Here is a 72,089-nt window from a genome sequence, read left to right as displayed (position 1 = left end):
GAACGAGTTTCCTGAGTGCAGTGGATATTGTAGTATTGGCTCTAACACTGTGCTGGGAGAGCCGCTTTCTCTTTGAGGATTTCTGTTTTACGTAAAGCATTTACCAATTTCAAATGTTTTAAGGGGGAACCAAAGGAAATTATTCTGGTTATGTAACTGTGAAAAATATGACCAGTGCATCCATACCACTGATCGCGTTCACGCTGTTGTGCTAGTTCGCGCTGTGAGTGCCATGATCGCCAAGCAGCATGAAGGGGAGAGACAAAAGAAATAGTTCTCACACTCTGAAGTATGCTGGCAATCATGTAATAATCAACGTAAGCGGGGTAGTCTGCAAGGGGTGACAAAACCAGGGCAAACGTATAGCAATTACCAATGACATCAAGTGATTTTTGAAAGGCAAGCCCATGAATGAGTGAAAGTGATGGGCATGAGGTGGATGCGGTTAAAAGCCCACAATACTTATAATAGGTCAAACGCTTGCACGCTCGACCTAATGAGTTAAGCATTTTATTCTTCTCATTTACCAATACCAGAAGGATTAGTAAAAAAATGTTGCGTGACTTGCACTTTTTTGGTACTGTTCTAATGTATGTTTTTGAAACAGGGCTAAATTGCCTTTTAAAAAAAAAAAAAAAAAAACCCAAGCAAACGGGGGAGTGAGTTGGGAGTGGGGAGTGCCACTGCATGGATTGGATCTCTCAGGCACAACCCAAACTCTGCTTCCGTCCCACAAGAAAATGTTTGTGAGTACTCATGCTCTAAAAGATCGACTTTGGAGAGTGAGGTTTTGAAATTAGAGCAGACGTATGACTCTACTTCTGGTGGCATTGAGACTGGTTCCATCGTGTATAGAGTCTAATAGAGGTGACTGAACAATTTCAATTTAGCCCTGTCTTCAATAACAATCCCATCCTTAGCTCATACTATCGCTTTCACTCTTTCCGCCTGTCACTTTCACCTTCACCTTGGAGGCCAAGAGCCTACAGTGTTGTTGCTTGAGGAGTAAAAGTTCTGTTCACTCCTCTAAAGGGCATTTACTGCCCCATCTCGGTCAGTTTTTCTGATCTGGGATTGCAACACCAGGATCTTGTGCCATAGTTTAGAGGAAACAGCACACTTATGCTCCATGTTCATGTGAGAAAGCTGTGAATTCAGCTTTCCAGCTCCATCCTTGATTTCACTCTGGCTTTCCTTTACATAGTAATGCTTCCAATATTAACATGCACCTGAGGAATACGTTAAGGGTGTCCTATTACATGTCTGGTGCAAATTCTGGTGTGTCGTTATTGAATATCATATTGTCTATGGCCTTCTTGATGTGCTCATGCACAACTTGGTCATGCAGGCCAGCCTCCAGGAGCTACTCCGGAGTGGTTTACATGGGATATCAACAATAAGTGAGTTTGGTGCATGGTTGGAGGAGGTGATATGCCCTTTAGTGCTATTATATTTGGAGACTTAAAGTCCTGGATGAAGGAGGAAAGGGGGCATAGATTTCGTGTGCATACAAATGTTATGTATATTCCAAAGATCCCACAATTTGCTTTCTCCGGGCATCTGCCAGCGCCACTTCTCTTAATCATTCCCTAAAGCTGAGGCGTGCCGCTCCTCCACTATCATATCTCCATTAAGACTGAACCCTCTGCTTGTCCAAGCCACATTCAGATCACTTCTGACAATCACCTCACCTTCATCTAATTCTAATATCCTTGAAGTATGTAATTTGATGAAGCTCTTCTGTCTATTGTTAGGTGATAGATTGAAATTAATGTGTAGGTGGTATTCACTGTCTTGACTATAATTCCCAGCATTCACTCAGCTTTAGGCAAGATAATTTTCTTCATAAGACCATTAAATGATCAGCTACACAAGATTGCCACTGCTGCTAACTTTGTAATGTGGAAAGAGAAGAATTGCTTTGGAAACCATTTGGAAATCATTCTAGGCAAATATGCTCTCCTGTTAGAGGCATATATCACCCTGAATTTCATTCAGGAGATTGACAATTGCCCATCTCTTAGCTGGTGTTTTGAGATCTTTCAGATTAAAACTTACTATTTTGATCATATCTTGAATCTCAGTTTTCTTTGTGTGTTTCCCCAAATGCCTGGCAAACCTGTTTTTTCTCCCCATCTCCCGTAGTCTGACTGTGCTGGGACCTTCCATCTGGGGGCGCAACAGCATTTCTTGCTATTACCCATTGAGTGCCGACCCTGTACTGACCCCGCTTCCTCTCTTTTTTGATATTGCTGAACTTAGTCTTCATCCTCAGAAACCCCTATAACGCACTATTGAGATTCTCTCCAACTGGGCCTCTCGACCTCCCTCCCTAGTGCTGAACACCAAAAACGTAGAATAAAGGGAACAACATCAAAAATATAGAATGAAGGGATCCCTTGTTGTCTCCATCAAACTGACTGTGGTAATTTTATGTCTCAAGGAAAAATGTCATCCCCTTCATCTTCCCCCCTCAGGGGGTTCCACTTACATCAGCCTCACATGGCCATCACACGTATGCTAAATCAGTGTCCATCTGCTACTTCAGTCTCAGCATAGATGGAGACTTTGGGTCCTACATTTTATTTGCTTTAAATAGCACAATACTTTTGTCTTTTTCAATCTTCGCAGGGAAGAGCCCTTACCTGCCTTGTTTAACAGTGTGCCACTTGGATCTGATAGTGCACTACTTCAGGCTAGGGTTTTGCTGGTCATTCTGCTTATTATCGCTGATCATTCCCAAGATCCTCGTTGTCTTCTCTAGAGTACTGACATAATACTTTGCACGCTCCAAAGTAAACATGAGTCTGAAAGGGTGTTCCAGTTGGTATGGTGTGTCATGCTTGAATAGATACTCTGTGGCTTATCGGAATGCTCATCTTAATCGCAGCATGGGTGAAAACAAGTTTTTGCATAGTCATAGTTTGTGACCTTCATACAACCCACAATCCATAGAGTATGTTAGGGACATGATTTTTTTCTTTTTGCCAAAGAAATAAGTATATCATGTGGCGCCTCTCACTGGGGACACATTCCAATTGCTCCATTTAGCGGTCAAGACTAAAGGGATGGTTCTCCAGTCGATTCTGTATGTGGTGTAAGAGCTCCTGCACATGAGCATGAATGTTGGAGCCTTCTGCGCCTCTAGGGTGACCTGTTATTTGGATGTTGTTTAAGTCTCAATAAGTTTCCAATGTCTTCTTGCCTGAGCGAGCTTCATTCAAATGCTCCTCTAGTTCCAGGACCTAATTTCCTTTATTGTGTATTTCCTTGGATCTCTCATCCAGAGAGTCACATGTTAGACTCTTTTGTTGAGGTTGACACTGTTGCATTGGATCTCCTGGAGATATTCCATCAAGCTGCCTCGTACTGTGCTCACTTCACTTTTAATTTCCATTAATTCTCAAAATCTAGCAGCTGGTATATTGTGCTCTTTTTATCTGTCTGTGGAGGATCTTGTGGAGCGATAAGCTTTATCCTTTTTTCTCCCTTATTCCCTTTAGCTGCCGGAATTTCCTTGATTGAAGTTTCTCTCCGTTCTCTGTTAGTTGCCATTACTGAGTACTTTAAACCAATCACCTGCAAAATCCTCAAGCCCCACACAGCTGTGCCTGCCGCCTATACTTCTAACGTAGGTATTTTTGTTTTATAAATGAGAGTAAACAATGTTCATTATGAAAGTGTACATTTAGCCTCTTTATACAACGAATATATATGTAACCCCGCTTCTTCTTTTGCAAACATTGTTCAATAAACCTGTGTGTGGCAGCACATAATGACCTGTTCTTTGAAAAGTTCTCCTTGGCTTTATAAAAATAGTTTACATTATATAAATAGCGAAAATAAATACATAAAATAAACACTTGAAAGAAGCATTTTTAACACTAGACCAGTAAAATTTGTGAGACGAAGAAGAGCTAGATGAGACTTAGTTGAACGAGGACAGAAAGGTATTAAGGCAAGAATAATGAATGTGTTTGTAGAACAGACAGGAGAAGTAGAATAGAAGCCAACACTGAAAATGCAGCTTGTATAAAGGAATAAATGGAGAGACATTAGAAGTGAAAGGGGGTTTGATGCATCTTTGGATAAAGGAGTTAAGAAAGTACTGTAGCAGGAACAATGGATAAGCTATGGGCCTCATTCAAAAAATGAACATTCATTTGTTCTTTGGTCTTATTTAGCATTACATGTAAGGTCTCATTATGAGGTCACACTTTGCCTGTCCTCTAGAATTACCAATAATGGGAGTTCTGATAACTCTGGATGTGTGGAAGCTACTGAGGATTACGAGTGAGGCCCTAGGATGCCACTTAGCAATGAGGAATTACTGTGGGACTGGTAATGTTTGGTTCTTATTCCACTGGTAATACTTTATTCTCATCTAGATTTTCTCCTGCAGATTTTGGCTGCCTTCAGCATCTACAGTATTTGGGTTTGAATAACTGCATCTGTGCATCTACCTCAGACCTTTATAATTCAGGTGTGGCCATCAATTTATGCTATCAGGCCCAACAGAATTGCTGTGCCACCGATAATCAAGGTCTTTATATATATTTGCATTGTTCTGATGTTTCTTGTAGTCATATATTTATTTTTCATTTGTTTTATTAATGAAATAAACATTTTCAAATGAGAATGAGAATTTTGTGAAATTGAATGGAATTAGGCCCATATTTATACTTTTTGACGCTAAACTGCGCTAACGCAGTTTAGCGTCAAAAAGTTTTGCGCCGTCTAACGCCATTCTGAAGCGCCATGCGGGCGCCGTATTTATGGAATGGCGTTAGACGGCGCAATCAGACCGGCGCTGCCTGGTTTGCGTGGGAAAAAACCACGTAGACCAGACAGCGCCGGCGTAGGGGGAAAATGGCGCATGGGCGTCTTAAAATGGGGCAAGTCAGGTTACGTCGAAAAAATCATCTTAACCCGACTTGCGCCATTTTTTAACGACGCCCATCCCCCATCAACATGACTCCTATCATTGTAAAGATAGGAGTCATGCCCCCTTGCCCAATGGCCATGCCCAGGGGACTTCTGTCCCCTGGGCATGGTCATTGGGCATAGTGGCATGTAGGGGGGCACAAATAAGGCCCCCCTATGCCACCAAAAAAAAATATAAAAAATAAAAAATTATACTTACCTGAACTTACCTGAATGTCCCTGGGGTGGGTCCCTCCATCCTTGGGGGTCCTCCTGGGGTGGGCAAGGGTGGCAGGGGGGGTCCCTGGGGGCATGGGAGGGCACCTGTGGGCTCATTTTGAGCCCACAGGCCCCTTAACGCCTGCCCTGAGCAGGCGTTAAAAAGTGGCGCAAATGCGCCGTTTTTTGCCACGCCAACTCCCGGGCGTCTCTTTTGCCCGGGAGTATAAATACCACGTAAAGGCCTGGGAGTCATTTTTTAGACGGGAACGCCTCCCTTGCATATCATTAACGCAAGGAAGGGGTTCACGCTAAAAAATGACGCACATTCCGGGAACTTTGGCGCTATTCGCCTCTAACGCCATAGTATAAATATGGCGTTAGTTGGCGTTAGTTTTGCGTCGAAATTGCGTCAAAAAAAACGACGCAATTTCGGCGCAAACGGAGTATAAATATGGCCCTTAATGTTTGAAAATCCACAATGTTATGCATCTTGAATATGCTAGTGAGAGTGGCCATGGAAGTGTGGAAGGTTTGGATAAAATGAAGCCAAATACTGCTCCAAGCCATCTTGTTAACTTAGCATTTATAATCTAAGTGACTTATAAAGATCAAGATATACTCAAATATTACCCTGCAACAACAAGTACATTAAACTTTGGTCACCAGTCCAGGTACTATTTTTTCCTTTACGAGGCTTCAGGCCACGTACTTGGCTAAGCTTTTGTTGCTTCATTGTCACATCCAGATCAAGCTATAATCATACATCAACCCACAACAAAACAATCTATCAAATGCAACCCCTGGAGCTATCATCCACTGCCTAGTTCTAAGCCATATGTCTAGCTAAGCAGTTGTCACCGCATCGATGCATCCATTCCACCTATATAAAGTCACACTGTCACATCTATACCCTCGCACCAACCTGCATGTCAAACATCTCCAAGCTGTAAACTCAAATTGGCCACATGCATAAAAAAAAAAAAAGAATGGCGCCAAAACCATACAACAGAATGAGAACTACAAATGAACTTAACAATAGTGTGTGCATAAGGAAAACCTGGGAGCTAAAAGCAGGAGGAGTCGAAGCGTGCTGACTACTCCATGCATACTGTGAAAGTTGAAAACGATTGTGCTTTTTCTCACCATTTCTGCACTGTAATTGCATAGACTACTGATATTAAAGAGAGTTTAAAGAATCTTTTTTTTATTCTTTTTAATTTTTCTTAGAAATGATTTTCCATGCAATTATTTTCTTAGGCACACCTCCTGTAATAATGGGGAATATCTGATTACTTTATTTCGACTAGGAAATCGGTGACATTTCAAAACTAGATATTTCCTTTTTTTGTGCTCATTGTAAAAAGTTTTTCACTATATTTCTTTTGTTTCCCACTATGGGGACTGTCGTGTTAATGCACCTATTCCTTCTGATGGCCCTGCAGGACAATATGACAGAACATTGAACTAGCTGCCACAGCCTTGAGGCCACCTGATTCACTAGGGTGCATGAGGATTAGAATTGGAGGCTCTTCATTTAGTATACCAAGTTTACATCTTCCTAGAGAGCTAAATAACTCATCAGATTTTTTAACTGCAAACATAAAGCAAAGGATGTAGAGCTAGTTCGACTAAGCTCTTTGTGGATCTACAAAAAAAAAAAATTTGTGACCGCAAAAGGGCTACGTTTAATGTCCTGCTCCTATTTTGCAATTCTGCAACGTTTTTTGATTTTCAATATGAGGGTTCAAACAAATAAATCGGAACTTAGAAGGGGTTTTCCTTCCATAGTGCAATTTGGTGGAACAGGTATCAATGGTTTGCAATCGCAAGTCTGGTCAGAAACCATTGATCAGTTACCAACTTCCAAGAAGGGGTAGCACAGGATTTTCAAAGGTCTTGTTTTGATCCCTTCCCCTTTGGGACTTTGGTAATCAGGAAGGGACTTTCAGGGGGAATATAAGGGTACCACTGCCTGTTCTTCCTGAAGTTTTCCAAATTAGAAAACATTTCTTTAAAGCAGCCTACTTCCTTTAAGGACTTTTCAGTTGCAAGAATAGTTCTCAGCTGCCCCCTGCAGGTCACCTTCCACTTGATGGCATCTAACAGCGGAGATTTGTGAAGTGTGACCTGCCTAATGAATATTAGTGAAGTAGATTGTTCTGCAACCACCTGTGACCACATGTGATCCCCTGTTTTCTGTACCTACCTATTACTACATAGGTCGGTTCACAAAATCTGATTAAAAAAATATTTGTAGGCATTCTGCGACCGGTTTTTTGGAATTAGATTTTAACACATCTGACCCTAGACCAGGCCTAGTAACTATTATTATTATTACTGGTCACTGGAGAGTGGTATGAGCCCAGGTTTACCTTGAGATTTCCTTCAATACGAGCCATGGGACGTTGCACCGAATTAAAAAACTACTGCTGCTTTAAAATTATAATGTGGTAAGCTATCTCATCTCATGCTGTGTAAGTTGCATAGGAATATGTACTGGACTAAATCAGTATATTCATTTTTCAATATATAATCAGGCATTTTTAAGGTCTGTACATTTACATAAAAAAGTGAACACTTTCTTACAGAAAGTACTATTAAATATGGTGTTATTCAGTTAGGGGCGAAATAATTAGTATGTTTCAAATGTGATATCTTCAGGATATAGTCAAGAGATTTAGGATCCAGCAGTTTTTGAATAAAACAGCCCGTATGAATACTATAATCGCTTTTCTATTGAAGTGAATGTGAGAAACGCAAAGTGGGTATTTCAAGTTCAAGGTAACACCCACGCTTGTCAGCAGCGAACATGTTTTATGTGTTAAACTTTGCTGTGAAAATGTGACAGCCATTAACATGTGAGGTAAAGCGTGAGCAAAATTTGAGCAAATGATTTATAGGTCTGGGCTGGCAGTGCGCTATCTGCCTAACCTTTTGTTACCAATTATATAATATATACGAGTGGGCCTTGGCTCCACCCAAAGGATTATGCTTTTCTTGCCTCATTCTAATGGCTATTTGGTGTATCGTTTCTGTTTCTTGAATGTGCTCCAATTAAAAATGAACAAAGGGCCATTTTACATTTAAACAACACCCACTCATCACACTCTTTCGCATATTCAGGAGCATATTTATACTCTGTTTGCGCCGAATGTGCGGCAAAATTTTTGACCACATTGGGCACAAACCTTGCCCCATATTTAAACTTTGACACCCGAGCCCGCGAACGCCAAAATTCTACCGTGTGCGTCATTTTCTGGAGGCGGGAAACCGCCTTGCGTTAATGACATGCAAGGTAGACGTTCCCGTCCAAAAAATGACTTAAACACCCGTGCGCCATATTTATCTAACCTCGCAAAAATCCCACACAGCTGGGAGGCGGAGTCGGAAAATGACGCACAGCCCGATTTGCGTCAAAAAATAACGCCTGGGTCAGGGCAGGCGTTAAAATGGGGCAAACACACCAGTACTTAAGGAAAACCCAAAGAAGCAACAGCAGAGCTCCAAAAGGAAGACATGGAGGTGCTTTTCATCCAGCATGTACGCAGACGCAGAGCACAGAACCAACAACAGCAGCTTCTACAACACCAGCAAGGACCCCAAAGGCAACGCAGAAGGCAGGAGAGGACATTTCCGCACCAGTACAACCCTTCTGGGACTCCACCAACAAAACATCATCCAGAGGTACAGGCTCAACTGGCAAGCCATTCAGCAGCTGCTGCGCAACATTGAGCCACAGTTGGCACCCAACTTGCAGGCACCCTACACCATTCCACCAGAAACCAAGCTGCTAGCTGTACTCCACATGTTGGCAAGTGGCTTCTTTCAAACCACTGGTGCCATGGTTGCCGGGATTTCACAGCCCTCATTCTCTGCTTTCGTACCTAAGGTACTGGATGCCATCATCTCCCTCACACCACGCCACATCAGCTTCTCCAACACACAGCAGAAGCAGCAGGAGACCAAACAGGGCTTCTATCAAATCAACGGCTTCCCATACGTGCTTGGTGCCATTGTGATCACTGGGGATTGATCACCAACATCGTGGCAAAGTATCCTGGGAGTGTACATGATTCATTCATCTTCTGCCACTGCACCATCAATCAACACTTCCAGTATGGACGATATGGAAATGGCCTCCTTGTTGGTAAGTACAGAAACCTACTTATATACACACAGCACAGCAACCATGTAGGACACACAAGACATACACCACTACATTGACACGTGGCCAGGAAGACAATGAGGTTGTGACACTGCTAGGCATGTGTGATATCCTGACCCATTTGGATACACAGCTATGGACAAATGACAGAACCAAATAACAACAGATGCCACTCCACAGACACAAGGCAACAATTTAAAAGAACATAATGACAATGACATGGCCTCAACTGGCAGTACAACTTGGAAGATTAATCTTTCAATTTCACATCAAGAACACTCAATCAAACACCCTTCCAACCAATACATACTGTGTAAGGGGTATGTAATGTGTTTTGCTGCAGGTCAAACACCATCACGCACATAGCATGATGATGACTACAATGAAGGTGAGATGGAATCATTGAGGCTGTCCCAAGATCTCACATCACTCCTGCTCTCACATTGCCCACTACCAATAAGCAAGTGGACTGTGCGAAGAACACATATTGATGTGACAATATTGAAAGGGAACATTCCTACACATACGGATTGAGATAATTTCACACACACACAACAGATGTACAGGCATACGGACCTTCTGACACTCAAAATGACAACCTCACAACCAAGTTAGCAAGCTGAACTAGAACATGTTCAGTAGTATAGGTACACGTTAGAACCGGAGTCGACTTGGCAAGGGCAGGGAAATAGGTCTGCAGAGAATTTGTCACACATGTGAAATGTGTGCACAGTCAATTGTCAACACGTTAGTGCTGACAACATACGGAGACGTGTTGTACATTGCCACCTAGCCAAATCTAAGGGTCTCACTGAAGTTTAACTAATTCTATTGCAAATGTTAAATTGGATGGGATGTCCAGGGTATATAGATGCAACCGTGTTACCACCACTGTGGAATTCACTCTGTGTATGGAAGTATCATGTCACCCCCAGTTAAGACACATGGACACCTCTTTCACATGACATAATGCAAGGGAGTACACAATGTACTGCAAGTCTACAAAAATACTGCTGACGTCCGGTCAATCAGCCAAAGACCCGTTCAGATAAGGAAACAACCCAATGCTGATATTACATCCTAGAAGCCTAGGATTCCACACAATAACACAAACACAGATGAGTCACAGACAACACAAGAGAAGAACTGCCATGCAAAGTGATAATCATGGTGCAAGCAACATCAACATGTTCTCACTCATTTTCTCTTTCAGCTGATCAGGGGTATGGGATCCAGCCATGGATCATGACCCCATTTGTAAACCCAAGCACAGCATCAGAGCGTGCATATAATGAGGCACATTGGAGGACACGCACCATAGTCGAGAGACCTTTGGCATCCTGAAGTCAAGATTCAGGTGCCTTGACATCACCGGAGGCAGCCTCCTATACTCACCTGAAATGGTGTGCAAAATCATTTTAACCTGTGTCATCCTGCACAACATGTGTAAGAAGGAATATTCCCCTATATGAACCCGAACCACAAATGCCTGAAGAGGAGGAAGAGAAGGATGCTGTCCATCAACATGAGGGGGACCATCCAAACACAGCTGCAGGATTGCGTCGGAGACAACATATTGTCCAAAATTTCTTTTAACTCTACTCATCCATCACCACTGTCTTACCATATGTCAATACACACCTATACTATTCACTCTATCATGGTCTGGGTAATCATTTTTGCATAACATTATCCCTAACAATCAGAATCAGAGTGTAGCCTCATGGAGCATTGCAGAAATACAGATTAGGATACAGAAATATCCACATCATATTTGATGGGTATGAATGGACACCCAGCTTCACACACACTGTAAATGATATATATCCTGTCCATTTCACATTTGAAGGGCAATATCAGAGGAGCACAGCTATTTTTTGGCAACATGGTTCATTTCAGCATATGGCACACAACTAAGACACCATCAGTCAATAAGGTAACAAAATGCCTTATACATGAGCCAGTGGATGTGCTATTGCATTGGTGACAAGAAGGTATGACCAGACCCTTGACATCAGTAAGTGTTACATCAGGTATCTTTGCAAGGAGTATGTGTGACAAGAATTCCATATAAGCAGCAAATGGATAGCTCGAGTGCCCCAGGTATGACTAGCATTGCTCACAAGACATCCACTACACATGCCAGCCCAGGTCTTAAGTCCTGCCACTGCCATGATTCGTGTCTCACCCCACCCTTCTTCAGAGTGCCCTGGAAATGAAATATGTGTACCCAGATAATCCCTCATCTACACACACCCAGACTCACATTCTGATTCCAGTGTGGTTCCCTCTTTAGTGTGGTACGCCATAGTCATTGTTCTTCTGTCTGCATGGACTTCTGGTTGAATAATGCACTGCCTTCTAGTCTGTAGGACCTGTAATGACCTGTACATTGCTTCCCATGTGAAAGGTACTTTTGGCCCTTTGAACTTGATTCTCACCTACAGGACTTGTGAGAGACTGAAGCTGCACACACCCATGAGCACCTCCATGCAGACCAGCCATTTGAATATTCCCTGCCCTTGCAGCTGCCTGGAACAGCATAGAAGCTGCCATTTTATGAATAACACTGTTATCCATTGCCGTATAAATCACTTGTGTAACACAGGCCTTGGGTTATTCTGTTACGTTGCAACACACAGAACAAACACAGTTTTCATTTTCCACAGTGTTGTTCCAGCTTTGACCAGTCTCTGTCTGCTCACTGTGTATTTCCCTTGTTAAACTTTTGTTCCTGATTGACCCTGCATCTTGTTAGCCTGACTGGTTCCTGTCTTTGTGTTACCATAAAGGTTCCCTGTGGCTACATTTGTCTCATAGTTGCTTTCCAAGCCCTCGCTTTCCTCCTGGGGTATTGTGTCAGGTAGGTCTACAATGAATTCTCAAATACATTGTATAGCATAACCAGTTTACTTATCGTATCATGGGGTGGAACTTGTCTTCAAATAGCCTAATCATGGCTCATCCCTTGTCTGGGTTTCATGTATGCATGAGTGTCATGTAGTGACAGTGTACCACAGCTGTATGCATGGATTGGGTATGGTGCCTCCAGTACAACAAACAACGTCAGATAATGTGCATGAAATCTCAACACATGTTAGGACCCTGACAGTCCACACACTGATTCACATTGCCCCCAACATATTGATGGGGCTTGCGTGGTGAATAGCTGTGAGATTAATCAGCACAGAGGCACTGATGTTCCCGGCTGCAGTGGGAATTTTAGAGGTCACCCTGTGTACAAATGTTGTGAGTAAACCTGCCGGTTTAAAATTCCTGATCCATTAACTTTGTCAGCACACCAAGGTTGGCCTGTTGTCAGTCTCATAATACGTCTGCAGTGCCATAGCTGGACTATCCCCATGTGTGTTCTCAATTCCTCTTCAGCTTTCCTTCAATTCAGCTGCGAAGAATACTTTGTAAATGCAGGAAATGGCTCCACAGGCTCATGACTAGACCTGCACGTGACTGTGACAACATGGACTCCAATAATGAGTCTGGCTACACATGGCCCTACACACTTGAACCGGACACCTTTGTGCAATTTACCACTGGAAATATGTGCACACGTGCTTTGGTCTGCTGGTCCTCCACTGCCTCAGGAGAAACATGGCTCATTTATATGACTCCAGCTGTGGCTTGACATGACATTTGTGGATTGTATTTGGGACTCAGTGTCACAAACACCGTACCCACATAGCATTCTCCAATGCCTGACTCATGGGTTGTATACAAACAAGTGCCTAGCAAGTAGTATCCAACATTCCTTGACATGTGATGGCTTAGTCTTGGAACATTGCCATGATCAACCGTCTTCTATCTATCCTGTGCACGGTTTGTCATTGGTGATGCTTATGTCTCAAAAAACCTAGGAAGTTCACACAGCATTTGTTGCTACGTGTATGACAAACAAATTTTCTTTCTCATTTCCACACTGAATAGCATCTGATGGTTGGACACATTGACTACACATGCATACAAGCAGATTTGAGAAAACGCGTCTTGTGATGTTCACACAGTGGGACAACTACATTAGTAAGAGCCAATTCACACACATTGACACATAGGCATTGAGTTACTGTATTGCGTTGCGTAGCCTTGCTATCCTCCATTGATGCAAAAGATGCCCAAACTGGGTAATACCTAAATGTATTCCACACATTTGGTAATCTATTGCGTCAGTGAAGAGTGCAAATCCGGTACAACAGCTAGAGGATCATGGTCCGCAGTAGTATGATCTGTCACATGTGCCCATACACCTGAATGCACAATGTAGGTGCACACCTGTTATGTACTATTACAAATGAGAAATGACCCAAACCCAGTCAAAGACAGAAAGTTTGATGCATACGCGTCAAAAAAGACGCACATGCGTCAAAAAAAGGGCGCATATGCATCGAAAAATTACGCTCATTGCCATGATACATCCATTGGCCCTGAGCGGTAATTCCCAAACTGTACCCCATGAAAATGGTTAAGTATGACACATATTTGAAAATATGGATGTGGAGTTATTTCTAAGCATGTGCGTAAAAAAAATGACACACAGACTGTAAGCGTTATAATATTTTGACGCATAAGAATAAAAACGCCCTCATTTGAGGCAGGAAGTGATGTAATAGGATATCCTGTTTACAGAATTGGAACAGTGGGCGTACTTTCACTTTCACTTTGGAGTCTGTGATATTTCCTGATTGTTTGGCTGTGTTTTGACTTGTCTCTCTGTGCATTTTGTGATTTTGTCTCCTGTGTGGTCTTTAAACTGTCTTTTTGTGTTTCCTAAGTGTCTGTGGTATCCGGTGAAAGTGTATTTTTTTGTCATTTCTGGTGTATAAATATATCTTTATACTGTTGGAAGTCTGTTGTGGGTAGTGTTAGTTTGGGGATAGTTGGGCTGTTTTCTGTTATTTTCTTGTTTATTTCCCTCTGCTACTTTCCCTTCATTCTCCTCTGTACCCCTTTATTCCCTTTTTTTGTGCAAGCATGTTGGGTAGGCCTTGTCTTGGCAGGATGGGAGAGGAGGAGCTGGGGGGATTTATTTGGCTGGTGTGCCACTTCCTACCCTTAATGATAGAAGCAGGTGGGCGTGTGATACAGGGGTATCACACAGAGGCAAGGAGGCTCCGGTGGGAAAAGGTCCTGTACCATCTCAAGTGAATCTACAACACACCACGCAACGACCACCAGCTGAAACACCGTTGGGCTGACCTGGTTGCCAGGGAGCAAGACCTACTGGACCACCTGGAGATTGTGATTGGTGGCCCTGTTGGTGAGTACAATTCAGAGTAATGTGCACATTTAAAAGCTCTGTACTGACATTAGCAGATTTGTTCATATGCTGCAGGCAATGTTTTTGGACATGTGGAATGCAAGTTAAACATACAGTTGCCTTGAGTTATAAAATAATTCCTACACATTACCGTCATTTGTTGACACAACAGCTGCACTAACTTACAAAACACAACAGGAGCCTGTAAATTAGTGCTGCCTTCACGTCAATAGATAATGCAAATGTGGCTCTAACATATGTTTTATGCATGGTCCGTGAGTGTACCAGGAAAGACATGTTTTAAATCCAGATATTTTCAAGAAATAAAGTGTCCCTCAATTTTTCCGGATACATGTCTGAACTGGATTCTGACACATACGTAACAAGTTATAGCTGACCTCAGGTAACATCTTAGACTGATATTTGGACTTTGTTGTGCCACAATTAAATTAGGGATGGATGCCAAAAGTAATGCACACAGGTTCATATCTCATATCTGTGTGTTTTACATTGGTCTTAGTCACAATAGCTGGGTGACTGGTATTGCAGTCCTCCAGGAAAGTGGCTTTGCATGTCCCTCATGGATACACATGATGAGAGGAATACACTCCATGAATAAGTCTGCAATCAAATGATGCAGCATGTTTGCCACCACATGATAGTTAGGGCCACTGCATGTGTGTATCAGTCACTGGAATGCCCCGGTCTGTACATGTTTGCAGTTGCATGTTGGATGCAGTATCATCATGTCTGAGAGGCTTGGCTTTCTGATTTAATCTTACACACAGTAATTGTATTTGGAAGTGTTGTACAGTGCACAGACATTGAGCACATTTCTCCCTTCCATGCTTTACAGGTGGACCTGCCCCCTACACTATCAGAGAGGTGGCTCGATTTGCGGACCCAGACATCTTCAGTAAGTGTTGATATTTCTGTTCTGTGTTGAGTTTGATGTTGTTGTGTGATTGACTCCTGTGTGTTGGACACATTGCAAGGTGTGATGTGCTGGTCAATGATCGGATATGTTCCTTGAGTGGAGTATCATTTTTGTCCTATCTTTGAGTTGGGCAATCATTAGCGTATAGTCATAATTTGGGATTGTAGGACAGTCCTGTAGGCACGGCCATGTGAATAGGGTTGACTTTTGTGGATAAAACTTAAATTTAGAAAATGTAGCAGAGGACCATATTTGTGATTTAGTCAGCAAGCCAGACCCTGATTCTCACAGAATAGGGATGGCAAAGTTTTACCCACAGACTTCAGCTTCCCTATTCACTAATGAAAATGTTTGACTGTATGTTTGACTTCCTAGCAGCATATAGCTCCACATGTTGTGCTACGTGTGCGAGGCACTTGAGTACAATGGCCTAGGTGTGCATGCAGCTCATGGCCAGATGTGTGCTTGCATCTATCTGCTTGTTATAAGTCATTTGTTACTGGTAGGAAATGATGTTGACAATTGTCTGCATTTCCAAACATAAGTGTGGATGGGATTGTCCAAGGTTTGGGTGTATCCTAGTTGGACATCCTCCTTACCTGTGGTGGACTGCCCAAACCCATGTACAGCTGTCCAAAGCTTCCTGGGTGTCCTTGATGTTTGAAAGTATTTGTTGCTTGTCCACCTCCCTCCCCCTCAGGCACAGGCGTAGGGTTGTGAAAAGTGTACCTAGGACTGATGATCCCAGTTTAATACGCTGACATGTAAATCTGTAAGTCACTTGTCCAAACCTAGGATACCCACTCATGATCAGCAACTGCATTCTATCCTGGCAATTCCATTTACAACTCGCAGATCTTGTGGCCCTTGATTGTCATCCAGAAGATAGTCTTTAGTTGGCCTGTTACTGGTGGAGGACTTGCAGCATTTTTGTTACTTGACAAATGGCTGAACAATGATGCATAGGTCATTCAAGTTGTTACCCATCTTTTAGAGTATTGCTGTGCTGTTTGATAGGACGTGTGTAGGCTGCATTGGGATGTACTTCCTCAGGGACAATCAGTGATCTGTATGATGATATGGGCTGTTTCTGGTACATTAGATGTATTGTCTGATTCACTTTTGGAGCCATATCACACAATGAAGTACCTAATGTTTAGTTTTATGTTTGTTTTAACAGCTGCCAATAGGAATCTCATCCAGATTCGGGAGTTTCAGCGCAGGGCGATGCGTTACTGCCACATTCTGGATGTGGAGTCTGGGTTCCGCAACATGGCAAGGCGTTATCGCCATGAAAGAGCCTCTGGAGTATGGAGGGCATTTGCCCAAGGGGGCCCTTCCGTGTCCACCACAGCCACCACAACCAGCACCACCACTCCCACCCAGGTGGCACCAACATTAGCAGGCACCTTTGCAGGACCATCAACCTCCACTGCTCCAGGACCTGTCACAGCACCACCTGCACCACCTGCACCTCCTCCTACAGGCATGGCACCGACAAGGGGACATACTTCTTCAACTGGCACCCAGACCACCCCTACTGCAGTCATTTACCCAGCAGATTTTCAGCGGATGCAACTGAACTTGGACTGTATGTTGAGGAAAATGACTAGGCTGCAGCAGGAGGTGGCACAAGTGAATAGGAGGGTGCGTGCCAAAAAAAAGACCCTGCGGAGGGCGAACTTGTAAACAATATACCCTCAGCCATGATTCCCTCCCCTCCCTCCTCTTTCCTGGTTCTTTTCATTAGTGGGTTTAGGGGGCTTAGTGTTAGGTTTGAATAGGCTGTTAGTTTAGTTAGTAGTAGTGGGTGGGGGGTGGAGGTATGATACTTTTAATATCTGTTTTTTTATTATGTGTGTGGGTGGGTGGGTACATGATGTTGGGGTTTTGGTGTTTTAAAAAACAAACAAAAAAATTTAAAATATAAAAATACAAAACAATATATATTTGTTTAGTATAAGATAGTATGTGTTTAGGTTAGTATATGATGTCCTCCATGTGTCCCGTCTTGTAAGGGGGGTGGGGGGTTGATGTTTAGATCGTTTCATTGAATGTGATAAGTAAGTTGTGGATAATGTTTAGTTAGGGTAGGTTAGGTTACATAAGGTGTTTCCCCTGCTTTTAGCTTCTGTTTTTACTGTTTAATAAATATTAAGGTAACCCTTCACAGTATGTCACATGCTTGGGGATCAGGGCCTTGGCATGAGTGAACAGTGTCTCTTTAGTATTAGCTTTTGTGTCCCATCCTGCAACCAAATCCCAACTGAGCTGTTACATTGGCAGCTACACCAAAGCTATTTTGCTAAGATTCTGCCATCCATTGCACCCACCACTCAAGGTTACTATGGATCCCAAAGTGTTGTTAATTTTTTATGTATGTCACATACTTTGCTACCAGAATTGGTATTGAGGACACTGTGTTAACTCTGCCTGCAGCCTGACGTCCAAGCGAATCTTTATAAGGTGAGTGGTAGTATGCACTCCTGTAGTATGGTATACATAACTCACACCTATAATTTGTTACAATGTTCAGCCCGGTTGCATATTTGTACGTAAACTCATACACATCCATTCATGCAGTGTGGTGTGTGTTAGGTAAAATTTGGGTCAAATGTCACATATGTAAGTTTTGGCTTGAAGAAAAAGTTGAAGGCAATAATTTGTGGCTTAGACATCTCTTGAGTAAGCGTTATTCTGTCCAACACAGCATTATGGTGTATAGTTTCTATTTTCCTCAGAATTATGCCTAAGGAAGGGCAGATGATGGTACAATCCAGACCATTGTGCTTAGTTATCAGCCAACATTCTTTCAGGTCAGGTGTATTGACAATCTATAATCATTGACCTGAGGTAAACATCACTGATCTCCCTCACGGTTGATGTGTCACATTACACAGAGACAAAGCTGTTGTGTAAGTGCTATTTATTTAAAAGTGCTGTAGTGCTGTATTCACATTGTCCATGATTGTGAGTCCATTAGCGTGACACCTTCCATTGTGATCCTGCACAAGTGCAAAAGGACATGTCATTGGACATGCTGGGGTGAAGTGTCAGACAGTGCAGAGGGACAGGATTTGCCAATGAGTTAGTGAGAGATAATCACAGGGCAGGGTGACAAGATAAACTGGGCTGAAGAAGAGTGCTTGAGTACAGTTGTTGCAAGACTGGTATGTTACAAAGCACAAGACCTTGGCAATAGGTGTCCATGTGGCAGGTACTAGTGCTACTGGGTACTCTTAAGGGGGAAGGTGATCTGTTCCACGTCTTCATCTTCTGATGTGTGTGTTGTCTCCTCTGACCTTGGTGGTGGTGGTTGTGAAGGGGCAACACACACCTCAGTGTTTGAAGACGTGGAGTCAGACATCCCGGTAGCTGCCAACTGTGTGAAGGGCAGTACTGCAGCAAGGAGGAGCTTCTGGTTCTTAAGTATAGCAGCCACATCACTGTAGTAGGCAGCCAGGTCGGCCCTGAGAGGTTCAATATTGCATTCGTGCACACGTTGACAGGATTGTTGTTGTAGGTGTTGTCTCAACTCTCTCACAGCTGTGCTGATTTTCTTGAACCTTTTTTCAAGTTCCTGCAAGATTGATGTTCACCCTTGCATGGCTGCTGCCTGTTCTGCAGTTGACATCATGCACAAACGCACCCCCTCTAGGCCGGCTGCCATATTTTCCATCCCCACCCACACCTCCTTGGCCAGCTCCCACTGTACTCCAACTACAGTTCTCTCAAAGCTGGTGCCAGTGTCGTCAGAGTCCTCAGCTGTGTTGGAGCTGGCAGGTCGTACAATTGGGGTGGTGGGTGGGTCCTCTGTGATGGCTACTCGTTCTGTGTTCCTCCTTGTGACTGAAGGTGGGGTCTGGAGGGTTCCAAGGACATCTTGGAGGGTCTGCTGGCTGATGTTTGTCAGCTCGTCATCCATGTCATCAGGGTAGTCCTGGACAGGCATATCCGCAGGAGAGCCATCGTTCTCTGCAATGAGATATGGTACAATTAGTGGGGAAACGTCCTCTACGCCGACTCTTTAATAACGAAGTCCTGGTTAACGAAAGCGGAACAACGCTTTCTTTAACCACGACTTCGTTATTTTGTGCCTAAACCACGCATGTCCTGAACAACGAACATGCGTGGTTAAGGCACAAACAAGGGAGTCGGCTGAGGAGGACGACGCGGATGATGAGGCGACGACTCAGGTAAGTGGAGGGGGGCGGGGGTTTTAGGTTTTGGGGTGGGGTTGAGGGTCGGGGTTTTAGGTTTTGGGGTGGGGGTGGAGGGTCAGGGGGTTTTAGGTTTTGGGGTGGGGTGGAGGGTCGGGGGGTTTTAGATTTTGGAGCGGGGTGGGGGGGCGGGGCGTTTTAGGTTTTGGGGCGGGGTGGGGGGTCGGGGGTTTTAGGTTTTGTGGTGGGGTAGGGGGGGTCGGGGTTTTAGGTTTTGGGGCGGGGTGGGGGGGTTTTAGATTTTGGGGTGGGGTTGGGGGGCGGGGCGTTTTAGGTTTTGGGGTGGGGTTGGGGGGCGGGCGTTTTAGGTTTTGGGTCGGGGTGGGGGGTTTTAGGTTTTGGGGTGGGATTGGGGGGCAGGGTGTTTTAGGTTTTGGGGCGGGGTAGGGTGTCAGGGGGTTTTAGGTTTTGGGGCAGGGTGGGGGTTGGGAGGTTTCAGGTTTTGGGGTGGGGTTGGGGGGGCGGGCGTTTTAGGTTTTAGGGTAGGGTTGGGGGGTCGGGGTGACACATGCAGGATCAATGGGTGCCTATTAGTAATGCCTTTACCAGGAATGCCTTTACAACAAAATATCGTTGTTAAGGCATTCGTGGTATAGGCATTAGCGGTAACAACGAGGTCGGTGTTCCGACCTCGTTGTTCAGGCACTCGTTGTTTCGGCAGGTGGGGTTCCGACATACAACCCAATTAGTGTGTCTGTGTTGAGGGATTTGTAATGTGACGTGCCTGCCTTCCTATTAGTTTCACATTGTGATCTTTGTTCCTGTTCATTGTTCCTGTCTTTCATATAAGCACTCTCCCAGGCCTATGCCCCACCTGCATGTCACATGTATTGTGGTCAGTTTAGGGACGTGTCAGCATCACATCCTCTAGGTCATGGGTACTCACAAACTTTTTCTCGGGGGCCAAAATGGCAGTATGGTTTGCGGCCGAGGGCCGCACTGAAGTGACAGCGGGGGGCGGGGCTTAGAGGGGGTGGGGCTTAGAGGGGGAACAACCACCCCACCCCCTTTTTCAAAACAATGCTAAACAATGCTGTATTTTGAATCCAGGTATAACTACAAACCTACAAAGGGGACATTTTGAAAAACATTTTTATTATCAGACAATAGTAATCTTAAGAGGCATGGCATGGTAATTCTTGTGAACAGGATATTCAGCACAGGCCCAATGCAGCACAGTTTTCTCTGAGTCTGGAAAATAGGTATGTCAAAGGAAGACATACTACGAACTTATTTTGCACTTCATGTCTCTTATTAGTGTTCTGTAATCTGGTATTATGTCTGAAACGGCAAGCCTTAAGAGCTGATCCAGATGTAAGTCTGTTAGCTTATTTCTGAATTTACTCTTCAAAAGTCCCATTGTGGAAAACGAACTTTCGCAAACATATGTTGACCCGAACATACAAATTATTTTCTGGGCCACTGTAAAAAGAACAGGAAATTTGTCAGAAGGCACAGTGTTCCAGAATTCTTCTGGTGCCTGCCCCAAAAAAGATGCTTCAAGAGCTGAGTTATGCTGCATGTCTATCAGCTCCATTTGTGCTTGCGGTCTTTTCACGCCAATAAGTTCAACAGCATCAAGATTTCGTGCACTCACCATCCAGGGGTTTTCAACCAGCCTGAATAGGGGGGTGAGGGTTCTGAATTGAGAAAATCGCCTTTTGATCTCCCCAGAAATTTCCTCAAGACATGCACCAAGATTTAGCGTTGGCAGCATTTCTTGTGCATTTGGAAACCTCTGAGTCACAGCCAACAGTTTTGGAAAGTGGGTGAAGTCAGCAACATCCAGTTGTTCTTTGAATAGCACAAGCTTACTTTCAAATGAGTAAATACCATTCATCATGGACCACACAAGCTGTTGTTTGCCTTGCAGCATCAAATTAAGAGCATTGAAGTGTGCAAATAGATCTGAAAGAAAATGGAGCATTAAAAGCCATTTCACATCCTTTAGTTCTGGGAATGTTTGACCTCTGCTGTTTGTAAAGTGTTCAATTTCAGGAAGCAAAGCAATGAACCGCTCCAGGACTTTCCCTTTGCTTAGCCATCGCACTTCAGTGTGCATCAAGAGGTCTGTATATTCAGCTTCAGAATCCTGCAGCATAGCCTTAAAAAGTCTATGGTTAAGGGCTTTGGCACGAATAAAATTAACAATTTTCACTGCAAGTTTTAGGACGTTATTCAGTTCTCCATGCTTTAATTTTGCACACAGAACTTCCTGATGAATAATGCAGTGGTAGTCTATTACAGGCTGTCCAGTGAGCTTCTTTTTAAGCAAAGATACAAAGCCTCTGTCATGGCCTACCATAGCAGGCGCGCCATCTGTTGTGATGCTAACAAGACTGTCCAGTGGTATGTGATGTGTTTCGAAGTAGTTGCAGATACTGTCCAGAATATCTTCTCCTCTTGTGTGCCCGTGCAGTGGTAGAAGGCACAGGAGCTCTTCTTTGGGATGAAGTGATTGGTCCAAATACCTCACCCAAACTAATAACTGGGCCACATCGCCTACATCTGTGGACTCATCTATGGCAATGCTGAAGAACGGTGACTCTCTGACAGCTTTGATCACCTGCTCCTGGATATTTTCACCCATTGCCTCTATTCTGCGTGCACAAGCGGAATCCGATAGCTGTAAGGCACCAATTTCTTTTAAAATGCTGGATTTGTTGCTATAGTTCTCAAACAAAATTTCAGCTTCTGAAAGGAAACATTTCTTCACCAGCTCTGCCTCCGTGAATGGCTTCTTATGTTTGGCAAGCAGGTAGCATATTTTGAATGATGCTTCTGTAACAGCCTCAGATTCCTTCATTTGGCAAAGGAAGAGCTTCTGCTGGGAAAGAAGTGTTTGCTTTAACGATGCCAATTTTGCTGAACACAGTTGTGAGTGCAATGGGAAGTTCCCACTATAACTTGCGTGTCGAGTTTTGTAGTGCCGTTCCAGGTTATATCTCTTAAGAACATTTACTTTCTCTTTGCAAAGCAAACAGGTAGCTTTCTCCTTTGGCCATTCAACAAACAAGTACTCTTCTTCCCATGCTGCCTGGAATGATCTGTGTTCACTCTGTATGGATCTGGGTCGTTTGCAAGGCTTGGTAACTGGACTGTAGGCCATTGGTCTCAGCAAGTTTGTGCAATGATTTTTAAGGGTCAGGAATCAGATTTTCCCCTCACAGCCAAAGGACCGACACCACTTCACGAGCGACAACACTTCACGAGCGACCGATGGACCGACACCGACTCACGACCAATGGACCAACACTGCGTCTCGCTACAGACCTCTGTGCACAACAGCAAAGTAATATAAAGTGATGTGTAAAAGGAAACAAAGCATACCGTGATCTAACAATTGGCAACACACATGCTGGCCTTTGCCGATTCCCAGAGGACCATGTTATAAAAAGTATTTTTTGCAATTATGCTTGCAACCTGCTAGGAATACTAGAGTGATAATGAGGCCAATGAATGGTATACGGGCCTCTTTTTAGAAACTGTTTTTTTTCAGCCTGCTGGGTCACACAGCAATAGAAATCAACTGTGCGCAAAATGCCAGGGGCCAGATAAAAAAAAGTGTATTATTGTAAGACATTTTCAACAGCCCTGGCTCTAGTAGTATATTCCTACACTAATCACAAGAGCCAAATGGGAATGTTCCAGAGTATATCCCTATCCTAATCACAAGAGACATTTAATTAGATGCAGCAGCCATTTATCATCCGCACCCCTGGGTGGAGGAGTAAGCTGAAGGTGTTTGCCCATTACACAAAGTGTACCCCACTGGACACTTCACAAATGGTTTGATTTATATTGGGATTGTCATCTGATTTTTGGTAGTTTTCATGGGTGAGTGGTTTCTCTCTGGCTGTACTGGGTTGGTGGGTATGGGTTATAAAAGTAAGCATTATTGTTTAGAGGTTGCACAAACAAAGGTCTAACTTGGTGCCTAAGCATTACATGACAAAGATACAGCAGTACAGTTCTTACCCTTGCAGGATCCGGTCTATCACACACAGCGCCATCTGCTCTCACCCCTATCGCCATCTGCACACAGCGCCATCTGCTCTCACCCCTACCCCAGTAACACACACTGTGCCATCTGCACACAGCGCCATCTGCTCCCACCCCTACCCCAGTAACACACACAGCGCCATCTGCTCTCACCCCTACCCCAGTAACACACACTGCGCCATCTGCACACAGCGCCATCTGCTCTCACCCCACCCCAGTAACACACACACAGCGCACACACACAGCGCCATCTGCTCTCACCCCTACCCCAGTAACACACACACACAGCGCACACACACAGCGCCATCTGCTCTCACCCCTACCCCAGTAACACACACAGCTCGCACACACACAGCGCCATCTGCTCTCACCCCTACCCCAGTAACACACACAGCGCGCACACATACAGCGCCATCTGCTCTCACCCCTACCCCAGTAACACACACAGCGCGCACACATACAGCGCCATCTGCTCTCACCCCTACCCCAGTAACACACACAGCGCGCACACACACAGCGCCATCTGCTTCCACCCCTACGCCAGTAACACACACAGCGCCATCTGCATACAGCGCCATCTGCTCTCACCCCTACCCCAGTAACACACACACACAGCGCCATCTGCTCTCACCCCTACCCCAGTAACACACACACCGCGTACACACACAGCACCATCTGCTCTCACCCCTACCCCAGTAACACACACAGCGCGCACACATACAGCGCCATCTGCTCTCACCCCTACCCCAGTAACACACACAGCGCGCACACATACAGCGCCATCTGCTCTCACCCCTACCCCAGTACCACACACAGCGCGCACACACACAGCGCCATCTGCTCCCACCCCTACCCCAGTAACACACACAGCGCCATCTGCATACAGCGCCATCTGCTCTCACCCCTACCCCAGTAACACACACAGCGCCATCTGCATACAGCGCCATCTGCTCCCACCCCTACCCCAGTAACACACACAGCGCCATCTGCTCTCACCCCTACCCCAGTAACACACACTGCGCCATCTGCACACAGCGCCATCTGCTCCCACCCCTACCCCAGTAACACACACAGCGCCATCTGCATACAGCGCCATCTGCTCCCACCCCTACCCCAGTAACACACACAGCGCCATCTGCTCTCACCCCTACCCCAGTAACACACACTGCGCCATCTGCACACAGCGCCATCTGCTCCCACCCCTACCCCAGTAACACACACAGCGCCATCTGCTCTCACCCCTACCCCAGTAACACACACTGCGCCTTCTGCACACAGCGCCATCTGCTCTCACCCCACCCCAGTAACACACACACAGCGCCATCTGCTCTCACCCCTACCCCAGTAACACACACAGCGCGCACACACACAGCGCCATCTGCTCTCACCCCTACCCCAGAAACACACACAGCGCGCACACATACAGCGCCATCTGCTCTCACCCCTACCCCAGTAACACACACAGCGCGCACACATACAGCGCCATCTGCTCTCACCCCTACCCCAGTAACACACACAGCGCGCACACACACAGCGCCATCTGCTCCCACCCCTACGCCAGTAACACACACAGCGCCATCTGCATACAGCGCCATCTGCTCTCACCCCTACCCCAGTAACACACACACACAGCGCACACACAGCGCCATCTGCTCTCACCCCTACCCCAGTAACACACACAGCGCGTACACACACAGCGCCATCTGCTCTCACCCCTACCCCAGTAACACACACAGCGCGCACACATACAGCGCTATCTGCTCTCACCCCTACCCCAGTAACACACACAGCGCGCACACATACAGCGCCATCTGCTCTCACCCCTACCCCAGTACCACACACAGCGCGCACACACACAGCGCCATCTGCTCCCACCCCTACCCCAGTAACACACACAGCGCCATCTGCATACAGCGCCATCTGCTCTCACCCCTACCCCAGTAACACACACAGCGCCATCTGCATACAGCGCCATCTGCTCCCACCCCTACCCCAGTAACACACACAGCGCCATCTGCTCTCACCCCTATCCCAGTAACACACACTGCGCCATCTGCACACAGCGCCATCTGCTCCCACCCCTACCCCAGTAACACACACAGCGCCATCTGCATACAGCGCCATCTGCTCCCACCCCTACCCCAGTAACACACACAGCGCCATCTGCTCTCACCCCTACCCCAGTAACACACACTGCGCCATCTGCACACAGCGCCATCTGCTCCCACCCCTACCCCAGTAACACACACAGCGCCATCTGCTCTCACCCCTACCCCAGTAACACACACTGCGCCATCTGCACACAGCGCCATCTGCTCTCACCCCACCCCAGTAACACACACACACAGCGCACACACACAGCGCCATCTGCTCTCACCCCTACCCCAGTAACACACACACACAGCGCACACACACAGCGCCATCTGCTCTCACCCCTACCCCAGTAACACACACAGCGCGCACACACACAGCGCCATCTGCTCTCACCCCTACCCCAGTAACACACACAGCGCGCACACATACAGCGCCATCTGCTCTCACCCCTACCCCAGTAACACACACAGCGCGCACACATACAGCGCCATCTGCTCTCACCCCTACCCCAGTAACACACACAGCGCGCACACACACAGCGCCATCTGCTCCCACCCCTACCCCAGTAACACACACAGCGCCATCTGCATACAGCCCCATCTGCTCCCACCCCTACCCCAGTAACACACACAGCGCCATCTGCTCCCACCCCTACCCCAGTAACACACACAGCGCCATCTGCTCTCACCCCTACCCCAGTAACACACACAGCGCCATCTGCTCTCACCCCTACCCCAGTAACACACACAGCGCCATCTGCTCTCACCCCTACCCCAGTAACACACACTGCGCCATCTGCACACAGCGCCATCTGCTCCCACCCCTACCCCAGTAACACACACAGCGCCATCTGCATACAGCGCCATCTGCTCCCACCCCTACCCCAGTAACACACACAGCGCCATCTGCTCTCACCCCTACCCCAGTAACACACACAGCGCCATCTGCTCTCACCCCTACCCCAGTAACACACACTGCGCCATCTGCACACAGCGCCATCTGCTCTCACCCCTACCCCAGTAACACACACAGCGCCATCTGCTCTCATCCCTACCCAAGTAACACACACTGCGCCATCTGCATACAGCGCCATCTGCTCCCACCCCTACCCCAGTAACACACACAGCGCCATCTGCTCCCACCCCTACCCCAGTAACACACACAGCGCCATCTGCATACAGCGCCATCTGCTCCCACCCCTACCCCAGTAACACACACAGCGCCATCTGCTCTCACCCCTACCCCAGTAACACACACTGCGCCATCTGCACACAGCGCCATCTGCTCTCACCCAACCCCAGTAACACACACACACACAGCTCACACACACAGCGCCATCTGCTGTCACCCCTACCCCAGTAACACACACAGCGCGCACACACACAGCGCCATCTGCTCTCACCCCTACCCCAGTAACACACACAGCGCGCACACATACAGCGCCATCTGCTCTCACCCCTACCCCAGTAACACACACAGCGCGCACACACACAGCGCCATCTGCTCTCACCCCTACCCCAGTAACACACACACACAGCGCACACACACAGCGCAATCTGCTCTCACGCCTACCCCAGTAACACACACTACATTAAAAACAAATAAATAAATAACCAAAGAGCCTTACCTGACTCAAAGCACTGTAAAGATGCCACAAATCTGGAACAGCAGGCAGGCAGGCGGGCAGCAGACGTGGAGCCGGTGACAGCAAGCAGACGACCAAAGCCCCGTAAAAGTTAGCTGCAAGTGCTGACTTTTATGGGGCTTTGGCTTCCAGGATCGTCAGGGCAACGCAATAAACAATGGCCACCGTATGTAAACATAGAAGAGGGCCGCGGGAGCATGCTCCCGCGGCCCTCTTCTATGTTTACATACGGCTGCCATTATGATATGGCGTTTGGTGTGCGTCTCGCGGGCCGCCAAGCTAGGTCCGTGGGGCCGCTGGCGGCCCGCGGGCCGTACTTTGAGTACTGTTGCTCTAGGTGTTGGTTCTGGTCTATTTGTGAAGTTCCACCTTCTTGCCCTACTCAACCCTCCATCTACTTCCATTCTCATGGTGAGGCCTTTCACTGGTTGTGGGCTTTCTGATGGCACTTGCACCACACTTAACATTCTGGAACTGACCCAGTCTCAGATATTTCACATTCACTTACATTTTTCTGAGACCTAGTATATACTATGTATTGCATTGGCATGGCACGATACGGGTGTCAGCATTGGTAGTGTGTACTGCTGATGTTGGGAAATGTGTGCTACATTGGATTGCACTGATGGTCCTAGCAGTGTTCCATTTCCTCCTCTGACTGTGATGGTGTATTTCTGTAGCCAGTTACACATGTCCGCCCCCTCAATGCTGTTGTCTGAGCAGTATGACATTTGGGATGTTGCATGGTGTCATTGGAGCTATTGAGACCCAGGCATAGGGTGGACCCTGACATATGCAGCATGGGTATGACATTAGTGCTGTGTACCTCATAATGTTTATGACAATGGCTGATGTTTGTAGCAACTATGGACAATCACATTTGACAGGATTGGAATATTTGTATTGATTTCAGGGGATTGATAACATTGTCACCCTGAACCCTCTAATTTGGGTGTGTTTGATCCATGGGGATGCTACTGCCATTAGCTACTTGACCTGCGCACACAGCAGAGGTGGTAGTGGCAACTGTTGTCAATTTTAAATTCCACTTGCAGTTATAGCCTGAGATTGTTAATTGGGCCCTAGTACATGTAGGGAGAATACTGGCTGACGTGTGGCAGCATGCCAGTTTTACATTGTAACCTACCCTCCTGGCCTGGCTTTACCTTTCCAACATCCTTGACATGGCAGCATACCCCCATGCAAAGGTTGTTGGTGTAGTGTAGTACTGTGCTCCAGGTTTCCTCTGAAAGGGCCATGCCCCTGTACCATGCCCCTTTACCCATGCCACTCCCTGAATATCATGACATACATGCATTGTGTAGTAGGTATGTCCCCCCGGTTGCATTTAACAATTAGGCATTTTAGTTTCCCATGCGACTTACCCTGCATCTGCATTGTCTGCTGGTAGTCTGCACTGTCTTGTCCTCAAAACCCTGTGACGATCTCCTCAGGGATGATGGTTGCCACCATCTCCTCCATGTGGTCCAGGGCCTCCTGCGGTGCTGGACTCCCACCTCCAGTCTGCAGTGTTGTCTTCCTGTTCCTGGCCATCTTTTCCTTGGTCATGCGCTTGCAGTCATGCCAGCGTTTCTTGCACTCGATGACTGTTCTCCGTACTTCTGCCACACTGTTGATCTTGTCAACAATTTGTTGCCATATTGCCGCTCTCCTACTAGTTGGTAACTTTGAGGTGACAAACAGTTGGTGCTGGTGTTCCGTCACCTCTTTCACCAGAATTTCCTGCTCCTCTACACTGAAGCGACACTTTCCTTTCTTCTTCTCCCTGTCCTGGGTCTTGTGTGGGTCCTCCCTGTTGGTTCCTGGTCTTTTGTCATCTTCCTGGGGTATGTGCAAGCATCTGGGATCCATTTTGGCTACCCTTAGCACATTTTGCTGTGTTTGCGCCGCTTTATGATGCAATTGCGTCAAAAAACGGCACGTTTCCGGTTTGTGACGTCGTAAACCGGCTCACAGTCATTTTCGCGGCATTAACGTTATTTTTCTTTACGACGTGAGGCATTGATTTGAGTAAAAAAAAAGACTCACACATGTGGTTTGTGCCGCCATGCGTCAAAGTATAAATTTGATGCCCGAACGGCAAAAAAGAAATGGCGTTAGCCGGCGGTAAAAGTTTTGACGCAAAACTAAGTCACGCAGTTTTGCGTCAAAAAGTATAAATGTGGCCCTCAGTTCTTTAGCTCCTATTTTCATTCTATTCAGAGAGCAATCCTTTTTAGATACATTTTACAAGCATTGACAAACCATGTGCTTGCAGGAATTAGCATATTAAAGCCAGACCTATTGACGTCGCCCACGCTTGTTATAAAAGGAATTACCAAATGACTGGAATTCCTGAACTGCATTTCGTGTTTTTGTTCAGTGTATGAAAATTATGTTATTTTACTTGTCTACATTTAAAAGTACCCTAGTGTGTATGCTACTGGTTCTTCCACCCTCTTTCTACTGGTGTGTCAGCTAATTATTGTACCTTCCTATCTTTCACTCTTTCCTAGGTTTCACTTTGTGCAGTACCCTGCATAGCATACCAAATCTATGTGGCAGTGATGAAAAAAATCAACTTTCCATAACTTTGATTCTTTTGTTCTATCATGCAGCTCATAGATTCCTATAATAATCCCTAAAGGGTAAGATCAACCGTTGTGAATGTCCACGAGTGATGTAAAAGGTAACTCTTTCAAAACAGTGATAGTGTCTGCTTTTTGTAATGCAAAACGAACAGGTGATGGACGGAATGTAGACCAAATCAAACATTCCCCCCCAGTCATAGATCTGGGTTTAATCCATCAGTTTTTTTGCTCACCATGCCATACCAGTTTGGATCCAGACATATGCAAATCAGTCTTGACCCTGTTTCCTATGGGAACAGTCCAGCCCGAACTGCAAGGCCAGGTCCTCCCTGGACCAGAAACAAGCATCCTGGGACCGGTTTCAGGGTATCACCCCTCTTTAGCCAGGTCAGCTTGAATCTGGTGGCATAGTGAGCACGGGACCCATGTCTGGGCATACCCTTCCCACTTGGGGCAACAAATGCAAAAAGAACAGTTGATGGACGGAATGTAGATCAAATCAAACATTCACCCCCAGTCATGGATCTGGGTTTAATCCATTAATTTTTTTGCTAACTTGGAGTCAATAGTCTGGATTGGTGGCAACTGAGCATGACTACTTGATTGTGTGACAAGTCAAAGCAAACCAAAACTGCAAAATAAATGAATCACAAAAACCTGATACAGGAAATTACCTTGGGAAGAGAAACGAAAAGAAGAGGAAGGCAGATGGCTACAGTACCACAATGTCTATTAAAATAAAAAGTCAGCGGGAATACTGGTCTTATGTAAACAACATGGAAAAGAACTGAAGTAACTTGTGTATCCTAGCATGACAGGGTAGATTACTTATCATATCTATGTGGAGCAACCAATGGCACATTCACCACAGTTTCATTCTACTATTCGAAAGAACACTTGAAAGAATGGGGCATCTGGCCCTAATAGGGTGCCCACATCTTTATGAACCATATTGATCTTTGGGCAGATCTGCTGACCCCTCTCTATACGTGCACTGTTTGAAGACAAATATAGTGTTGGATAGCAGGTGAGGGTCATTTCTGGTGCTCATTCATAAAAAAGGTCATCATTCTTCTCTAAGTAATTATTGGCTAATAGCCTTATTGGCTAGAGAGGGGAAATACTTCACAAAGGCCATATTGAAGCACTTAGAGGAATAAGCAAAATCATAACATATTGATACACATATACGAAACAGGTTTTGAAAAGGGCAGCAGCATTCTAGACAAACTAATGACATTAACATTGATAATACATCAAACCAGCAAAACAGGCAATCATTTGTATGCAGTGTCTATCAATTTCAAAACAGCATATGCCACGGTTGCTGTAGGAAATTATGAGGGAAAATATTAGCCTGGGGAATCTCCACAAGCTTTCTGAATGCCATCTTCAGATTGTATTCAAATACCCGAGTGAATATTAGGCTGAGACCAGACATGAACACCTTCGAGAAGACCAGCACTTACAAAGGACTAAAAGAGAGCTGTGTTAGCTTCTGTACTCTTTAACTAGTACATAACTGATCTAAGAGCATCCTTTGATGATGATGCCCCTTTCCCTCCAAAAATGTCTGGTCAGCCATTCAACATTCCATAATATACAGATTGTTAGAAACGGGGTCTTCTTTTGGCAGTCAGGTTACCCCCTGTCCAAGCAAGGACCCTCACTCTAGCCAGGGCAAAGGACAAACACACCTGGTTAAACCCCACTCATCGCCCTTGGTAGCTTGGCACGGGCAGGCAGGATTAACTCTGAAGCAATGTGTAAAGTATTTGTACCAACAAACACAGTAATATAGTGAGGACACTACAAAATGGACACCACACCAGTTTAGAACAATAGGCAATATTGATCTAAATCAAACAAGACCAAAACAACAAAAAGCAAACATACACAAGTCAAGGTATGAATTTTCAAAAGAATAAGGGGCATATTTAAACTCTGTTTGCACCGAATGTGTGTCAAATTTTTTGATGCACATTCGGCGCAATCAATCAATCAATCAATATATTTATAGAGCGCGCTACATACCCGTTAGGGTTTCAAGGCGCTGAGGGGGGGGGAGGGGTACGCTGCTACTGGTCAAAGAGCCAGGTCTTGAGGAGTCTTCTGAAGGTGAGTAGGTCCTGGGTCCATCGCAGGTTGGTTGGGAGAGTGTTCCATGTCTTGGCGGCGAGGTAGGAGAAGGATCTGCCGCCGGATGTCTTTCGGTGGATGCGAGGGACGGTGGCGAGTGCGAGGTCTGCGGAGCGGAGCGGAGCTGTCGGGTGGGGGTGTAGAAGCTAAGTCTGTTGTTGAGGTAGGCAGGTCTGGTGTTGTGGAGTGCTTTGTGTGCGTGGGTGAGGAGCTTGAATGTGATCCTCTTGTCAACGGGGAGCCAGTGGAGGTCTCTCAGATGGGGTGTGATGTGGTTGCGGCGGGGTACGTTGAGGATTAGTCGGGCGGAGGTGTTTTGGATGCGTTGGAGGCGCCGCAGGTGTTTTGTCGGGATGCCTGTGTAGAGTGCGTTGCCGTAGTCTAGCCTGTTGCTAACGAGGGCCTGTGTCACTGTTTTTCTTGTGTCTGTTGGGATCCACTTGTAGATCCTGCGGAGCATGCGGAGAGTGTTGTAGCAGGAGGAGGAGACTGCGTTGACCTGTTTTGACATGGAGAGGGAGGAGTTGAGGATGAAGCCCAGATTGCGTGCGTGGTCGGTCGGTTGGTGGGGTTCCTAGAGATGTTGGCCACCAGGAGTCGTCCAAAGCGGAGGGGTTGGGTCTGAGGATGAGGACCTCCGTCTTGTCCGAGTTCAGTTTCAGGCGGCCGTTTCTCATCCATTTGGCAACGGCCTACATTCCCTCGTGGAGGTTGGACTTGGCGGTGTGCGGGTCCTTGGTGAGGGAGAGGATGAGCTGGGTGTCGTCGGCGTAGGAGATGATGTTGAGGTTGTATTGGTGGGCTACTTGAGCGAGGGGTGCCATGTAGATGTTGAATAAAGTTGGGCTGAGGGATGAGCCCTGGGGTACGCTGCAGATGAGTTTGGTGGCTTTGGAGCGGAAAGGAGGGAGGCGGACTCTCTGGGTTCTGTTGGAAAGGAAGGATGTAGTCCACTCAAGGGCCTTCTCTTGTATTCCGGCTTCGAAGAGGCAGGTTCTCAGAGTGTGATGGCATACCGTGTCAAAGGCGGCTGATAGGTCCAGGAGAATGAGGGCTGATGTTTCGCCGTTGTCCATTTGGCGTCTGATGTCGTCTGTGGCGGCGAGGAGCGCGGTCTCGGTGCTGTGGTTTTGTCGGAAGCCGGACTGGGAGGGGTCTAGGATGTCATTGATTCCGAGGTGGCGAGTGAGTTGTGCGTTGACGATTTTCTCGATGACCTTCGCAGGGAACGGGAGCAGGGAGATGGGTCGGAAGTTCTTAAGGTCCTGGGGGTCTGCTTTGGGCTTCTTAAGGAGGGCGTTGATTTCGGCGTGTTTCCAGCTTTCTGGGAATGTTGCTATTTCGAAGGAGATGCTGATGACCTTCCGTAGTTGGGGAGCGATGGTTGCGTCTGCTTTGTTGTACATGTGGTGGGGGCATGGGTCTGACGGTGATCCGGAGTGGATGGAGTTCATGATCTTGCATGTCTTGGTGTCGCTGACGTTGGCCCAAGAGGTTAGGCGATCGGAGCGGGTGGTGTTAGCAGGGGTGGTGTCTGATGTGTTGGGGGCGGCTGTGGTGTTGAAGCTGTTGTGGATGTTGGTGATCTTTTGGTGGAAGAATGTGGCCAGGGAGTCGCAGAGCTCTTGTGAGGGTGGAATGTCATTGATATTAGCGCTGGGGTTGGAGAGTTCTTTCACAATGTTGAAGAGCTCTTTGCTGTCGTGTGTGTTGTTATCTAGGCGGTCTTTGAAGGAGGACCTTCTGGCTAGTCTGATTAGTTGGTGGTGTCTGCGGGTGGTGTCTTTGTGGGCTGTGAGGCTGTCAGGTGTGTGTTCGGTGAGCCATTTATTCTTAAGATTCCGGCAGTTGCGCTTGGAGGTCTGGAGCTCTTCGGTGAACCAGGTGGCTTTCTTGGTGGCTTGGTTGTTGGAGGACTTCTTGAGTGGAGCGAGAGAGTTGGCGCAGTCGTTGATCCACTGTCTGAGGTTGTGGGCGGCGGTGTCTGGGTCGGTGGGGTCGTTAGGCGGGTTCTTGGCGAGGGCGCTGGTCAGCTGATCTTGGGTGATTTTGCTCCAGTGGCGGCGGGGTGGCTGTAGGGTACGGTGGTGTTTGACCTGTTTCTGGAAGGAGAAGTGGATGCAGTGGTGGTCGGTCCAGTGGAGTTCGGTGGTGTGGTTGAAAGTGATGTGGGCGCTTGTGGAGAAGATGGGGTCAAGCGTGTGGCTGGCTGCGTGGGTGGGTGTGGTGACGAGTTTTCTGAGGCCGAGGTTGGCGAGGTTGTCGATCAGGGTGGTGGAGTTGACGTCGTTGTTGTTCTCGAGGTGGAAGTTAAGGTCCCCTAGGAGGATGTAGTCTGCGGAGGCGAGTGCGTGGGTGCTGGCGAGGTCAGAGATGGAGTCGCTGAAGGGTGCCCGTGGTCCGGGGGGTCTGTAGACGAGCGTTCCTCTCAGGGTGGTGTTGGGGTCGGTGTGTATTTGGAAGTGCAGATGTTCAGCGGTCTTGAGGGTGTCGTCCGTGTGGGTGTGGGCCTTGATGGTGGCCTTGTGGGTGATGGCTATACCTCCTCCGATTCCGTTTGTGCAATCCCTGCAGGTGATCTTGTAGCCCTCTGGGATGGCTGTGGCAATGTCGGGTGCCGATGAGTCATTACACCAGGTTTCGGTAAGGAAGGCCACGTCCGGGGCTGAGGTGTCGAGTAGGTCCCAGAGCTCGGTGGAGTGCTTACATGCGGAGCGGGTGTTGAGGAGTATGCAGTGGAGGTGGTTGGTTCTGGTTCTTGGTGGTTTGGTGGGTGTGTCGCAGGTAAATCTGCAGTTGTGGCAGGAGAAGGGTCCGTGGGTGTTTCTTGGTGAGGACTGGAAGCATGCTGTGGAGCGGCCAGGGTTGAGGGCGTTGAGGTCGCTGGCAGTGTAGTGGTGTCTGGAGGTGCGGGAGTTCCGTGGACCAGGGGGGGTGGCGCTGGGCGCGGTCCAGACACGGACAGACGCAGACGGGCTTGCAAACCTTACACCATATTCATACTATGACACCGACCCTGCGAACATCAAAATTCCTCTGTGTGCGTCATTCTCTGGATGTGGGAAACCGCTTTGCGCTAATGCCATGCAAAGTAGGCGTTTCAGTCCAAAAAATGACTTTAAGGCATGTGCACCTTCTTTATACTCCAGCGTCATTTTGACGCACAGAAGGGGGCGGGCTTTAAAAAACAGCGCATAGCCTGATGTGCGCCGTTTTTTAACTCCTGGGTGAAGGCAGGCGTTAAGGGGCCTGTGGGCTCACTTCCATGGTCTCTGACCATGAAAGCAGTCCAGAGGTGCCCTTCACTGCCCCCAGGGACACCCCCTGCCACCCTCGCCCACCCCTGGAGGACACCCATGGATAGGGGACCCATCCCAGGTAAGTAGAGGTAAGTATAATTTTTTAATTTTTTTAAAGTGGCATAGGGGGGCCTAACTTGGGCCCCCCTACATGCCACTGTGCCCAATGGCCATGCCCAGGGGACAGGAGTCCCCTGGGCATGGCCATTGGGCAAAGGGGCATGACTCCTGTCTTTGCTAAGAAAGGAGTAATTTCAATGGGGGTTGTGCTTCAAAAAATGGCGCAAGTCCAGTTAGAGCCATGATTTTTTACTCTAACCTGACTTGCACCATTTGTTTACGCACAACCCCCATTTTCCCCAGTGCCGGCACTGCCTCGTTTGAGTCATTTATTTTTTTACTCTGACCAGCCCGCAGCTCCGGCTAACGTCAATCCTTAAATAAGGCGCCTGCCTGGTGCGTAGGAATGGCGTTAGCCGGCGCCAAATTGTTTGACGCAAACCAGCGCCGGCACTGGTTTACGTCAAAAAGTATAATTATGGGCCTTCGAGTCTTACTCCACAGAAATAATGGAAACGTTGCTGTTACACAAAGTACCTGGCTTGCATAGAAAATAAAGCTGCATGGGTGAGCGTGCATTGAAAAAGTCAGCGATGCGTCAATTTCTCACTCACAAGCGAGACCGTGCATCGTTTTCTCCTCTGGTTGAATAGGCATTGCGTTGTTTTTCTCTACCGCAAGAGAGCGATGCGTTGATTTCTGGACGGCACCTCGGATCAGCTCAGGCTTGCGTTGACTTTTGACGCCCAGCGATGAGGCAAGTGAAATCCGGCTGCAGGGTGATGCACTTTAATACTATTTGAAAATTGATTATAACTCCTTGCCCAACACACATGCTAGAGTTAAAACAAACAATTTTAATTCTAGTAGCAGAGAATTAATCCACTCATAAAAAAGAAGCTTAGCTCGATGACGCTAAGCATATTCAAAAGTAAGACAAGACAAAAGTTCTGGGACTTCCCCCTCATCCTCTAGACCTGTGGTCTCAAACGTTTTAATGCAGCGCCCCCCCCCCCCCAGTTGAAAAATAAAAATCTTTGGGCCCCCCCCTCAGAATTTTTCACAATTATTTTAGAAAGATGGCAATGTTTAAATATGTCTAAACCTATTTGAATATTGCAGTGTTACCTTTTTAAACCTGCAATAACATGCTTGTGCTTAAAACAAAGGCATGTTATCTGTATAATATTTCTTTTGGCCAGCGTTTGGCGCCCCCCCTGGGATCACTTGAGGCCACCCTAGGGGGCCCACCCCCAGTTTGAAGACCTCTGCTCTAGACAAATAAATAGTTAATAAGAGCAAGATTGTGCGTTCTTCCTCTAAGGATAATCACTCAGGAGTAAAAAAAAGACACTACATGTTGCTTATGCAAAACTGACCATGAATAATTGCTCCACATTATTTGTAAGAAGTTTGGTGTGCTGAGGCGGAAATTTATGGTCAATCCTTCTTCTGTTTGAATCTCAGGAATTGTAAAGAAGCAGTGAAAGCTTGCTTGAGTCTGGTTCACCCTTAATTCGATGGTAGATTTTTAAAATGTATGGGCGCAGTTATAACTCTGATCAATTTAACAGAGTTATGTGAAATGTCTAATATTGTCTTAATGATTTGTAGAAGGGTCATGTAATGACGCTCTCTGCATTTTACTGAAATGGTTTTAAATATTTGTGTAATAAAATGTTACCACATAGTTACTAATCCCTAGTGTTTACTGAATAGGTATAGGAATCGTAACTGCAAAGACTGCCTCTTTCAGCATTCAACATAACAACTTAAGGAGTAACCATATTTAAAAAAAAAAAAAAAACATTCCTGTACAAAAGCAATCCCAAGAGGAATTTTCCTCTTTCTATGTGTGCCGCAGAATGCAGCACACATGGAAAAAGGAAAAAACAAAGAAATAAAAATAGTTGTTGTCATTACACCTGTTCTGGGGAGGCGCAGTTTGACATAATTATATAAATCTGAGGAAGCATCAAAATCTATGGGTGTTGCATTGGAAAACCCATGGAATGCCTCCCTGGCACAGAGCAAGGCAACGCAGTAACTTGGGCTGCTTTGTCTTGCTCCATATCTATGAGGCGATGCAAGGCCACCCAAAGTGGCTTTGCATGGATTTATAGATATGGTTGAGAGGCTTGCCCTGGCCGAGCGTCAGCCAAAGTGATGCTCCGGCAGTGCAAGCCCCTCATAAGTATGCCCCCAAATGTCTAGTAGATCTGACTGTAAGCATCACTTTTAGTGTTGATATTACTGGGGGGGTTCCAGAGACCCCCGTCTAGATTTCCTTTCTGTGCCTGCGATTTTAGCATTAAGTAGGAACTGGCCAGTCCCCACAGAGAATTAATTCCATCTTCCTCAAATGTAAAGAAACACTCTGTTGGGTACAGGTCAACCAGCACCCCCCATCCACCCTCCCTCCAGTGTGCAACCAACATATCCTCACTGATACTTTTAAACTGTACCAGTACCCACAAGTCTGACTCTCTAACAAAAGGGTTTTTTCATAACTGTGTTAATTATCTTGTGATTTAATTAGTATCAGGTAGGGCCAGCCCTTCCTAAACATGAGGTAAGGCACATTACTCAGCAGTGTTAAACAAGAAATGTCCATAAAAATTGCCTTTTTTGTGGAAGGGAATAGTAAACATCCTTCCATTGTTCCTGGTATCGGGAAGATGCAAGCACATAAGTGTGTAGAGGCATCTGGAACATTTTATTACTTCTTACCTGTACATGGTCAGCATCAAAAAGGTCCTCAATGATTTTGAATTTGCCTTTGAAAGGGCACCTCTTTTAATATAGTCAACAATAATAGAGTGTCTTTCTGACTTTGTGTAATAAATCACAACAGGTGCTTGAAAGTATGTTTTATAATTTGCCTGGGAGAGCTGCACCAATGCTTTTTAGCATAACATATAAAGTTGTAAGTGTATGCTGTTGTGGTTTGTGACAGTTAGAGCTCACAGCTACTACAAATGAGTACTTCTAGGAGTTACTTGTCTGTCTACTATGGGGTTGTATGTTAATGTTAGAGCTTCAGACCTTATTTAGTTAAACAACATTAATAAGGGGACACGTCTGTAGGTCAATGAATCTTTTGACTGCGCTTAGAGTAGTTGCCACCATGAGATCCTGTACCAATACAAATCAGTAGCATTAACAATTAATAACATTGACAATCATAAGTCAGTAATTCCCACACACCATGACCTTTCAGTCACGAATAACCACACTTTTATGTAAAAGTTAGACTGTTTATTTTCCTATATTAATAATGCTAATATCATGTAACTTAGTCTCAAACTCAAATGGTAAGCATACAGAAACAATCCTGGCTGCCCAAATCTCCTAAAGAATCACAATTTAATCAAAGCTTGGACCTCTACAGGTTCTAAGGTTACAGTACAAATCAATAGCAAAAATAACTGTGCAAAAGAAATGGCATATATTTAGATTCAGCAAAGAAAAGACATCAACTCTCATTACATGCAGCGAGTATCATCAGTGAGTACCCTAATTAACCTTCAGATTAGAATAGCATGTTTGGACTTCATGCAAAACAATTTAGTCAACACAAATTTGGAAAATATCTAACTATGGCTCTATCAAAATTAGCGGTTGGTACCTAGGGACAAAAGCAAATAGACATGGCAATCAGTAACATCATCTTATACCCTGCTTCAGTATGGTTCAGTAAGCTGTGACAGTCTTTGTCATTTGGACATCGGTTCGGTCAGCAAGGCATCAGAATTCAGCACTAAGGTTCAGGAAAGTAAAGTCCCTTCATACAGTTTGGAAAAGAATACTATCTAAATGTTCAAGAAGAATGGGGAGAATGGCCTCTCTGGGCAGTCAGAAGGTATAGGGATAATAGTGCATCTCCTCTCTGTGTAGTCTGGCTAAGTTAGATTTCCTAAAACTCCTCCCCACGTTGCTATTGGTCAATGAATCGTACGTGTATGTTTAGTCCAATGAAAGTAGAGCCCCAAATATAAGAATTTACTAGTCCCCAGTTCACATGGCGATGATTGGGTCCTCTTCTCCTGTTCCCATCATTGGGCTTGTCAGAGAACAAATTTGTATCAGCTTATACTCTAGTCAGTGCATCCATTGTCTGCTCCTTGGAAGGTCATCTTTACACACTAAGTTATACAGTGTATCCCTAGCTAGTACAGCATATTCTAGCAAACAGTTCTTCTGGGAAAGAATTCTAGCTACTAACATTCGATCAATGCAGTGGAAAATCACAAATTAACTCTCTAAGCAGCCATTTTGTATCTCACCTAAACAAATGCAGCTTGACATGAGGCCGTGCAGCTAGGCCCAAGACCTCGCTAAATTAAGGCCTATGATTAATAAAGCAAATACATAATACATGACCATTAAAGTGACATACCACTACATTCATGCAAAAATGAGCTCAACATTTTACATTGATAATCTGTTAATAAGTACATTTTGTGAGTACTGGTGGTCACTCAAGTAGGTGCAATATCTATGTTAACTCATTTTCTATGCAAGTTCAACATTCAGAATACATGAATATTCATTAGTACAATTCAGCATTAGCAATCCCTCCTCTGATTACTAAATATGTCATCACACCTATGTCTTCCCAGACAAATTTTCAGCTTCAGCTCAAATTTGGCATTTATATCCCTCTTAATCTTCGTTCCCTCTTCGAATTTTCCCTAAACAAATTTTCCCTTATCATTTCTTCCCTCCTCTGATAATTTTTCATTTTCTTTAATTTAATCATGCAACATAATTTACATATTCCCCATGCTCCAATGATGCAAATCACAATAATCAATATCCCTTGTATTATCTTCAATATTATCCCTTTCCCAATGTTGCTGAGCCAATTTCCCACTGAAGTAAAACCTTTGCCACCTTTTGCCAAACACCTAGTTCTTTCAGCTCTTTAAAATCAGCATTTTCATTAGTCAGATTAGTAAGTAAGCTTCTAATTTCTTTGTTATTATTAGGAATATGTGAGCAGCAATGCTTTGAATTAAGCGTTTTGCAAGCTCCGCCATTCTTTGCTAAAAGAATGTCTAACGCAAGGCGGTTCTGAAGAGTCATACACCTTACCGCAGCCATTTCTGTATCCATTAGGATCATGGCTCCTGAAAGATTTGTCACCATGTTATCCACAATAGTAGACAACTTTTGAATCTTTATAGAATTCGGAACAACTCCTACTGAAGGAATCATTGACCCAAATATATCTCCCACTATACCAGAAGGAGACTCTCTCTTTTGTTTAATGTGATGTAACTCAGTCAATTTTGGTAATCTTTTCAAGTCCTCAAGCTGGAATATCTTTGGGAAAACTATCCCTAAGTAACATGTGCCATACCATCCTCTTGGAAGACGGTAATAAGCATTTGGTCCACAGATGTAATATATATCAGGAATTGTTGCATCCTGTCCATTCAACATAAATGTCCATTTACTCTAAAAAAAAAAGACATGTCTACGTTCATTCATTCCCTCAAACAAAGTATCAGTACTAGATTTAGGCCTATGTTTTCAAAGCTTTCCTACATGTTGCACATCTAAAGCTAATTTCCCTTGTGTTTCACTATAAGCATAATCATTTCTAAAAGTCCTTTTCTCTAAGCCCTTTTCTAACTTCTCCTTTAATGATTCTCTCCTGTTGAAAACTAAGCTAAAAAAGTCTTTTCTAATGGTGTAAGCAAGCATGTCAAGTTATTCTTGTGCACATATGCCGTGCCAAACGTTAATGTAGCTTCAAAGAATCTTCTCACTAATTCTATATTATTCTGCTTAGCTACTCTACTCAAGTACTTAATTATTGGGACAAACGAAATGGTTAGAATAGAAATACTGAATGTACTCCTGGTCATAGGATCTTGTTAGTAACAGACTACAACTTATGCCATAAGTGAGGGGCAAACTATGATAGGCAACTCCTTCTTTAGCAGATGAAGGAATCTGCATGCATACATAACAATTTCTCGCATCCATCGTCTCAACATACTTAATAAGCGATAGAAGACATTAGAAGAAAGTTACCCTTGCGCATTGTCTATATGCAGATACTTCTCATCTAACCTGAACTTCTCTACTTCTGTTAATGCGATTGTTGTCTCTAAAGCTGAAGTATGGTTGGCTTTGCTTTAGTCAAAAACAGTAATTCCCACAATCAATATCAAGCAAAATACCACACATACAATTGCCAAACCAATACACATGTATTTACAGCACCTATTCTTCTTACCCTGCTGGTTAAGATTACTCATGATCTGTAAAGAATCAGAAAGTTGAAGAGAGAATTTAGTAACTATCAGCAAAAATCGAAAACAAAATCTTCAATGTTCTTTCAGCAGTTATTTGCAACTTTCAGTCTCACTTATAGGACCCTTTGTCACAATCGGTATGATTGTCAAAAATCGGTTTGTAGCTTGTCAAATCAGGTTCTCTTTGTCAAATCAGGTTTTCAAAAGTCTTTTCCAGTTACCTTCAACAGTCTCTTTTCTTTGTACCTTTCTCAATTCTTAGTTTCAACAGTTCAGTTCATTGATTTCTTTCAAGTGCTAAAATATTGACCTGGAATATCTTGATAAAAAAAAAAAGACAAAATCTTTCTCTGCCATTCACTTGTTGTTGCATACACCCATTCAGGACCTGTGTACCTTCGACTTGTAATTCTCTTTCTTTTCAACTTTCAATCTCCATTAAATTCTCCTTCACTCAGGTGAGGCGCGCTGACGTCACCTTGTGGATTTCCCCATAGGAGCAGGAAGCGGCCTTGCGGCCGCTTCCTGCTCCAATGGTAAAATGGCCACAAACTGCCTTCCCCATGTTCGGGAAGGCCTCGTAAGAAAGGGGAGACTCTCCCCTTTCTTACGAGGCCTTCCTGAAAGTGTTTCTTGGCCCCCGATCGCAGCACAGCTGCAATCGGGGGCCAGGAAACACCACTAGACACCAGGGATTTCACTTGGGGGGGTCGCCGCCCTCGGAAAACGCCCCCCCCACCCCCAGGGGCATATTTTTTTTTAAAAAAAGGTTGGTGCCCCCCAGGGGCTAAATTTTATTTTTAAAAAAAAAAAAGAAAAAGAAATGGACAGGGGGCAATATTTTTTTTAGTTGTTGTAGGGTTTCCCTGGGGGCCATTTTGGCCCCCAAGGAAACCATACAACAACTAAAAAAAATATAGATCTATATATATAGATATATCTATGTAGATATATCTACCTACATGGATATATCTATAGATAGATCTATAGATATATATAGATATATGTATATATATATAGATCTATCTATAGATAAATCTATGTAGATATATATATAGAGATAGATCTATATATATATATATATATATATATATATATATATCACTTTTGTCAATACGTGTGTGGTTTCCCTGCGGGCTGCGATCGGCTCCCAGGAAAACCAGACCCACATATAAAAGTGATATATATATATATATATATATATATATATATATATATATATATATATATATAGATATATATATATTTGCCACCAGTTGTCTTGCAGTTGCAGCTTGCGTCTTCAAAGCAATGCACATACTTCAACTGATGCTTTTCAACTGTAGCTTTTAGGCAGCAATAAAAAAGTCAAGTAGGTATTGTGATTATGTTTCTGCTACAAAAGGGTCAGACTTGTCTAGTGGCAGTTTTAGTGCCATAAAGAAGCACAGAAGGTTTATATGCCTACTGCAAAGAGCAAATCTGTATTTTATATGTAAATAGCTGAGTACATTAGTAAAGTCAGCCATTACCTGCGCTATAATACAAATGAAATGTATGTGCAGGGTGGAGGGCGGCTATGGAGAGATGAAGGGCACTTTTGCTGGGTGGTAATGAGGGAGTCAAGGGGGAGGGAGTGGAAGCACCAATAATGATTGTTGGACTGGGCGCAGGAGGTGCTAAAGACTGTGACGAATATGATGTGACAAGGTGTTTTTTGAGTGTCTTGAAAGAACGTGCTGATTGAGGGAAGAAGCACAGGTAAGGTGGCCTCTACTGTTGCACGTATCTCACACGCACCATCGATTTTGTGACTGTCTACGTAGGCTAGTGTTTTAGAGCAACAGTTTAGCCAATAGCAGAGATGGCATCTTGATGGATGACTGCTGCCGTCACTCGGGTTATAGAGGACAGCTCTGACATAGGATCAGAGACTGAGAAATCAGATACTGAGACAGCATCTGAGGGATAGGACAATGGCGCAGACTCTGGGAGTGATTTTTCAGTCGGAGGAGTCCCATACGATAACTCCTCTTCCAGTAAATTATGAGGGAGGTGATGAGGACAGTCCGGCTGTCCCTTCGCAAGCAGTCTGTGCTACGGGGCAATAGTGGGTTAGCCCAACCCAGAGAGCAGGTGAATGCGGCGGCAAGCAGAGAGAGAGGGTGCTCTCTTGGGAGCTCCCCAATTTAGTTCAGCCCCAAATTCAACTGCCCAAATCGTATTGTGGAGACATCAAAATTATCTATCGCAAAACAAACTGGTTTTGTAAGGCAGCCATCTGTGTTTTTGGTCCTGGGTTCGGCGGCCATATAGAGAAACACACTAAACCCAAACATTTCTGGAAACTAGACATTCGGGGGAGTCCACAGAGGTGTGACTTGTGTGAATTCCCCAAAGTTTTCTTACCCAGAATACCCTGCAAAGCTGAAATGTTGAATAAAAACTCTATTTTTCTCTCATTTCTGTCACACAAACTACAAGAATATGCTGGGATCCACAAAATTCCTACCACCCAGTGATTCCTCACCTGTCCTGATAAAAACACTACCCCACTTGAGTGCCTACACCTAGTGCCTACGTCAGGAATGGATCACCCCAGGATCAACAGCTGTCTCATGTGAGGACAAACATTGACCGTTGTGTGATCTATTCCTGTCACGGGCACCAGTCCTACCCACACAAATGAGGTACCATTTTTATCGGGAGACTTGGGGGAACGCTGGGTGGAAGGAAATTTGTGGCTCCTCTCAGATTCCAGAACTTTCTGTCACCGAAATGTGAGGAAAATGTGTTTTTTTTAGCCACATTTTGAGGTTTGCAAAGGATTCTGGGTCATAGAACCTGGTCAGAGCCCCACAAGTCACCCCATCTTGGATTCCCCTAGGTCTCTAGTTTTAAAAAATGCACAGGTTTGGTAGGTTTCCCTAGGTGCCGGCTGAGCTAGAGGCCAAACTCTACAGGTAGGCACTTTGCAAAAAACACCTCTGTTTTCTGTGAAAAAATGTGATGTGTCCACGTTGTGGTTTGGGCCATTTCCATTCGCGGGCGCTAGGCCAACCTACGCCAGTGAGGTACCATTTTTATCAGGAGACTTGGGGGAACGCTGGGTGGAATGAAATTTGTGGCTCCTCTCATATTCCTAAACTTTCTGTCACCGAAATGTGAGGAAAATGTGTTTTTTTAGCTAAATATTGATGTTTGCAAATGATTCTGGGTAACAGAACCTGGTCAGAGCACCACAAGTCACCTCATCTTAGATTCCCCTAGGTGTCTAGTTTTAAAAAAATGCCAAGGTTTGCTAGGTTTCCCTAGGTGCCGGCTGAGCTAGAGGCCAAAATCTACAGCTAGGCACTTTGCAAAAAACACGTCAGATTTCAATGTAAAAATATGATGTGTCGATGTTGCGTTTCCTGTCGCGAGCATTAGGCCTACCCACGCAAGTGAGGTACCATTTGTATCGGGATACTTGGGGGAACACTGAATAGCAAAACAAGTGTTATTGCCCCTTGTCTTTCTCTACATTTTTTCCTTCCAAATGTAAGACAGTGTGTAAAAAAGACGTCTATTTGAGAAATGGCCTGTAATTCACATGCTAGTATGGGCACCCCGGAATTCAGAGATGTGCAAATAACCACTGCTTCTCAACACCTTATCTTATGCCCATTTTGGAAATACAAAGGTTTGCTTGATACCTATTTTTCACTCTTTATATTTCAGCAAATTAATTGCTGTATACCCGGTATAGAATGAAAACCCATTGCAAGGTGCAGCTCATTTATTGGCTCTGGGTACCTAGGGATCTTGATGAACCTACAAGCCCTATATATCCTTGCAACTGGAAGAGTCCAGCACACTTAACGGTATATTGCTTTAAAAATCTGACATTGCAGGAAAAAGTTACAGAGTAAAACGTGGAGAAAAATGGCTGTTTTTTTCAGCTCACTTTCAATATTTTTTTATTTCAGTTGTTATTTTCTGTAGGAAACCCTTGTAGGATCTACACAAATGACCCCTTACTGAATTCAGAATTTTGTCTACTTTTCAGAAATGTTTAGCTTTCCGGGATCCAGCAGTGGTTTCACACCCAGTCCTGTCACTAACTAGAAGGAAGCTGAAAGCACCAAAAATAGTAAAAATGGGGTATGTCCCAGTAAAATGCAAAAATTGTGTTGAAAAATTTGGTTTTCTGATTCAAGTCTGCCCGTTCCTGAAAGGTGGGAAGATGGTGATTTTAGCACCAGAAACCCTTTGTTGATGCCATTTTCAGGGAAAAAAACACTAGCCCTCTTCGGCAGCCCTTTTTCCAAATTTTTTGTAAAAAAACGAAATTTTCACTGTATTTTGGCTAATTTCTTGGTCTCCTCCAGGGGAAACCACAAACTCTGGGTACCATTAGAATCCCTAGGATGTTGGAAAAAAAGGACGGAAATTTGGCGTGGATAGCTTATGTGGACAAAAAGTTATGAAGGCCTAAGCGCAAACTACCCCAAATAGCCAAAAAAGGGCTCAGCACGGGGTGGGGGGAAGGCCCAGCAGCTAAGAGGTCAAACACAACGTTAATGCTGTTAGCGTGGAAATGTACCTGGATGCGTCAAAAATAACCCCGCACGGGCAAGTGTGTCTCAAAAGGGGCTTGCGATGCATCAATATCACTCACGAGCGAGACCGTGTGTCGTTTCTCATTTGGTCGGGTCGGCATCCATCGTTTCTTCTCTCCACAGGAGAGCGATGCCTCGATCTGAACAACACTCTCTGGTCTGGGCAGTCCCTGCGTAATTTTTACATGCCCAGGGATGTCTGCGTCAGAAATCCTGCTGCACGATGATCCGAAAAACTCGCAACATAGGTTGCAATCTCACCAGCCTCAGTCAGCGATGCTGCGCATCATTTCTCCAGCCGTGTGCCTTGATCTTTGTCGTGCTGCAGGCGAGCATTGATTTTCAGCCACGAAGCCAGCAGCATGTTTGATTTTTCAGCCGCGGATCAGAGTTGCATCGATCTTTTCCCCGTACGGCAAATTTTCAAACACACAATCTTAAAATCAACTTCACTAAAAGATGTATATTTAAATTGCGAGCTCAGAGACCCCAAACTCCACTTCTATCCGCTCCCAAAGGGAATCTACACTTTAATCATATTTAAAGGTAGTCCCCATGTTAACCTATGAGAGAGACAGGCCTTGCAACACTGAAAAACTAATTTAGCAGTATTTCACTGTCAGGACATATAAAACATTACTATGGCCCTCATTACAACCGTGGCGCTTGGCGGAGAAGCGGTGGTCTTACCGCCAACAGGCTGGCGGTAAAAAAAATTGGAATCATGACCATGGCGGTTACCGCCATGGTCATCCGCTCCTTCTCCGAACCGACCACCAGGGGGGAGACGACCGCTGGGCTGGAAACTTGGGTCTCCAGCCCGGCGGCCGTCACAAGACCGCCGGCGGTATCATGACCCGGCTGACCGCCATGGATTTCATGCACACAACACACAACACCCCCCTCCCTTAACGGATGATCAACTTACCTGGTCCGTTGATCCTCCGGCAGGGGACGGGATCCATGGGGGCTGCTCCGCCGCCAGCACCCCGTCAACAGAACACCGCCACGCCGAATCACGTAACGTGATTCGGTGGGCGGTGTTCTGTTGACGGGGCGGTGGGGGTGGAGCAACCTCCACTTCCCCGCCGACCGCCAGTATAGCTGCTGGCGGCTCTCCATCCGGAAAAGGACGGATGGCTGCCAGAAGTCATAATTCTCCGTGCGGAAAACCGCCAGCACTGGTGGTCTTCAGCACGGCGGTCCCTCGGCGGTCTTGTGAAAAGACCTCCGAGGTTGAAATGACCACCCAAATGTCCTACCTTAACCATACACTTCGCCCTGTCCTTGGGGCTACCTAGGGCCTACCTTAGGGGTTACTTACATATATGAAAAGGCAAGGTTTAGGCCTGGCAAGTGGGTACACTTGCCAAGTCGAATTTACAGTTTAAAACTGCACACACAGACACTGCAGTGGCAGGTCTGAGCCATGTTTACAGAGCTACTAATATGGGTGGCACAACCAGTGCTGCAGGCCCACTAGTAGGATTTGATTTACAGGCCCTGAGCACCTCTAGGGCACTTTACTAGGGACTTACTAGTAAATCAAATATGCCAATCATGGAGAAACTAATCAGCCATACAATTTACACAGAGAGCATATGCACGTTAGCACTGGTTAGCAGTGGTAAAGTGCTCAGAGTTCTAGAGCCAACAAAAACAGGTCAGAGAAAAATAGGCAGAAGGAGGCAAAAAGATTGGGGATGACCCTTCCAAAAAGGGCAAATTCCAACTCTTAGTTAAAGCTCTTTTCAGGGTTGAACTTGAAACTTCTTCTTGCTCTGCAGGATTTTCTTCTGACGGACCTGGAACTGGTTCAGTAGGAGTCAGACCACATTGGCTTTGATCCACCTCAACTCCTTCCCCCTCAGGGTCTGGCATTTGCTCTGTTTGTCTCTCAAAATCGTCTACTTGTGGGAGAGTCCTCCTCTGACTAGACTCTCTTGCTGCCTTGTTTGGGATTGGCTCGCTGTCACGCTCCTGTAGGTCTTCTCTTTTGTCTCTCACAGGAGTGACTGAACCAATTTGCTCAATTTGCTCAGATCTGGTCTCAGTTCCTCATTCTTCTCTTTCCGGCACTGAGGTTAGTCTGTCGGTACTCTCAACAACTCCTCTTTATTGTGCAGAGGACATGTCACTTTTCTAGTATGGCTTGCGTGGATCCAGTTTGGAACTCCAGCACACTTCACAGCTGTGGTGATCAGAACTACCTGGAAAGGGCCTTTCCACCAAGGCTCCAAACATGTCTTCCTCACATGTTTTCAGATCACAACCCAGTCACCAGGTCTTAGGTTGTGTCCTTGATCTTGAGACGGCTGCAGTGTGGTAGCTTCCACCTGCAAGAGAAAGAGCGAACCACATCAGATAGATCTTTGAAGTAGTCCAACACCATATCATCTGTTATGTTCACAAGAGCATTTGCAGGAAATGCTGGCAACCTCATTGCTCTGGCCATGAGGATGTCATGCAGTGACAATCCTGTCTTTCTTTCAGGTATGTTTGCCATTGACATCTGAACTAACGGTAGTGTATCTGGCCATTTCTATTTCGTGGACGCACACATTTTCTCCATTCTTGATTTCAAGGTACCATTCATCTGTTCCACAAGTCCTGATGCTTCAGGGCAGTAACTACAATGCAACTTCAGCTCAATGTTTAAGGCAGCACATAGTAATTTAACTACTTTACTGTTTAAGTGACTTCCTCTATTTGATTCGAAAGAGATTGGAAACTAAAAACGTGGTATCAGTTCCCTAAGCAATAATTTCACCACTGTGAGGCTGTAATTTCTTCATTTAGGGTAAGCTTCAATCCAGTGACTAAAGATTCAGACAATCACCAACACATATCTCAATCCTACACATAGAGACATCTCAATAAAACCCATCTGCATTTTGCTGAATGGAGCGCCAGCTCTTCCAATGTAGCTCTAATTGACCACTGTCCCTTTTCCCACATTCATTTGTTGACAAATGACGCAACGATGGCAAACTGCTTCAGCAACCTGTCCAAATTTCAGATTGAACAAATTTTGTTTGAACCACTGAATCATAGCATCCCTCCCAACATGTACTTGACCATGCTAATATCTAGCCATTTGAGTCAACAAACTGTTCGGCAAAACCAATTGACCCTCTTCTGAAATCCATAGTTAATCCAGTCGCTGTATACATTTAATTTTGGCCTATGACTGTTTTTCCTCCCTGACAACATTATTTTGAGGGTGTTCTCAGATCTTCCAATGTATCTATAACATGTATTGCTTAACTTGGACTTGTCTCATCTTCTTCAGGTAACAATTCCCACATATCCTTGAAAGATATACAGTTCAATGCACAAAGCCTTGTGACTTGATCCGCATATCCATTTCCCATTGACATAAAATCTTACGATTTCAGATGTGCACTGCATTTCACCACTGCAATCTTTTCAGACATTTGGATAACTTGCAACAACTCCTGAATTCTCTCACCATTTCTTACTGGTGAACCTGAAGAGCTATCTGTAGAGATGGTAACTTTAAGCTATGCAGAAACATGGCACACTCTAGTAAGGGCTACAAGCTCTGCTACCTGTGCAGTGTATACTCCTCGAAGCCAGGACACTTCAAGTATACCAGAAATTGCACACACAGCATATCCTGCTCTCAGTATTCCTGTATTACTCTTTAGACAGGAACCATCAACAAAGACTATTTGGTCATTTTCTTCCACTTGGTGTCTCTGATATCAGGCCTTTTGTGCATAGATCAGATATTTCAAGGCAATCCTGCTCAATGTGTTCCAATTTTAAAATCTCAACATTTTCATTGGGGAGTAAGGTTGCTGGGTTCAGCACTGTACATCTTTCAATTACACATTAGGCAATCCTAAGATTGTCGTCTCATAGAGAGTCAACCTGGCACCTGTCAGATATTGACTTCTTTGTGGGTCAGCTTCTGCAATGCCTCGGTAATGGCTGAACAACTGTGAATCCACTGGCAACAATAGCCTACCATTCCCAAAAACATCCTGCCATCTCTCTGTGTGGTTGGGGGAGTCATCTGGAACATGGCTGTGACCCTTTCTCTGGATATTGTCCTTATTCCCTTCTCAATGTGGTGACCCAAGTACTTCACTGCTTTTTGACAGTATTGTAATTAAAGTGGAGACACTTTGTGACCATTCTTTCCAAAATGGTTCAGTAAAGCAATCATGTCATATTTGCACTCTTCCTTCGTTTTGGATGCAATCAACAAATCATCAATGTACTGTACCAGTGTTGATTGGAAAGGTATTTCCAAAGACTCCAGGTTCTTTTTCAAGATCTGATTGAATATATAAGGTGATTCTGAAAACCTTTGAGGAATTCTACACCAACAGTAAACTTGATCTAAAAATGTGAAACAAAAGAGAAATTGACTATCCTTCTGAAGAGGCACAGAAAAGAATGCTTGTGAGAAATCTATGATGGTGAACCATTCAGCATCACATGGTGTCGAAGTAAGCCTCAGCAAGGCCTACTAGTGCAAGGGGTTCACCCTTCTCTGCACAAAGTCCTCAGATCATATAGGAAGAAGTTGGCACAGAAACTGAAATAAAAGACAAAGGTGGTCATTCTGACCTCGGCGGTAAAAGGCGCTTACCGCCGGTCAGAAGACCGCCATAACGCCGCCGCTGCCGCGGGAAACCGCCACGGTCATTCTGACGCGCAACAGGCAAACCGTCAAAAACCCAACACCCACAAAAGTCCGCCACACCAACGGGCAGTGAAAAACTGGCGATGACCAAACCTCCACCGTCACGCCAACAGAAATACGCCCATTCCATTCCGACCCACGAATCCACGCGGCAGTCTTTCAACCGCGGTATTCCATTGGCGGTACACACCGCCGTGGTCAAAATACACACACAGCTCCAAAACACTGCCACATTGGTCATTTTGAAACACACACACCTGATACACATACTAACACCACTCCCACACACCCAACACAATATAAAACACCCACCCACATCACCCACAAACCCCTACGACCCAAAATTAATGACGAAGGCCAGAGAGAGAGCACAGAATAGACAATCCCACCACACAGAGGCACACAACACCATCACCCACACAACATCCACGCACAAAACACCACACACCACCACACGCACCACACTCATCACCACAAACGCCACCCCACACCTCATCCACACCACCCCATGGCACCCCAAAGACACCCCAGGTTTTCAGACGCTGAACTCAGGGTCATGGTGGAGGAAATAGTTCGGGTAGAGCCCTAGCTCTTCGGGGCACAGGTGCAGCACACCACCATTGCCAGGAAGATGGAGCTATGGCAAAGAATAGTGGACAGGGTCAACGCTGTGGGAGAGCATCCACGAAATCGGGACGACATCAGGAAGCAGTGGAACGACCTACGGGGGAAGGTGCGTTCCATGGTATCAAGGCACAACATCGCGGTGCAGCGGACTGGCGGCGGACCCCCACCTCAACCCCCAGAATTTACAACATGGGAGGAACAGGTCTTGGCGATCCTGCATCCTGAGGGCCTCGCAGGAGTAGGCGGAGGAATGGACTCTGGTAAGTGGAATCTCAACTACTTCATCCCCCCCACCCACCGGCATGCCAAATCATACCCCCGCCCTCCCCCCACACCCATCACACATCCTCCTTGCTAATGTCTCACCATCACAACCCACCCATCCCAACACCAAGCCCTGCATGCGACCACAAACCATGGACACCCATCACCTAAGCATGCCCACTGCACATACCCCCCCCAAACCACCATCACAACAGCCCCCACAAGGGAATGCCAGCACTGGGGTACACGGGCACCCACCCATTGCACGCTATGGCACACACAGAAGCAATAACCATACTCTTATACCCCTGCAGGACCCGAACGCCACGACACCGCCCAGGAGGGTCCAGAAATGTCCATTCCACCCCCAGAAGAGGCCCACAGTGATGACAGCAGCTCTGTCTCCCTGGACCCAGATGACCAGCCCGGCCCATCGGGGACCTCGGGACAGTCGGTTCCCCTCAGACAGCCACAGGCCACAGCAGACCTACCCCCCTCTGGGAACACCAGCACAGCACCCACCCAGCGGGCCCATGCCTCTGTCTCCAGGACACGTCAATCAGCGGTGTGTCCACCACTACAGGGCACCCAGGTTAACCCACCACCCCAACAACAGGGACCTGGGGGCAGTGGTAGTGGGCACACGGTCCAGGGGACAGAGGCCCAGGGAAACAGGGGAACTGGGAGGGCTGGTGTGCGACAGGGGGGGGGACAGGCCCAGGGAACCCACTCTCCACGAGGCCCTCTCCTCCATCATGGGAGCATAGCACCGCTCCCAGGAGACGATGGCGACGGTCCTGGCCAGGTTCCAGGAGCTCCAGGTACTGCAGGAGGAACAGTTTATGGGGTTCAGGGAGGACCTCAGAAGCATCAGTTCCGCAATGGGCACCATCGTACTGGCTCTCAATCAGATTGTCAGCACATTGCGGGACCATGTGGCACCACAAAGGGCCCCTGTCACTAGCATGGACCAAGAATAAGCTACCACCTCCGCCGGCGCTAGTGGACAGAAGGCCCCGACACAAGAACAGGCCACCAGAACCCCACCCCCTGCAGAAGGAGAACCACCCCGCAAGCGGTGCCTGAGAGCTAGGAAGAAGACAGAGTAGGATGCCAAGACCCCCGCCAGGAAAGGATACCCCCTGATTGTCTTCCCACTGTCCCACATTGTCACCCTGTCCAACCTTAAACTGCCCCTGCTCCACCTTCCACAGGCATATGGACAATGCACCTGTGAGACTGAAAATCTGGACTCTGCCATGGACATTCCTCCACCATCACCCATCACCGAATTGCAACCATTTCCCTACATTTTACACTTTAATAAACACACTTATTGCACAAAAATAATCTGGATCTGCCTGTTTTTTTAAACAAATGTATTACACAGAACCGTGCCAAAATGTCCAGTTACATTGTGATGACAACATACCACTGTCACACAGCTGTAGTCCATGGGGAAACAAAGCAGAGGTCACGGAGTGGGGCCCACATCTCTGAAATTGGAAGGGAAAGATACAACTCAGTGAACATACACTGGGTGGAAACTCAGAAAGTAGAGAGGCAGGAGACTTCAAGTAAATGTAAATTCCGGTGTTGATTCTTACCTGTATGTTATTGAAAATACTGCTGTATTACTCTGTCCCTGTTGTCTGTGTCGTCCTCTTCGTCTTCCTCCTCTTCACTCTCCGCAGGCTCCACAGCTGCCACAACACCACCATCTGGACCATCCTCCTGCAGGAAAGGCACCTGGCGGCCCCAAGCCAGGTTGTGAAGCATACAGCAGGCCACGATGATATGGCACACCTTCTTTGGTGAGTACATTAGGGATCCACCTGTCATATGGAGGCACCTAAACCTGGCCTTCAGGAGGCCGAAGGTCCGCTCGATCACCCTCCTAGTCCGCCCATGGGCCTCATTGTACCGTTCCTCTGCCCTTGTCCTGGGATTCCTCACTGGGGTCAGTAGCCAGGACAGGTTGGGGTAACCAGAGTCACTAATTAGCCACACACGGTGTCTCTGAAGTAGTTCCATCAGGTAAGGGATGCTGCTATTTCGCATGATGTACGCGTCATGCACTGACCCAGGGAACTTGGCATTTACATGGGAGATGTACTGGTCAGCCAAACAGACCACCTGGACATTCATGGAATGATAACTTTTTCTGTTCCTGTAATACCTGTTCACTCGTGCTGGGGGGGACCAAATCAACATGTGTCCCATCAATTGCACCAATGATGTTGGGAATATGTCCAAGTGCATAGAAATCACCCTTCACTGTAGGGAAATCCCCCACCTCAGGGAAAACAATGTAGCTCCGCATGTATTTCAACAGGGCAGACAACACTCTGGACAACACCTTGGAAAACATAGGCTGTGACTTCCCTGATGAAATGGCCACTGTAGTTTGGAATGACCCACTTGCCAAGAAATGGAGTACTGACAGAACCTGCACTAGAGGGGGAATCCCTGTGGGTTGGCAGATCGGTGACATCAGGTCTGGCTCCAGTTGGGCACACAGTTCCTGTATAGTGGCTCTGTCAAGCCTGTATGTCAGTATGACATGTCTTTCTTCCATTGTCGACAGGTCCACCAGCGGTCTGTACACGGGAAGATTCCTCCATCTCCTCGCAAGTCCCAGCGGACGGTGCCTAGGAAGGACAACATGGAGCACAGAGTCAATCTACCCACAGGTACGTTCCCATAGCTTGCACAGTACACGATTATCAATGCATTGAATGGCTTGTATGAGTGTTGATGCAAGGCCTAGGTATGTGTGACGCAGTAGATTTTAAGCCATGTGGGCCCTTGAAATGGCGGCTGCCTGACCTGTGAAGTGCGACAGTGGGATGTGAGGTCAATGCGCTGGCGTGGCACACCGTGGCTGGAGGCGGTCGAAGACCGCGGCTCAAAGCCGCATTGGTTAACATTGAACCCTATAGGTCTCAGGAGCCAATGACGATGTGCGCCGGCGGCCGCGGTACGCACCGCCGTGGGCATGACCGCCATTTTCTAACTGCTTAATCACTCGATACCTGATCATCCACAGGAGAGGACCTATACTGCAAGTGCTGCTGTGACCTCGGTCTGGAAGAGACAATGGCTGCTGCGACTGGGGAAAGGGCCCCTGCCTTCACTTCTGAAGAATTGGAGAAACTCGTGGATGGAGTCCTCCCCCAGTATGCGCTACTCTACGGTCCTCCAGACCTACAGGTAAGTACACTGGGACCATGCTTTGTGGCCAATGCCTGGGTTGAGTGGGGTGAATGAACGATGGTGGGGATGGGAGCGAATGAGGCATGCATCAAACAACAGATGAGAGCATGTGCCACATGGCAAGGGTGGGGATGGGGGGCCACTCACATCGAGCATGCAGAAAATGATTGTTTATTTTTCTCCCCCTGAACATGTCACATAGGTCAGCGCCCATCAGAAAATCGACATTTGGCGTGCCATCGCCAAGGACGTCCGGACCCTGGGGGTCCACAACAGACGGGGCAACCACTGCCGCCGCGGGAGCAGGAAGACCGCGGAGGCTCTGCTGGGGATGGCCTTCCAACGTAGGAGGGGTGGCACTCGTCAATTGGCCCCCCTGATGTGCCGGATCCTGGCGGTGGCCTACCCCGATTTGGATGGGCGTGTGAGGACATCACAGCAGACACAAGGGGGTGAGTACAAATACATTCTGCTGACTTTGCGCGCAGTGGAGGTGTCTGGGTGGGGGAGGAGGGTTGTGGCTAACCCTAGGCCAGGGTAATTTCCGTAGGCTAGGCCCCTCCGTTAGGCATGGCCCTGTGCCCCCGCCCCCCACCTCTGTAGGTTGCCTAGTACAGCTAATCATGGCCCTGCGTCACCTATGTGTGGATTTGTCATCCATAGGCTTGTAGGTCATGTCCCACGGATTGAGTAGTGTACCCCAAGTGCGCGGCATAGTGCAGGGGGCTTCTGTGTTCTGTGTCTGTCCTCTCCGCCAACTGTGTCGCCAATGCTCAACTGTCTTTATTTCTCCCCCCCCCCCTTTTTTTGGTGGTCTTCCTGTTCATGTGTGTATTAGCATCATCAGGCGGAGGAGAAGTGGCATCGGAGCACGAGGGAGCTGCATCTCACATGGCCATGGAGGGCCATGCAACCGACTCGGAGTTCACCAGTGAGACGGAGGGCGAGGGGAGCTCCACAGCGGGGACACGTGGTGACACCAGCGACACAGACACGTCCTTGGAAGGGAGCTCCCTTGTGGTGGCGGCAACATCCGTTCCCACCGCAACAACAGGTACAGCCGCCACCCTGCGCACCAGCTCCGCCCTCCCAGCAGCCCCTCAGCCTTCGCCCCGTGCCCGCTCACCCAGGAAGGTGGGAATCTCCTTCGCCCCAGGCACCTCAGGCCCTGCCTCAGTTACCCCTGCTGCCCTCAGTGAGGAGGTCATTGACCTCCTGCGGACGCTCATTGTTGGGCAGTCTACCCTTTTGAATGCCATCCAGGGTGTAGAAAGGGAGGTGCACCGGAGTAATGCATACCTGGAGGGCATTCATTCGGGTCAGGCTGCCCATCAGCGATCGTTCAACGCTCTGGCCTCAGCACTGACGGCAGCCATTGTCCCTGTCTCCTGCCTCCCTCCTCCAACTTCCTCAACCCAGTCCCACACCCCTGTACCTCTGCCTATCCCAGACACACCTACAGACCAGCCTGCACACACCTCAACACCCAAGGGAAGCTCATCCAGACATAAGCACCACACATCACACAAGCATTCACCCAAGCAACATCCACATGCAGACATGCCTACAGCCACGGCCTCCTCTGTGTCCCCCTCCTCCTCGTCTCCCTCCTCCCTCCTTGTGACGTCTCCACTCACACTTGCATGCACAACATCATCAGCCACTACGTCCATCACCAGCACACCCACCAGAACACTCCGCACACGTGCAGTCACCACCCCCACTACCATTTACACGTCCCCTGTGTCCTCTCCCAGTGTGTCTGTCACCCCCTCTTCCAAACCACACAAACGCAGGCAGCCACCCACCCAACAGCCATCCACCTCACGACAGCCTCCAGCACAAGCACCTGCACCCAAAGACACCAGACTTGACTCACCTACAACCACATCCTCTTCCTCCACTCCCATACCCACTACACCTACCCTTCCCACTGCTCCTAAAAAGTTTTTCCTGTCCAAAATTAACCTCTTTCCATCACCTGACCCACCCCCTCCATCTCATAAGACCCCAACCAGCACCTCAGCCACCACAAAACCTGGACCTACAAGGACAATAGTCCAAGGATTTTGGAGTCCAACACCTTCAAGGCCAGCTACTTCGGCAAGCAGTAAAGATACAGCCAGCCCACCCCCTGGAAAGAAAACCAAAAAAGCCAGTGCCCGGCGCGAGAGGCCAGAGACAGCAGGCTCCAAGGGCACTACCCTGGCACCGTCAGGAAGTGGGGTACCACCTGGCACACCGACAAAGGGAGGAAAGGGCCACAGAGGAGCAGGGAAGGGTGGCAAGGGCAGCACACCCGACAAGTCTGGCAGCAGGCGAGCTGCCCAGGAGGGCCCCACCAGCCCCATTCCAGGGGTGAAGGAGGACACCCAGGGGCCCGGTACGGCAGCACAGGAGGGCCCCGCAAGCGAGAAGACGGATGTGCACGAAGGGCACGGCAGCCACATGTCAGGTGGCGAGTGAGATCCATGTCATGGCCGGATCTGGTGCCCTGGAGACACATGTCAAGCACCGCTGAACAGGGCACCGCCGTCTCAAGAACCGCTGAACAGGGCCCTTCAAGACAAGCACCGATGAACAGGGCACCGCCGTCTCAAGAACCACTGAACAGGGCCCTTCAAGTCAAGCACCGCTGAACAGGGCCCTTCAAGACAAGCACCGCTGAACAGGGCACCGCCGTCTCAAGAACCGCTGAACAGGGCCCTTCAAGTCAAGCACCGCTGAACAGGGCCCTTCAAGACAAGCACCTCTGAACAGGGCACCGCCGTCTCAAGAACCGCTGAACAGGGCCCTTCAAGACAAGCACCGCTGAACAGGGCACCGCCGTCTCAAGAACCGCTGAACAGGGCCCTTCAAGTCAAGCACCGCTGAACAGGGCCCTTCAAGACAAGCACCGCTCCGCTGGGCCCTTCAAGTCAAACACCGCTCCGCTGGGCACCGCCGTCTCTGCACCGCTCCGCTGGGCCCTTCAAGTCAAGCACCGCTCCGCTGGGCCCTTCAAGTCAAGCACCGCTCCGCTGGGCCCTTCAAGTCAAACACCGCTCCGCTGGGCACCGCCGTCTCTGCACCGCTCCGCTGGGCCCTTCAAGTCAAGCACCGCTACGCTGGGCCCTTCAAGTCAAGCACCGCTCCGCTGGGCACCGCCGTCTCTGCACCGCTCCGCTGGGCCCTTCAAGTCAAGCACCGCTCCGCTGGGCCCTTCAAGTCAAGCACCGCTCCGCTGGGCACCGCCATCTCTGCACCGCTCCGCTGGGCCCTTCAAGTCAAGCACCGCTCCGCTGGGCCCTTCAAGTCAAGCACCGCTGGACAGGGCACCGCAGTCTCATGCACCGCTGGCCCATTGGCAGAAGGGGCAGGGCAGGATCTGTGTCGGCCAGGGCTGCACGAAGCACTCAGGGCACCATGCCTCCTCCAGAACCAGTGGAGTCTGTAATCCACTTGTTTGACTGTGGCTTTGCACTCCCCAGGATGGCACAGTGGGCAATCCACCCACTGTCGAGACTTGTGAGACTGTGGCTTTGCACTCCCCAAGATGGCACAGTGGGCAATCCACCCACTGTAGAGACTTGTGAGACTGTGGCTTTGCACTCCCCAGGATTGAACAGTGGCCATGGAGGCCCCTCGTGGATCTGGCGTCGTGGACTCATCTGGCTGAGGTGCCCCCCCTTCCCTTCCCCTGAGGTGCCTGTAGTTTTGATATGTGATGCCCCTGCAGTGTTCTCTCGAATGGATTTGGGTATTGTGTGTGGGCTTTGCCCATGTGTTTAGGCCCATTGGCCCACGAACAATGGCTGATACCCAATTTGCACAGGACAATTTACATTTGTATATATAGTTATGGATGTTGGATATATTTTTTAACTTAGCCGTTCAATATACTTCAAGATTCATAAACAATTTATTTTGTCTTTGCATTCTTCCGGGGGGTTTGGGGGTGTCACTCTGAGTTGTTGCTCTGCATTGATGTGTATGTAGTTGTGGGTGAGGGTGAGGGTAGGTGTGTCGCGTATGTGTGTGCCCGTAATTTTTTGCGTCCCCCCTCCCCTGTGTCGTAGGTGCAGTACTCATCGGTGTCTTATGCGCCGGCGTTCGTGCTCCTGATAGAGGAGCAGGAAGACAATAGCTGGTAGGATGTGTAGTTCGGGTTCCATGCTGTCCAGATTCCTCGTGGAGTGTGTAGAGGTGAGCGTTTTCCGTTCGTAATGTCTGTTTCCGCCGTGTTTTTATCGGTGGGGCTACCACCCCAGAAAAGGTGGCGGATTGGTGGGTTGTGATAGGGTGGGCCGTACATTGTCTCCCGCCTGTCTGTTGGCGGTGACCGCCGCGCTGTTTGTTTGTCCCGCCGTGGCGGTCGGAGTGTTAAAGTGGCGGTCTTTGTTGGCGGTTTCCGCCAGGGTCAGAATTCCATTTTTTACACCGCCTGCCTGTTGGCGGGTTGGCCGCCGCTTTAACACCGACCGCCAGGGTTGTAATGATCCCCAAAGTTTATTAAACCTCATGAGGTGGTACCACAGTTCAAACAGCACCCTTCGGTAATGTTTAAAGTAGCACACTGAACTGAGAGAGCATGGTCCTTTTATACCCACACAGGGACTAAAAGAAGGTGGTACAATTATAGAAGCAAGACTTATATACATATAAGGTCATATGGAAATGCACAGTCGACAGGTAGGAGGGGCTAACAGTTTTCAAGGACTAACAGCTGCAGACCTTACTGGACATGTGCGAAAGTGGGAGATGCTAAATATAACTTGTCACTAGACAGATTTTCAAGAGTAGTTAACAGGAAGGTAGGACAGAGCACATGGTGAGCACATGGCAGCATGTGGCAGAGATGATGGCTGCCATGAATACAAAATGGATTCTGCAAAATGTTCACAATAGTTGCTAAATACAAGATGTCTTCTGCTAATGCCTAATCTAATCGCTACTAAATTACAACAGACGACCCTTTCAGCATTAGCTGAAGACATTCGTCTTTCTGGGATAATCTAAATATTCATCTTGTATATTTATGCTCATCATTTCAGCTATTACTGATCTAACATGTGTTGTGCTTTCATTTCTGTAATATCTCTTTTGGTAGGCACACAAACAGTAATAAACATGGAGCAGAACATTGGACCACACTGAATACAGATATAGCATGTGAAAAATATTGCAATCATTACACACAGGATAGTCAGTAGTTTCCAGCCCCTAGCGGAAACAAGAGCCCAAAACCATCTAGAAAAAGTCCAAGTACCAGTCTCTGTGTGAATTTCTGCAGCAATTTTATGCAGTTTAGGTATTGCATCATATACTGAAGGTGAGTGATCTGGAATGAAAACGCAGCAACTACTACCAATGATGCGACATGCACCACCTCGATCAGCTAATATCACATCTAGTGCCATACGATTTTGGAGCGCTACAATCCGCGCAATTTGGAGCTCCTTGGTAATATTCCCAAGTGCCAGAGCTGCCTGATTGGTAACAGCTTCCACAACCCTAGTCAATCGTCTCACTTTCCTACTGTTTAACACAGCACAAACGAAGGAGAACAACCCTTAATTAAAATCAACATATTGTTGCAGGCTAGTGTCCGTTTGATCTACCTCATTTGTACTTATTGTCCTTTTATATCTATTTTTAATTATGTCATTGAACAGTTTAAAATCTCGGTGATATGATGCAGGTGCCAAAAACACTGGGGGTATAGAAAATATACATAACACACACCTGATCACCCAACAGGTAGTTGGTAATATCCATAGTTACCACAAACAAAATATGTATTATGTGAAGCTGTAAAACTACTATTATTTACACCCTTAATAGTTAAAATCAAGGTACAATCGCTTGTCCCCACTGGAATTCGCCCAATGCTATGTATACATAAATCTGCTTTAGTTTTTGTAACAGAAATCACAAATTGTTCTTTCTTGTCAGAGTCTCTTATATTTGTGAAGACATATGGTATTGAAACATTGTCCGGTTGATACTCTTCCCATTCCCATTTAGTTCCTTTGGCTTGGGGATACCCATCTTTGTCCTGGTAGCATACTTTATTAAGGCGAAAAAGAAGTCCGCCCTCTGTACGTTTTCCAGATGCAAACAAAAGCGTGTACCAAGCTTGACAAGAACCATTATGTGAAAAAGGAAGAGGAATGAAAGGTGTTCCTCCTTTCTTTTGATACACAGGTATCATCCCACATACCCAACAGTTAATAGTATTTGTAGCATTATGAGGATGATGCAACATCTGAATGAAAGTATTATTGAAGTACGATTGACGGTGCTTCTGCTCATGATAGGGAATAGTAAAGTAATAGTGATCCTCTGGTGCTGGAGTAGTGGCAACAAAAAACTCACGAGCAGGAGCCATCTTTTCAACAAACCAGGTGATTATTGCTATAAACACCAAAACAACAACAAACCCCATAGTACTAATGATCACTTTGTTATTCATTTTAGCAACAGTGATGATCGACCCTTCCAGAATTGAATTAAAAACAATCGTTGGAGCTCTTATCCCTGGGCAGCTGCTGATTTCTTCACCACAGGCCAAGAAGGGTGTCACTACTCTAATGCCTCGCCACCTTGGTTCCAAGCTGCTTAATCATCACCTGGTCACCAGGTCGGAGTTCATGGCCTTCACCTGTAGATCTGTCAGGAAGTGCTTCTCGAACCTGTTGATGAATAGAAACCAAATTGTTGGTTAACTGTGCCAAATAATCATTCATCAGGACACAAGGTACATCATATATAGAATTTGGCTTAGGAACTCCCCAAATGTTCATTGGCCTTCCAAATACTATTTCATAGGGGGTAAGGCCTGTTCGAGAGTGTGGCACTTACCTAATAGACAATAATGCCAACAATAATGCATCCGGCCAAGTTAAAGATGTGGAAGCCTGTATCTTCGCTAACTTCAGCTTCAAAGAAGCATTATACCTTTCCACCAACCCTGCTGATTGTGGGTGGAAAACTGCATGGAACTTCTGTTTGATCCCTAATGCTTTCAAGACATGCTTAATAACTTCCCCAACAAAATGAGGTCCGTTATCATTCCCTAAAAGTCTGCAAACACCAAACCTAGGGAAAAATTATTTCAAAAGCACCTTTGCTGTGGTAATGGCAGTATTATCCTTTGTGGGGTACGCCTCTACACATTTACTGAAGGCACATACCACCACCAAGACATACTTTAAATTGTTGCAGCGTTCAAGCTGAATATAATCCATTTGTAGAACTTCGAAAGGTGCAGTTGGTGTAGCAAACCCTCCCGCAGGAGTTCGTGCCCCTTTTCCAGTATTGTATTGTAAACAGATCAAACAAGACTGTACTACTCTCTTAGCTGTACTTGAAATTTCTGGATGCTCCCAAACTTGCATAAGCAACTTCGTTATTGTTGAAGCTCCAACATGTGCCAGCCCATGTGCCATCTGAACCATAGGTTGTACAAAAGCTATAGGCAATTTCCATTTATCCATCTGCTCAATCCGCCAACAGCCCTCATCATCCAATTCTCCTTCTTCAGACCATTGCTCTCGTTCTTTCACAGAAGCAGATTTCTGTATATCTAATAAGTCTTGTCTAGCATTATGCCAACGTTCAGCTTGTGACTTCACTACTTACATAGAAGTAGCACTTTGCTGCATCGCAGTCTCACGTGCTACGCGGTCCGCAAGGGCATTACCTTGCCCTATCTTATCGGTCACTCTCTTGTGTGCACTACATTTCACAATAGCTATTTTCTTTGGAGATGTCAATGCAGTCAAGAGGTTATGCACTAATTCTCCGTGCATTATCTGCATCCCGTGGGACGTGAGAAAGCCTCTCTCCTTCCAAAGCAAACCAAAATCATGAGTCACTCCAAAAGCATAGCGGCTGTCTGTATAAATGTTCACACATAAGTCAGTACTAAGCTCACATGCTTGTGTCAAATCTATTAGTTCAGCTGCTTGAGCTGACTTCTGTGGTATACGAGCTGTCTCCACTACTGTGTGTTTTGTGGTGATTGCATATGCAGCTGAGGTCGTACCGTCTGGCAACTTCAAACAAGACCCATCAACCCACAATTCCCCATCTACATCTGGAAGGGATGTATCTTGCAAATCAATAGTACCCTTTGTCTCTTCTTGGGTAAGGAATATACAATCATGTGTTTCTTGTGACTGAGGCTGAGTCACCGGATATGGCAACAAAGTGGCTGGATTTAGTGTTGCACATCTCTTCAGTGTAATGTGAGGAGCCAGCAATGTCAATTCATATCCTGTCTGGCGAGCGCTAGTTTAATGTTGCGTCTTTGTTTGATTTAAAAGAGCATCAACCGCATGGGGTACTAACACCAACAGCTTATGTGACAAAACTATCCCTTCACTCTGACGTATTGACACAGCTGTTGACGCAACTGAACGAAAACATCCAGGCGACGCTCGAGCGATATGATCAAGTACTGCTGAAAAATATGCACAGGGATGCTGCTTATCGCCATGTGTCGTTACTAAAACTGACAATACACATTCATCTTTCTCATGTACGTAAAGTGCAAAAGGCTTTGTGTAATCTGGAGTACCTAACACTAGTGCTGAACAAAGGGCTTGTTGTAGCTGCCGGAAAGCAGTCTCACATTCATCTGTACGTGGGAGGGGCATTGGAGTATCTTTAGTCAAAAGTGCTAGCAAAGGTTTGACAATGTTTGAAAATCCTAATATCCATTGCCTACAAAAAAAAGTAAGACCAAGGAATGCACAAACATCTTTCTGAGTAGAGGGTACTGGTGTGTCTAAAATTGCTTGAATACGATCTGATGTAAGTGCACGGCCCTCCTTAGACAAAAGGTGACCTAAATAGGTTACCTTTGGTCTACAATATTGCAATTTCTTTTGTGACACTTTATGATGGTGTGAAGCAAGAAAAGAAAGTAAGGACAAAGTGCACTTTTCACATTGCTCAGGGGTATCAGCTGCCAACAAAATATCATCGACATATTGTATGAGAGCCACACCTTCAGGCAAAATAAAAGAATCAAGTTGTCATTTTAACACTTGACTATAAATACTAGGACTCTCAGTATAGCCTTGAGGAACTCTGCAAAATCTATATGATCGTTTATTCAAAGTAATACCAAACAAATATCGGCTGTCAAAATGAATAGGAATCGAAAAGAAAGCATTCTTCAAGTCTATCACAGAGAACATAGTTGCTGTTGGGGGAACCAAAGTAAGAAGTGTTGAGATGTCAGATACCACAGGATATTGTGGTACCACAATCTTATTCACTTCTCGTAAATCAATAATGAATCGATAAATCCTAGTATCAGTATCCTTTTTCAGAATAGGAAGAATCGGACTGTTACAAACATTATACGGAACTTCCTCAACAACTCCAACTGCAATAAGATCATGCACAATTCGTGTGAGTGCTTTTTCGCTCTCCTGTGAAATTTTGTATTGAGGCAAACGTGGCAATACAGCTCCCTCATTGACACTAATATGTACCGGTGGGATAATCATTTGTCCCACATCAGTATCTGAAGTAGCCCACAAAGTACTAGGGAGTGAAGCTAATGCAATATCCTCTTTAACAAGACAAACTCTTCCCATCACAGGATGATTATCATTCAAAATAACACGCACCCCTTCAGGAGAGCATCGTATTGTAGCCCTGAAATACTTGAGCATATCAAGACCCACAATATTGTCTGGTGTATTTGGAGAAAGCAAAAACGGACATGGAGCAGTAAATTTATCAACATGGAATGCAAGTGGTTGTGACAATGGGCTAGGGGAAGGTGTTCCATCGAAACCTATCGATGTAATGGTTAAGCCAGACAGGGGAGCCCTTGGAACCAATTGTTTAGACAAGGTGCTACGAGTGGCTCCTGTATCAACCAGAAACTGATCAGAAGAACCCAAAACATGTGCTGTAACATAGGGACCCCTCTGATCTACTGGAACTTCAACTGATTCCTTACCCCATCCTAGCCAATCCTATGCATAAGCAGAATCTTGGAAATCAGGCTGCACATAGTTAGACATCTGGTATTGGTTCCGTCTATCAAAAGTGTTAAACCCATCCTGCCCTCGTACATTAGCATCAACCCTAGCATGATCATTCGTGCTTCTTCTAGGCCCTGAATATCCTGAGCGATTTCTAATTTGTCCCGACCACGTGAACACTGCTGAACACGTAGTGCTGGACAATCGGTAGCCTACTGCCCAAACTTCTTACAATACGCACACTGATCAACAGACAAATTCGAATGAGTGCAAGAAGAACCATAAGATCCACGTCCACCTCTATCACTACCTCTAAAAGGCGGACCATAAGCTTGAGCCAACATAATCTTCGTCTTTAATTCTTTAGTCTTTTTATCCTCACTACCTTTTGCTTCTAATTCCTGACGTTCATAATACTGAGCCATAGTTAAAAGAGAAACCAGAGTAGAGGTAGTCCATGAACTTTCACTAGCTTTTAGATGACTAGCTATTCCTGATAACAAATTTGCAACATATTTATTGACAAACAAATGTCTGCCCGTGTCATCTGACAATAACTGGCCGCTAAAATCATGAAATGCTTCTTCAAAGCGTGTAAACAAATCAGAGACCGATTCATCTGCCTTTTGCTTACAAGACGTTAAAACAGTCCAATCTATCTTTTTTAGGGGGAATAATCTTTTTTAACTTAACTAATATGGCTGCGGGAAGATCTAGAATCAACTGATATGGCTTTTTCGTAGGTTCCCTATCCCCGTCCATCTGTTCTAATTCTTTCCATGATGCCCCAAAAACTACACGATGATCAACTTTACGAACAGTTCTCCACATATCTGGCGGTAATATCAATCCGAAAAATAAATCAATGTCAGCCAAAGTCATAGTACAAGAACTAATTGCTCCCTCAACTTCCTCATAAAAGGCGGCTGGATTTTTCCGCGGGTCAGGTAATGCTGTTTAAGTGCCATTACATCTGCCCTATTCCAAGGAGTATACACCCAATTATAAATAAAATAACCCTTAGCATCAACAGAAGTTTTATCATCACTTGTACCCGATCCTTTAGGAGGAACATACAAAGGCGAGGCCTCCCGCATTGGTTTCGCGTGAACTATCATAGTCTTATCTGTTCCGCAGATGGAAGCTTGCACCCCGCCGGTCTGAGATGTCTGTGCAACTACGTCCACGGCCCTTTTCTCCTCTTGCAAATGGACTACCGCAACACATTATTTCACCAAACGCCTGATTGCATCAGCCACCTGGGAGAAAACAAAAAGACCATCACGCATTTGCTTACGATCAGCTGCTACATCATCGGGCTCTAACTCATCAGAATATTTCCTAAATAGTTCAATAACTTCTGTGCCAAATGCCTCAGTAAAATATAGCTGCTCCTTTTCCGTCCACCCTTTCGTGTTGTCTAAAAGTTCATAAGCAGAGACAACGCTACGAATTGCTTTACGAGCTATAGAACTAAGCTCAGACGCATGGTCAGCAGGCAACATAGAGCGACTGTCTTGTATCTTCTGTTGCTCCGAACCGGAGACCTCAGCTAACTCATGAGGGGCAGAAGGAACGACATACGGAGGTGGAGGGCGATCTAGTAACAACAAATCATCGTGTGGTTTATTAAGGATAGGATAGAGAGGTTGCCGAACAGTGTATTGGCCAGTTACCTGTAATTTACGTTCTTTCTCTTCTATCTCCTTTAAGTCATTTATTTCTTTCTTTCTCATTTCCAATGCTTTCACATATACATTCTTCCGCTGCTCTTTCTCAAGCAAGGCTTGCTCACGCTTCACTCATCCACGCACTTCTTTCTCCCACATTCGTACACAGTCAAACATATCTTGCCTAGACCTTTGCTTACACATACATTGTTCCACATACTCAATCTTTCGCAAATCAAATGACCCATGCATTGGCCAACGTAACTCAGGATCTGCACGAGTGTATTTATTCCATAATGTGCTGTACATTATAGAAGAAAGACCATGTTTAACATACATATCTCTATTGGGTGTCCCCTCTGGGGGTGCCGGTTCCGATTCTTCCAATCTCAAATTGGTACCATTACAAAAGCAACACATCCTACGAAGTGCGCTAAAAACAAGCATGCCAAAAATATTGCAGAATATGCAGTATTATAATCAAAGTAGCACTAAAGGTGCCATTCAAATCAAAATTAAATTTGAGAAAATTCTCATCATTACCTGCCTAAATAAATTGCAATTTATCTATCAATTCAAAGGACACAAATTGACTAGTCACCCAAAACACGAGAGCCACAGTAAGTAGTGAAACAAAGGCATCAAAACCCACAGCAAGTGCCGTAAAACGGCTCTTACCAATCACAGGGCGTTCAGGTTCCAACTGCCAAGTTCTAAAATCGACCAAATGGTCACTGCACGACGAATGAACAAAAAGGATCTCAGTCGAGGACCGGCTCCACCTGTATGGGCAAATCAGAAAGAAGGGAAAAACGCCGTGGTTGCCAAGACTCGGGTCTCCTCAGGCATTGATCGTCTGCAGCGAGATCCCAATCCTTCGTCGCAACCAATCTGTCGGGAGTCCGAGTAGCCGATTAGTCCCTGTTTGGGTGCCAATTTGTCGAAGTAAGCCTCAGCAAGGCCTTCTAGTGCAAGGGGTCTGCCCTTCTCCGCACAAAGTCCTCAGACAATATAGGAAGAAGTTGGCACAGAAACTGAAAAAAAAAGACAAAGGCCCATATTTATACTTTTTTAGCGCCGCATTTGTGTAATTTTTTGACGCAAAAGTGGCGTAAACTTACAAAATACAATTGTATTTTGTAAGTTTGCGCTGCTTTTGTGTCAAAAGGCGGCGCAAAAGCGGCGCTAAAAAAGTATAAATATGGGCCAAAGTTTATTAAACCTCATGAGGTGGTACCACAGTTCAAACAGCACCCTTCGGTAATGTTTTAAGTAGCACACTGAACTGAGAGAGCATGGTCCTTTTATACCCACGCAGGGGCTAAAAGAAGGTGGTACAATTATAGAAGCAAGACTTATATACATATAAGGTCATATGGAAATGCACAGTCGACAGATAGGAGGGGCTAACAGTTTTCAAGGACTAACAGCTGCAGACCTTACTGGGCATGTGCGAAAGTGGGGGATGCTAAATATAACTTGTCACTAGACAGATTTTCAAGAGTAGTTAACAGGAAGGTAGGACAGAGCACATGGCGAGTGCATGGCAGCATGTGGCAGAGATAATGGCTGCCATGAATACAAAATGGATTCCGCGAAATGTTCACAATAGTTGCTAAATACAAGATGTCTTCTGCAAATGCTTAATCTAATCGCTACTAAATTACAACAATGGAATCTGAAACAAAATCACGGCTGGATTTGTTTCTATGGGACAACATTTAATTACAATGTCATTTATTTTTCTCAGATCCTGAACAATCCTAACTTTCCCACAGGGCTTTCGCAGTCCCATTATCGTTGAATTAAATGGACGGCTCAACACTTCTTTCAAGACCCCTTGGTTCACAAATTCTGCAATTATGCGAGCAACCTTCTCAATGATGTCCTGTGGCATGTGGTACTGGGGAATCTGGGGATAAATTGCATTCGGCTTTACCTGAACCTTAACTGGCTCAGCTCCCTTTATCAGGCCAATGTCTTTCCCTGTCAAATCTCAAACTCTCTCTTTAACTGTTCCTTGCAAGTCAGGAGGAAGATCCCTTACTGTAAAGACTGTAAATAAACTAATCAGGGGTTATTCCTCATTTATTATTTCACACTCTGTCTCTGGAGCTGGGTTCTCCTCATCATCACTGTTCATCTGTATCTCAATTCCAGCCTTTGAGCAAGTAATTGAGCATCTTGTTTTACACAGCCAGTCTCTTTCCAATAGGGATACTAGACTTGAATCACAGATTACAAATTTGTGTAGTCCTTTAAAGCTGCCAAAGAAGGTTTGGGACTTCTGCAGTTCTCACTGTAGAGTGTGTGGCTTCTGTGTCAACCAAGAGGAAAACTTCATGACCCATTACTTTTCCCTTCACATATGGACCTTTCTGATTTACTTCTTAGGAAGCTGCAAGTACACATTCCTCTTCATCCGAAATCTCGCTCAACCAATCATTGTTTATTCCATTCTCACTGTGTAACATGAATTGGTGTACTGTGTGATTACTCTGGTTAAACGTCTGACCTGTGACCTGTTGAGGAAACATCACGTGCTACCATTCCATTGGGGCTTGAGGTATTTGGATTTGCTGTCTGGGTACCATTTGAACCTGCTGTTTTGCTGGATGCGACTATGTCATCTGCACTTGTGGCATTTTCACCCTCTCCATTGCATCTGATTCACATTGTTCTGGAAATTTGGATTATGACCTCTCATTCTGGGTCCTCTCATATTTTGGAACAAATTGATGGCACTTGTTTGCTGAACAACAGCTTCCTGTACCATCATCGGACATTCCCGCTTTCAATGTCCAACCACTCCACAAGCGTGACAAGGCAACAATCTCTTCGTTCCCTGCACATCATTCTGAACCACTGCAGTACTCAAATCGGAACTACGGTTCCATTTACAATTCCTTTGCGACCTCTATCTCACATCTGATTTTGAAATACCACATTTACCTGCTAATGCTGCTGTTGTGGAAAATTTCCCTTCGTCCCTGTTTGTCCCACTCTAATCTGCATCACCATTGCCTTTCAACTTTCTCTGCTTCAACTCAATCTTGTCACTACAGTACTTTGCATAATGCAATACCTCATTAATCGGCTTTGCTTGCAAACAAATCAAACAACACTTAATCATCTGGCTAATTTCAGGTCTCAGTCCTTCCACAAATCTAAACACAAAATGAATCATGTCTTTTGGCTCGATTGTCACTGTACCACTGTAATGCTTAAATGCCTGCACCAATCACTCACAATACGCATGTATTGACTCTTTAGCTTCCTGAGCCATCCTGTCTATTCTTTGCCAGTCATTGTTTTTGGGTGAAATTCTCGTTTTCAAAAATTCAATCACCTTGTAGTAGTATTTAATTACCTTAGGAGATGGTGCACATGTATCCGGATCTCTCTCTGGTTCTTTTGTTGGCCAATCTATACTTCTCTTGCACTCCATCCATAAATCAGCTAAAACTACTATCTCTAATAGAGTTTTCAAGTCTTCCCACAGGCATTTTGCAAGTTTCACGAACTTGTGTGTCTGCTGATACCAGTCTACTGGTTTCTCTCTCAACTTGGGGCAGTCATTTGTAAATGATAGAATGTCACTTCTGCTCCAAGGGACATTAACAAAATTCCCTCCTGTAATCTCTCTCATTTGTAAACATTTTACCGGCTCCTCACCCTGTTTCACAGTCACAGAATCCCTTTTCCTTTTATCTTCCTTCTTTACCCACCTGCCTTCTCACTTGTCTACTGCTCCCATGTCTGGACACTTTGGAGTAACTCCCTAAGGTGTGCCTTCATTCCTGCAGATCTCATGTGTTTGAAATCTTTTGTGTCAAAATCTAACCTGTAGCTCTTTTAAAAATGTTTTGTTTTCTCTATTTCTAGAGATCCAATTTGAGAGAGTCAGGCGCTCAGTGCTACCTAGTTCTGCTCATTGGCGTAGGCGCTGACTTGGGCTTATTATTTAAGAAGTTGTGCTGACATCTCCATCTCCTGTCATTAGGACAGTGGTACTGTAGTAGTAGTATTAATATAATATGAGTGAGTTAGCGTTCTCTATATCTTTCTTTTTATGTAGCTCGTACATTCCTAAGCAATCTCCTAGTGATGTGTAGTATGAATCTATGCACTGAAAAGTGAAACTGGCTGAGTTGGCCCATATACAGTAGGTTGTCAATTACAAAGTAAAGATCATTCATTACAATGCATTAGTATTTCCAAATGTAGTTTAGAAAATTAGGAATAGGGATTAGGTAAGGTTCAAGAAATGAGGAATCGGTCAACTTGGTAATATGGACAATCTGATTTAGAAAAGTACAATCTCAATATGTTGCTGCATTTGCCTGCCAAACATTTTCTAGGAGTTTAACTGTATCACTAATCTTTTGTTGTTTTCTTCTTTACTTCTTACATCAGCACAGAAGGGCAAGAAGAGAGCGTCAGAGGGTCAGGCCAAAGAGGTTGCCACCACCAGTGCTGCAGCGGATGGAAGTACCACCACACCCAGCGCTGCGGTTGATGGCTTTGCTGACCCCAGTAAGTTCTTGTTAATATTATTTACTTCTTAAACTTTTACCTCCCCCATTAAAATAGTTTTTCCTTCTTTATCTTATATTGTGACTTTTTTCAAGTCCTCTTCATTCAATATGACGTTTCTTACTTTTATCCCACCCTGCATTATCCTTTTTTCTACATGTCTTTTTCTGTAGCTGACTTCCTTCTGTCTGTACTTCCCTGTAGCTTAAGCTGTCTTTTGCTTGGTTCTTAAGTTTTTCCTCTCCCCTAACTTATGTACTCTGTGGACTGGTACTTTAAGAGTAAGACAATAGATTAGGTAATCTACTGTAAAGATTGCAGAGTTTGCAGACCCAACCAAGGTATTCTACACTTGTTTGTTGAGAAGGCTTTCTATTTGTTGCTCCTGGTAATATGACAAGAGAGTGGCCATGGTTATGGTGCCCCCGTGTTGTGTTGTATTGTATGCATTATTCAGTATCCCAGCATTTTTTTATGACAGTGCAGCATGGCAAGAAAGTAGTATGAGGACGGTCCCATAGGCAATTGCAATGTAAACCATATGTCCTTCATTTATCAATTTGTTCTGCCCCTTCATTGCGTTTTAAATGACTTACAGTCATCGTAGTATCCCTGCCCCTCCATTACAGTTGGCTTGACTCCTGGCTTTTCTAACATTGTCAACTAGCAAAATGCTCAAAGTGATATTTTAGAT

This window comes from Pleurodeles waltl, chromosome 2_2 (genome assembly GCF_031143425.1).
Source record: "Pleurodeles waltl isolate 20211129_DDA chromosome 2_2, aPleWal1.hap1.20221129, whole genome shotgun sequence".
In the NCBI taxonomy this organism is placed as follows: Eukaryota; Metazoa; Chordata; class Amphibia; order Caudata; family Salamandridae; genus Pleurodeles; species Pleurodeles waltl.
Note: the sequence above shows the minus strand (reverse complement) of the source record.